This window comes from Tamandua tetradactyla, chromosome 6 (genome assembly GCF_023851605.1).
Source record: "Tamandua tetradactyla isolate mTamTet1 chromosome 6, mTamTet1.pri, whole genome shotgun sequence".
Classification (NCBI taxonomy): Eukaryota; Metazoa; Chordata; class Mammalia; order Pilosa; family Myrmecophagidae; genus Tamandua; species Tamandua tetradactyla.
Window position 1 is genome coordinate 47,076,634 of NC_135332.1, and position 71,183 is coordinate 47,147,816.

General features: G+C 41.9%; 3 protein-coding genes and 1 long non-coding RNA gene across 6 annotated transcripts; 1 reads left to right on the forward strand and 3 right to left on the reverse strand.

The window, feature by feature from the left end:
* Nucleotides 1–23,035: 23,035 nt before the first annotated feature.
* Nucleotides 23,036–32,256, reverse strand: LOC143687829 (eotaxin-like). 3 transcript variants are annotated; one of them, XM_077165190.1, is made up of 4 exons: nt 32,183–32,256; nt 25,248–25,579; nt 23,957–24,065; nt 23,036–23,588 (listed from the first exon to the last, which is right to left on the reverse strand). In XM_077165190.1, exons 2-4 carry the CDS (start codon nt 25,321–25,323, stop codon nt 23,483–23,485), a joined length of 291 nt encoding a protein of 96 aa, XP_077021305.1. In that variant the 5' UTR covers nt 25,324–25,579; nt 32,183–32,256; the 3' UTR covers nt 23,036–23,482. The 3 variants fall into 3 exon arrangements, with proteins under 3 accessions (XP_077021305.1, XP_077021306.1, XP_077021307.1); XM_077165191.1 differs by having other exon boundaries at nt 25,248–25,397; nt 32,183–32,250; XM_077165192.1 differs by having other exon boundaries at nt 32,218–32,248.
* A 61-nt stretch (nt 32,257–32,317) lies between these two features.
* Nucleotides 32,318–56,865, forward strand: LOC143687831 (uncharacterized). Its single transcript, XR_013177695.1, has 3 exons — nt 32,318–32,464; nt 32,757–33,008; nt 56,583–56,865. It is a non-coding gene; the product is annotated as an uncharacterized LOC143687831 (long non-coding RNA).
* On the reverse strand, nt 34,948–36,650 carry LOC143687830 (C-C motif chemokine 8-like). The gene is made up of 3 exons (XM_077165194.1): nt 36,554–36,650; nt 35,698–35,812; nt 34,948–35,327 (listed from the first exon to the last, which is right to left on the reverse strand). Exons 1-3 carry the CDS (start codon nt 36,627–36,629, stop codon nt 35,231–35,233), a joined length of 288 nt encoding a protein of 95 aa, XP_077021309.1. The 5' UTR covers nt 36,630–36,650; the 3' UTR covers nt 34,948–35,230.
* Nucleotides 56,866–60,051: 3,186 nt separating the features above from the next.
* LOC143687827 (C-C motif chemokine 2) lies at nt 60,052–61,937 on the reverse strand. Its single transcript, XM_077165189.1, has 3 exons — nt 61,775–61,937; nt 60,900–61,017; nt 60,052–60,544 (listed from the first exon to the last, which is right to left on the reverse strand). Exons 1-3 carry the CDS (start codon nt 61,848–61,850, stop codon nt 60,439–60,441), a joined length of 300 nt encoding a protein of 99 aa, XP_077021304.1. The 5' UTR covers nt 61,851–61,937; the 3' UTR covers nt 60,052–60,438.
* Between the last annotated feature and the right edge of the window lie 9,246 nt (nt 61,938–71,183).

Sequence of the window (71,183 nt, forward strand, 5' to 3'; positions counted from 1 at the left end):
TTCATAAGTCATCAAATCACTTTCATTTTGCAATTTGCCTCCTCTGCCTTTGATTTTTATCTGGACTTGAGAAACCTTAGTGTGGAAAGTTAAAACGAAACTTTAGGCTATTCAAACTCTGCAGCTGTTCTGGCTGCATTTCTCAGGGAAGTGGTCATTCTACTTTGTCTCTTCTCCTTGGTGGTTTCCCAATTAGCAGCTAACTAATGTATAGGTGAAAACTTATCTGTGATTTTGGCGCTGGTGAATGGGCAGATTGTGGTCCAGATCATGTTGGTAGTGGCAGAAATAAACCAGCATTGAAGGGAAGTTAGTTTCTTGCACTGGAGGCAATTTCCCCTCTTTTTAAGTTGAGTCCCAAGCAATTCAACAGTGTTAGAATATCCTGGGGTTTTAGTTTCTTATACTGCTTAAGCAAATATTATGAAATGGTTCTGGATAAACAATGGGAATTTATTTGCTTATGGTTTTGAGGCCAGGAAAATGACCAAACCAAAGGATCATTAAGGCGAAGTTTCTCCCTAAAGACTGTGGCATTCTTGGGCTGGCTGCCAGCAATCCTTGGCTCTTCTGTCCGAGGGCAAGGCACATGACAATGTCTTATGGTCTCTCCAGTTTCGGTTTCAGCTTCCTGCTTCTTGTGGCTTTCTCATTTATGTCTGAATTCATCTGTTTATAAAGATCTCCAGTAATAGGATTAAGACTCATCCTGACTGAAGAGGGCCACACCTTAACTGAAGGAGCCTCATCAAAAGACCCTATTTGCAATGGGTTCACATCCCCAGGAATGGATTAAATTTAAGAAAATGCTTTTCTGGGGTACATACAGCTTCAAACCACCACAATTGGGAATTATAAAGTCCCAGCTGCATTTTATAGTTTTGTACCAGATTTATTCAGAGATCACAAAGTCATAGAAACACATTAGAAAGAGATATTAGAGTTCAAATTGTGCACAGAATGCCGGGAATGGAGAGTGAGCAACGACAAACCTAGGAGTTGGCAGGCTATTGTAAGGACTACAGTGCAAGTTCAACACAGAACAAGCAGAACCCAAATGTGAGAGCAGAGAGGAAACCTCAGAAAGCATCCAGTGCCCAGGTCTTCAGAGTGGAATTTACCCCAGGATCCTTATAGAAACTGGTTAAAAGCAAGAAAAGGGCACTTTCCCACAACCCAGGGTCATGACTCAGAATCTCAGGATAAAGCCTGGAAATCTGTGTTTTTAGTAGTCCTGGTGATTTTGATTCATATCAAATTTGGAAACCATCAATCTAATACAAAAGGTTATTAATGCATGGATAAATATTTTTCCATGGAGGGAAAATGACTCATCCCAGGTTGCCTGACAATTTAGTGCTGAGAGACAATCTAAAGGAAAAGTTGAGGTTGCAATGCTTGTTTATGCCCTGCCTTCATGTTTGGTCTCCTGGTACCCAGCGGGGAGCTCTACTCCTTCAAGGTCCCCAACATCTCCAGGGCTTTGAGTTTACAGGTTTATGCTATAGGAGCTGGGGGGCAAATGGTTTGAGGACTACTTGGAGATGAAGAGATGGCTTTACAAAAGGAGTGCAAGGAAATGCTCTTTGAAGCTGAGCATATGGAACCCACCTCACCATTCCCTGCCTGTTACTGTCCACCCTCTGCCTAAGACTTGCTTCACGCTACAGGGTCTTCTGTGCCTTGGTGCATTATATGACACTTAGTCACTTTAACTCCAACTCACTGTGTGCCTCCTACATGTGGCTGGAGTTTTAGGGTGCACTCCTGATTGGTGTTGTGAATGGGATCCTGATGGGAGGAAAAGAGGCACATGGGGCCACATACAGGGGATGCACCCCAAGAAGTTGTCTGGATGCTAACTGCTCCCAGGACTTTGGGTGCATTGTCTTGTGCTTTGACAGAAAATTTGTGTCCAGGCAGGCAGTGCCTGAACTAAGAGAGGGTTCATGTAACCTGGGCCTCTGGTGGGCATGTTAGTGTGAATTTGAAACATGATTTACCCTAACCCAATATGATATTTGCGAAGAACTGAGTCCCATAGATCTGGAAGAATTTGTGAGATCAAATGTCAGATTCCCTCACTCCCTGCCTGAAGCACAGTATTAATTTAATGGGGGAGGGAAATTGAGGCTCAGAAAGAGGACTTATTATGCCTAAGTGCATAGGGAGTCAGTGGCACCTCTGAAATTATAGCATTAAAATCTCCTGCTTCCCAGGCCAGGACTCTTCCAGTCCATTCTTCTGAGATAACTGTCTTCCACCAGTTACCGTTCTTCCAAGCCAGTAGAAATGGGCCCTGCTAATTGGTTCCTACCCTTGGTGAGGAGGCTGGTGTGCATATAAGTGGGTCCCATTTTGGAAAGAGGAGCTGGCCCAGCTCATGCACTGCAGCAGAATTTTGGGTATCCATACAGGGAGAGGAGGCTCTTTAAACACATGTTCCTAAGCCACAGTGGTTGAAGTTAAGGGTGATGGTGATGACAGAAGTAAATTTGGGGCTCAGTGTGGGTCTCCCAATGTGAGGTATCTGTGTTTGAGGAGCTAGTTCTAGGACCCTGGTTACAAGTCATAATTAATTGTCATCATTGTGACTCAGTTTACCCCATTACTACAAATAGCCTCTTCTCCTCCATCCTCACCATTACTTCTGGCCTGTATCCTTGCAGAGCCTCCTCTCAGGTTCCCTCTTCTACATCCCATGTGATATGGAAAAGCCACCAGCTTTCTCCTCCTCAAATATACCTCTGACTGCAGCCCTTCCCTCTCTCATGGTTCAAAAGCTCTCAGTATTTCCCTTTTACCTTTAGAACTGAGCAGAAACAAGATTGACATGCAAGACTCTCCAAAACACAGATCCAAATTTGCATTCTAACATTTCTAAAATTTTCTCTTACTCTTGTCAAGATCCGGACAGAAAAGATTCCTGCCTCTTGCCTATTCTTCTGTCCATTCTGAACTAATGCCACAGAATCCTCTCCTCTTACCTCACCCCATCCTTTAAGACAGTTCCTGCTTGCAGTACTTCAGTGAAAAGTCATCCTGATGCTATGGTCTTCTAGTCTATCTCTGAGATCCCAATTCATGTAAGATCAGTTTCTTCTGGGGTTAAGAATAGATTGATGGGAAGAACTAAAGTTAGAGAGAACATTGCAAAAGCTATTATAATAGACCCAGAGAAAGAGCTTCACACTTTTGATTCAGGAGAGTACTGTCTTCCAAAAATGCATTTTTTTCATATCGATGATCCATGAAAGGACCCTCACAACATTCTTGGGGCATAGGGAGGAGAGGAATAACATTGCTTACATTTCTGATGGTTTGAGTTGACACGTACAAAATCAAGCAAGTTGCCCAAGGCTTTGAAAATCCATCAATACTCATAGCAAAGAATCATTAAATATTATTTTTAGATAATTAGACAAACATTATTTAGGATATGATAATAACAGAACTTATGGATGTTTGTGGGGAAGACTGAGGAAAATGAATAATGATTTCCATAAGCTTTGAGTGTCTCTCAGTGCACGTGTAGAAGCTCAAAGATTCAGGGTTTGAAACTTTTCATCCAGGTGCTTCATCGAATCCTGAACTCACCTTTCCTTGGTGTCAGCACAGAACTCTTGGCCTAATTTAATTTTGAATCTGTGGGAGAAAGTGCACAGTTAGACAGAGTGCCTTGGGGAAGCTGCTCACTGGACATGGCTCATTGGACCCTAGACTTGATCAGACCCCTCCTGGGTGAGGCACCTGCATTAGGACAGGAGGAAAGAGAGGCCTGGAAGGATGGGACACAGGGACAAAGCGTTGCTCTTGCTGTCCCAGGTGGACCCCTCCTTCCTCCTGGGTGGGAAACATGGGATGATATGTCTAAATACTCATAAGGAGCCTGAAGTGGAAAGGCATCTTCCCTTCCTGGGCTCAGTTTTTCCACTGAGTTAAAGAAGCACTTCAGTACATGGTCTAACTAACTGAGTCTGGACTCGACCAATGTAAACCCCATTCCACTGCTTGGGATAGAGTTTCTGACTACGGGGCTAGGCATGGTCTACTCATATCCCAACTTCATGGGGACACTGGCTACTGGTGACTCTTATATAGCTCTCCAACCTCTAGTTGGAGATCTTCCCACTGACCACACTGAAGGAGCAGATGGTTGGGATGGAAACTGAGTCTGGGGTGGGGGGAGAGTGCAAATCACATGACTATTATATATTCTGAAATATGGCTTTGTAAGAGAAGGAAGGGACAGCAGGAGAAGACAAGGGCAGTGCAAGTGGTATAGTAAGAACCTTCGTCCTCCCAGATCCAATGCCTCAGTCAGATCCCAGTGCTGGCAAAGTCTCTAACTCTGTGAACCCCTCTGTATAGTGGGAACATCCTTGTTGACTGGCTATGGTGAAAACGTGTCAATTTGCCATGTCTTGGTAGTCTCCCTAGGAATGACTGATGATTAACCCCAAACTTCTGAGATTTGGAAGATGAGATCTGTGGTTTCAGAGGGAACCTCTCTGACCCAGGAGGGGATTCCTGGGACTACATCACTTTCCCCCAACCACTCTCTGGAAGCTCTTCTGGAGCACAGATCAAATTCTGAGACTCTAAGCAACTGTTTTTTCTTTACACCACTGCCTAAAGTATTCTCCACCAATACCAAGAAAGAGAGTTCTTCCTTCTGTGTTTCTCCCTCAGATGTGGCATTTGGGGCAGTTCTATTCCCAAAACTAGTGTCAAGAAAGAACCCAGGGACTGTGCCTAGTGCTGGCTCTGTGAATATGGGTATTTCTTTGTCCCTCTTGACATGCATTTGTCCATTTAAAAAATTCAGGGCTTACAGTGAGTCTCTGAGGACCCTTATTGATCTGATAGTCCTGGAGGTGGTTAACATTGCATTAGAAAGGGAGCAGATAACATTGCTTACCTGGCTGATGAAGCACCTGGGTGCTGAAGGTGGTGGCTGTGTGGAACAGGCAGAGAAGTGCTGAGGAGACCTTCATGCTTGAAGGCGGGGTAAAGAGTTAACAGAAGTGAGAAGGAGACCTTTCCCTTGGCAGAGTCATGATCAAGGAATGATGAAGTGAGATCTGAAAACTGCTGAGTAGGAACTGGGCTCTGGGGAGGTTTCTAGGAAGTAAGAAAGGGAAACAGTGGGCTAAGACTGAACACTTTTTCCATTCATTGCTGAGAGTAACGTGGGTGGAAAAGGAAGGTGTAGTATACCCGTCTAAGAACAGGAAGCGATCTGAGTTGGATCATCCTATAGGCTTTACTTGCTTTGCCCTGGAAAGACTTATAAAAAGGAAGGAAAAGAGTCATAAGAGGAGAGGAGTAGGTTCAAAACTTTCCCTTGTGACCATCTTTAGTCAGCATCTGCTTGATGGAACACTGTTGCTGGGATTCTAACTAGAGACTTGAGAAATTTCTGCCTTCCTAATTGTCACCAACTTCTTTAGAACCCAGGGTGATATTAAGTTAGAGCTTTTGCTGGATGAAAGGCTCCAAAAATCTTAGAGTTGTAGTGCTTTCAGATTTCAGTGTCTGAGGATGTCAAAGCTGGGTGGTCCCTAAAGACCTTGGGTGCTGATGCTTTCAGACCTTAGTTTAGCTGTCTTTTCCCAAGTAATGTCATAGGTTCAGTTGTGTCCCCCAAAGAGATATGTTCAAATTGTAGCTTCAGGTACTTATGAAAGTGACTTTATTTTGAAATAGGGTCTTTGCAGATGCAATCATACTAAGATTTGGTCTTACTGAATTACGGTGTGCCTTAAATGCAACGCCTTATAAGAGAAAGGAGAGGGAACTTCAGAGACACATACGGTGGGAAGGAGGCCATGTGTTGATGGAGGGATAAATTGAAGTGATAAAGCTACAAGTCAGGGAATGCCAAGGATTGCTGGCAAACACCAGAAGCTGGAAAGAGGCAAGAAAAGATCTCCTCTGTAGACTTCAGGGGGAACACGGCCCAGTGACACCTTCATCTTTTGGACTACCAGCCTTCAGGACTATGAGAGAAGAAATTTCTGTTGTTTTAAGCCACCTAGTTTGTGATCATTTGTTATGGCAGCCTTGGGGACTAATACTGCCAGAGATTTAGTATTGGGAGAATCCCAAGCTAAAAGCCCCAGCCCCTGACATCCAGGGAACATGGCATGAAATGCACTGGCCCAGTAAGCCCGAACTTTTTCAACCCACACATCAAGACAAGGCATCTAATTACGACATAGCAGAAAAGGTGTACAAACAGAGCCCAGATGTGGGTTCTGCCTGCTGAGAACTGGTACCCTCCAGCGGAGGGTTTGTGTAGGGATGGGAAATTCTATATAAAGCAATGCATCTGACACTGGCTTGAAAGTGTTTCAAGGATATTTGTTCAGCTATCCCTGTTCTCTGTGCTTGCCCACACTGACCCTCACCATCAGCTCCTTGACTGTTTGTCTTTTTCCCCTCCATGTTCAAAATTTCAGAAATTGTTTGATTAGTCTCCGGTGCTGCTTCCCCCACGCAGCCTCTCCTACACTGCTCAAATTTCATGATCGATGACAACCCTTCTGTCGCCTGAGTTGTAGGTTTCATTTATTTGAAGGTAACCCCACCACCACCGTGCCCCGAAGATCAGCCCTGTGTCTTCTTTCCTGACCAAGGAGGAACATCTCTCACAGGTCCCTCTTACCCAGCAGACTTCGTTGAAAATCAGGAATGACACCTGGGAGTGAGGGAAGGCACAAGGGCCTGCCCAGAGGGGACTGGTCATCTCTTCTAGATGTCAGATCAATAGGTGAAGGGCTATGACCTTCAACTGATGTAGCCTCTTCTACTTGTCCCTGTCCTGAGTCCAGGAAAATTACCTGCTTGTCTTACTAGACAGAAGTCTTGTACTCATCACCCATCGATGCAGGAAAGGAAGAGGAATAAGGAACTGTATCTTCGTTCCACTTCTAGAGTCAGTGGTATAACAGGTTGTGAGGGTTAAATGGACTGACACATGAGAAGCATTTTGAACAAGCCTATAGTAAGTTCTCAAGAAGTTTGAGTCATGACTTTAAGGAACTTTGAAAGAAATATGATCGCAGGATGCTAGGAGGAGGATGAAAATGTAAGATTCTTACAATTCCTCCCCAAAATTGACTCATCCAAATGGAGACATGATGTGGTGGGTTTGGCTCTCCAGGACTGCCCGTGTTATGGAATAGAAACATGGAGGATGCCAGATAGTGGAGGGTGTGAGGCCCCAGATGTCCTGCCAAGGACCAGGTGTTTGGAGTACTCTGGACTTCAGAGGAATCTGGCTGATGTTGTCCAGAGATGCAGAGATAACAGCTCTGAGTGATGACAACATCATAAGTAAGCAAGTGTGGACCAGTCTCAGGCAGTCTATTTTATTCATTTTGCAATTTCCCTCCCCAGATTTTAGCTTTATGCTGGACCCTGAAATATCAGTGTGAAATATTAACCCCATTTTAGAGCATCCGAGTTTGGCAGGTGTTCTGTCCAGCTCAGCTGTCTTCTGCAGGGAAGTGTTGCTGTCTGGTTTCTTTCTGTGTCTCTTAAGGACGTCCTGGTCAGTGGTCATCTAAATTGGATTCAATTAACATTCTTTGTTAATTGGAAGCCTGTGGTTAGCAATAACCCTGAGAGTGCTCAGGAAATGAACCTCCTGTTGTGAAAACAGGTCTGACTTCCGATGTGGTCTCTAAGGAACATAGAATGAGCCGATGAAAGTTAAACATGGGAATCAGGACTTACAACTTCATTTTGCACCCATGTCTCAGATTTCCTCTGAGACCACATAATTGTAGAAAGAACCAAACAGGGCTTCTGACTTCATTTTATGCCAAACTCTTTTCCATATAGTAAAACTGAGGCCCAAGGACAGAAGCAAAATCCTTGAGGCCACAAAGGATGTGAAATGCCTGTATGTCCCAGTGCCTCGGTCTCCTGACCTCTGCCATGAGCTTACTGTGCTGAACTCTCATGGCTTGGGCCGGAGAAAGACCTCAGTCTTTCCTTCTACAAAATATAACCAGTTTGGATTTGCTACCAGCCTTTCTCACAATTGCTGGAAACTTCTTAGAAGGCATTCCACAAACTCATTTTCGTAGGGAGTCCAGCATTACCTCTGGCACGTAGTAGATGCTCAGTAATAATGGTGGCGGCTTTTGTTGGTTTGTTCTCTATGCTGGGACTCTTGAGTTTATGTGTGTTATCAATTTAACGCTCCTGACACACCTCTAAATTAAGTGCTTTTGTGATGCCTGTTATAAAGATAAAAGTACTGAGGTTTAGAGAGGCTAAATGCCTTCTTTCTGTAGGGAAAAATGTACAAAAGTGAAAACTGCCTCTTCATGTCGGTGTGCCTTTGAATTACAGGAATACTTGTAAACGCATTTGTTTACAATGCTATTTGCCCATGATTTCACACAATCCTCTTGTAACAACCATCCTTATCACCACTTTACCAGTGAGATTAAGTGATTTGTTGGAGGACATTCAGCCAGTCCAGGAAAATCAGGGCCAGGGCCAAGTCCAGGAGATAGGATAAGAGCCCGACCCTGACTTATTGATCTAGCCTCTTTGTTGAAGATACCTTAGAATCTGTGCTTTTAAACATGTTCCTGGTAATTTTAATGCACAGCCCATTAGAAGCCATGTATCTAGCTCAAGAACATGTTTTGTGGTTGAGTAAACTAAAGCCCAGTAAGAAAAGATGACTTTGCACGCAAGTTGCCTGACAAGTGAGTGACAGATCCAAGCCAGGACACAGAGATTATGGTTCACCATCCATTGTAGAGGATGCTGTCATGGTCTGCCTGGAGCCCATCCTACCTCAGGACCCAGGAAGTCATGCCCCCACCTTTGGCAGTGCTGGTGGTCAAAGGTCTCTTCTGAGTTCCTCTCTAGGAAGTGCCCTAGGCTGCAGAGAGCTGCTTTCCTCAAGGTCGCACCCCCTTTTCTGGAGCCCACCTATATCCAATGGTTGGTTGATGTGTGGATATAAAAGCCTGGACCCCTTTCCTTAGTTTGGGATAATTCTGAAGGGCTATTCTAGTTCCAGAGCACTCTGTAGGATTGAAATTCCCGCCAAAATAAGAGACAAATTACTGCATTTTGCACCCCCCACCATTAAGAAGAAATCACAGTGCCTGGTAGTTAGCCATTCTATACGTATTTGGGAAGACTACTCTGATCCAAAAAGCTGCCAGTCTGAGAGGGATGCTGCCAGAATACAATATACCAGAAACAAAATGGCTTTTGAAAAGGGGAAATTAATAAGCTGCTAGTTTACAGTTCTAAGGCCGAGAAAATGTCCCAATTAAAACAAATCTATAGAAATGCACACTTTAAGACATCCAGGGAAAGATACCTTGGCTCAAGAAGGCCAATGACATTCAACATTTCTCTCTCAGCTGGAAGGGCACATGGCGAACATGGTGGCGTCTGCTGGCTTTCTTGTGGCTCTACCAAAAGGGACTCTCTCCAAAATGTTTCCTCTATTAAAGGATTCCACTAAGAAACTCCACCTTCAGTGGGTGGAGACACACCTCCAGGGTAATCAAAAGTTACCACCCACAATTGGGTGGGTCACATCTCCATGGGAACAATCAAAATGCTCCCACCCAGCAATATCGAATGAGGATTAAAGGACACGGCTTTTCCGGGGTCCACCACAGATTCACACCGGCGCAGATGCTGAGAAGGAACAGGTTCTGCAGCAGGTCGAGGCTGTGGAGTGTATGACTCTGCAACTTGGGCCGTATGACCAGGTGCTACAGTTAGAAACATGGTCTTCAGGAGTTAGGCCCACCTGATCCCACATCAAACAGACAAACAAGTCTTTTGGTCTTGCTGAGAAGGTGCAGTTTATTTGGACGCACACTTAAGGAACTGGAGGAAACATTTTCCAAGGCCAGTTTGCAGTGAGAAGGCTGATTTAGGTTTTTATAGCCCAAACAGTCAAAGAAATGGCCAGGATAAAGAAGAAAAAAAAAAATAGAAGGGAGGGGAATAACTGTTTGGTCAGCGTTCTAGTTTGCTAGCTGCTGGAATGCAATATACCAGAAACAGAATGGCTTTTAAAGGGGGGAATTTAATAAGTTGTTAGTTTACAGTTCTAAGGCCAAGAAAATGTCCCAACTAGAACAAGTCTATAGAAATGTCCAATCTAAGGCATCCAAGGAAAGAAACCTTGGTTCAGTGAAGTTCAGGGTTTCTCTCTTAAGTGGAAGGGCACATGGTGAGCACAGAGTTTCTCTCTCATCTGGAAAGGCACATGGTGAACACAGTATCATCTTCTAGCTTCTTCTCTTCTGGCTTCTGGTTTCATGAAGCTCCCCGGGAGGCATTCTAATTCTTCATCTCCAAAGATCACTGGCTCATTGACTCTCTGCTTCGTGGTGCTGCAGCATTCTCTGCTCTCTCTGAATCTCTTTCATTCTCCAAAATGTTTCCTCTTTTATAGGACTCCAGAAACTTATCAAGACCCACCCTAATGGGTGGAGACATGTCATCACCTAATCCAGCCTAACAACCACTCTTGATTAAATCACACTCCAGGGAGATGATCTGATTACAGTTTGAAACATGCAGTATTGAATAAGGATTATTCTACCTTTATGAAAAGGGATTTTGATTAAAACTTGGCTTTTCTAGGGGACATACATCCTTTCAAACCAGCACAGTAAGCATATCCTGTTATCTTGTATCTTTCTTTCTTTTTTGGTTGATCATTTAAGCTTTTGATCATGTCTTTCAAAGGGAGGAATGTGCTTGTATTAGCCCATGTGGTGTTTTATCACTACAAGCTGAGGAAGGGAGGATCTTATTACTGTGACAGAAAAGGAACAGAGACTAAACTTTTGAGACTAGATCAACCACAGTTTATTTCAACAAGGGCTTTTAGACTTAAAATAACTCAAGTCTGCTTGAGTGAAATGATCATAATAAACATTCTTCTAACTATTGAAGACTATACTAAGCATTTTCCAGCTAAAGGACTATACTGAGTATTTTTTTTCCCTAACTATCCAGCTATTATAGATAGAATTTATGGTATTGGAGTGAACTGTAATGAGAAAATATGCTCTGTGATGTTCATAGCAAGACTCAGTAGAGGAATCACAACATAGAGCCCTGGGGTTCTGGAGCAGGGTCATACCATCTGAAGAGGAGAATTTGTATCTTTTGATTCAAAAGCTCCCAGTATGTTACTGGATCCTGGCAGAGAGAGCCTGACCATGGGAAATCCTTACAGCCAAACCTCCCATCATGAACTGGGCTCTGTCAAACATTCCAAGTCAAAATGCTAGATGTGTCCTGCAGCAATCCATCCTAAGCTTGGAGTGGTACATCTGGAATTGGGCACAGAGAGCCAGAGGCCACAGCAAGCCATTGTGTGATATGTGTTGGTGGCTGTTCTAGTTTGCTAGCTGCCAGAATGCAACACACCAGAGATGGATTGGCTTTTAATAAAAGGGGATTTATTTTGTCAGTTCTTCAGAGGAAAGGCAGCTAAGTTTCATTTGAGGTTCTTTCTTACAAGGGAAGGCTCAGGATAATCTCTGCTGGCCTTCTCTCCAGGCCTCTGGGTTCCAACAACTTTCCCCAGGGTGATCCCTTTCTGCATCTCCAAAGGCCTGGGGTGAGATGCGAGTGCTGAGATGAAGTATGCCAAGCTGCTTGGGCTGTGCTACGTTGTGCTCTCTCATTTAAGCACCAGCCAATTAAGTTAAACATCATTCATTGCAGCAGGCACGCCTCCTAGCCGACTGCAGATGTAATCAGCAACAGATGAGGTTCACGTACCGTTGGCTCATGGCCACAGCAACAGAACTAGGTGCCTTCATCTGGCCAAGTTGACAACTGAATCTAGCTACCATAGTAGCTCATGCCCCCATGCCATCCACTGGCACACCAGAGCCTCTCAGTTCAGGCCTATGGCTGCCTGAAGAGTCACTATGTCAGAGAAAAAGACTATGGTTGGTTCTCAGAGATGCTCAGGTCAGTATGCGGGTGTAAGCCAAAAGGGGACTGCATTTACTCTACAGCCCAACTCAGGGGTAGCATTGAGAGACAGAAGAGAAGGGGGCTGCCCCTTAGGCAGAACTCTGGGCAGTATGGTGGTTTGAAGCTGTATGTAACCCAGGAAAACATGTTCTTAAATGTAATCCAGGCCGCCTCCAGCCAGCCAGCCCTCCTCTCCCTCTTTCTCTGCCGCCATCTTGCCCTTCTCTTTCCCCTTCTGCTCCGGCGGCGCTCCATCCACCATCTTATCCTTCCCTTTCTCCTCCTGCTCCGGCGACTCTCCAACCACCACCGTGTCCTCTTCCGCCTTCACCAGCTCCTCCGCTACCGTCCTCGGCAGCCTTGCCACCCTCACCTTTCCTCCTCCAGAACAGCTACTGGGGGAGTGGAGACGATACAGAGCAGCTCCCGGAGCCACGACGGAGATCAAAGGGATGGCGTACCCAATCCTGGAACGGCTGACTGTCTGGGAGAACCAGCTCCAGTGAGATCGCCGAGGGGCGCGGACTTTCCCGGGCGGGATGGCAAGCGGCCGGCGTCCCTCCCTTCCTCCTTCCCAGGCCAGCTGGCAGAATTGGGCAGGCGGTCCCCTTGGGCCGCGGTGGCTGGCGCCCCCACCACGCGAGGCCCCCCGGACCAACTGAGAGAGTTGGGTCGGAAATCCCCAGACCACGGAGAACGGTGACTGGGGGTGTCCCTTCCAAACATGTGACTCCCCGGTCCGGCTGGGAACGGTGCACTCTCCCGGGCTGTGGCGGCTGGTGCCCTCCCGCCACGCTTGGCGCCCCGGGCCGACTAGGAAATTCGGTCGGGCACTCTCCCGGGCTGCGGCGGCCGGCGACCCTCCCCGCGTTCAGAACCCCGGGCCGGCTGGCACTCTTCCAAGCTGCTTTGTCTGGCGAACCTCCCCCATGGCGACAGTTTTCCAAAGTTAAAGGACCCATAGCACCTTTTACCGGTGAAACCCGCAGACAAACGTGTGCCACAAGCGCCACCTACTGGGCAGGATAAGAAAAACAGAACCCAGAGATTTCACAGAAAAATCTTTCAACCTGTTGGGTCCAACACCCAGGGAAATCTGACTAAATGCCCAGACGCCAGCAGAAGATAACGGATCACACTCAGAAAATTGAAAATATGGCCCAGTCAAAGGAACAAACCAATAGTTCAAATGAGATACAGGAGCTGAAACAACTAATGCTGAATATACGAACAGAAATGGAAAACCTCTTCAAAAACCAAATCGATAAATTGAGGGAGGACATGAAGAAGACATGGGCTGAACAAAAAGAAGAAATAGAAGAACTGAAAAAACAAATCACAGAGCTTATGGAAGTGAAGGATAAAGTAGAAAAGATGGAAAAAACAATGGATACCTACAATGATAGATTTAAAGAGACAGAAGATAGAATTAGTGATTTAGAGGATGGAACATCTGAATTCCAAAAAGAAACAGAAACTATCGGGAAAAGAATGGAAAAATTTGAACAGGGTATCAGGGAACTCAAGGACAATATGAACCGCACAAATATATGTGTTGTGGGTGTCCCAGAAGGAGAAGAGAAGAGAAAAGGAGGAGAAAAACTAATGGAAGAAATTATCTGAAAATTTCCCAACTCTTATGAAAGACCTAAAATTACAGATCCAAGAAGTGCAGCGCACCCCAAAGAGATTAGACCCAAATAGGCGTTCTCCAAGACACTTACTAGTTAGAATGTCAGAGGTCAAAGAGAAAGAGAGGATCTTGAAAGCAGCAAGAGAAAAACAATCCATCACATACAAGGGAAACCCAATAAGACTATGTGTAGATTTCTCAGCAGAAACCATGGAAGCTAGAAGACAGTGGGATGATATATTAAATTACTAAAAGAGAAAAACTGCCAACCAAGACTCCTATATCCAGCAAAATTGTCCTTCAAAAATGAGGGAGAAATTAAAACATTCTCAGACAAAAAGTCACTGAGAGAATTTGTGACCAAGAGACCAGCTCTGCAAGAAATACTAAAGGGAGCACTAGAGTCAGAACTGAAAAGACAGAAGAGAGAGGTATGGAGAAGAGTGTAGAAAGAAGGAAGTCAGATATGATATATATATAATACAAAAGGCAAAATGGTAGAGGAAAATATTATCCAAACAGTAATAACACTAAATGTTAATGGACTGAATTCCCCAATCAAAAGACATAGACTGGCAGAATGGATTAAAAAACAGGATCCTTCTATATGCTGTCTACAGGAAACACATCTTAGACCCAAAGATAAACATAGGTTGAAAGTGAAAGGTTGGGAAAAGATATTTCATGCAAATAACAACCAGAAAAGAGCAGGAGTGGCTATACTAATATCCAACAATTAGACTTCAAATGTAAAACAGTTAAAAGAGACAAAGAAGGACACTATCTACTAATAAAAGGAACAATTAAACAAGAAGACATAACAATCATAAATATTTACGCACCGAACCAGAATGCCCCAAAATACGTGAGGAATACACCGCAAACACTGAAAAGGGAAATAGACACATATACCATAATAGTTGGAGACTTCAATTCACCACTCTCATCAATGGACAGAACATCTAGACAGAGGATCAATAAAGAAATAGAGAATCTGAATATTACTATAAATGAGCTAGACTTAACAGACATTTGTAGGACATTACATTCCACAACAGCAGGATACACCTTTTTCTCAAGTGCTCATGGATCATTCTCAAAGATGGACCATATGCTGGGTCAAGAAGCAAGTCTTAACAAATTTAAAAAGATTGAAATCATACACAACACTTTCTCAGATCATAAAGGAATGAAGTTGGAAATCAATAATAGGCGGAGTGCCAGAAAATTCACAAATATGTGGAGGCTCAACAACACACTCTTAAACAACAAGTGGGTCAAAGGAGAAATTAGTAAATACCTAGAGGCGAATGAAAATGAAAACACAACATATCAAAACTTATAGGACGCAGCAAAGGCAGTGCTAAGAGGGAAATTTATTGCCCTAAATGCCTTTATCAGAAAAGAAGAAAAGGCAAAAATGCAGGAATTAACTGTCCACTTGGAAGAACTGGAGAAAGAACAGCAAACTAATCCCAAAGCAAGCAAAAGGAAAGAAATAACAAAGATTAGAGCAGAAATAAATGAAATTGAAAACATGAAAACAATAGAGAAAATCAATAAGACCAGAAGTTGGTTCTATGAGAAAATCAATAAGATTGATGGGCCCTTAGCAAGATTGACAAAAAGAAGAAGTGAGAGGACGCAAATAAATAAGATCAGAAATGGAAGAGGAGACATAACCACTGACCTCACAGAAATAAAGGAGGTAATAACAGGATACTATGAACAACTTTACGCTAATAAATACAACAAGTTAGATGAAATGGATGGGTTCCTGGAAAGACATGAACAACCAACTTTGACTCAAGAAGAAATAGATGACCTCAACAAACCAATCACAAGTAAAGAAATTGAATTAGTCATTCAAAAGCTTCCTAAAAAGAAAAGTCCAGGACCAGACGGCTTCACCTGTGAATTCTATCAAACATTCCAGAAAGAATTAGTACCAACTCTCCTCAAACTCTTCAAAAAAATCGAAGTGGAGGGAAAACTACCTAATTCATTCTATGAAGCCAACATCACCCTCATACCAAAACCAGGCAAAGATATTACAAAAAAAGAAAACTACAGACCAATCTCTCTAATGAATATAGATGCAAAAATCCTCAATAAAATTCTAGCAAATCGTATCCAACAACACATTAAAAGAATTATACATCATGACCAAGTAGGATTCATCCCAGGTATGCAAGGATGGTTCAACATAAGAAAATCAATTAATGTAATACACCATATCAACAAATCAAAGCAGAAAAATCACATGATCATCTCAATTGATGCAGGAAGGCATTTGACAAGATTCAACATCCTTTCCTGTTGAAAACACTTCAAAGGAGGAATACAAGGGAACTTCCTTAAAATGATAGAGGAATATATGAAAAACCCACAGCTAATATCCTCAATGGGGAAAAATTGAAAACTTTCCCCCTAAGATCAGGAACAAGACAAGGATGTCCACTATCACCACTATTATTCAACATTGTGTTGGAGGTCCTAGCCAAAGCAATTAGACAAGGAAAAGAAATACAAGGCATCAAAATTGGAAAGGAAGAAGTAAAACTATCACTGTTTGCAGACGATATGATACTCTACGTCGAAAACCCGGAAAAATCCACAACAAAACTACTAGAGCTAATAAATGAGTACAGCAAAGTAGCAGGTTACAAGATCAACATTCAAAAATCTGTAACATTTCTATACACTAGTAATGAACAAGCTGAGGGGGAAATCAAGAAACGAATCCCATTTACAATTGCAACTAAAAGAATAAAATACCTAGGAATAAATTTAACTAAAGAGACAAAAAACCTATATAAAGAAAACTACAAAAAACTGCTAAAAGAAATCACAGAAGACCTAAATAGATGGAAGGGCATACCGTGTTCATGGATTGGAAGACTAAATATAGTTAAGATGTCAATCCTACCTAAATTGATTTACAGATTCAATGCAATACCAATCAAAATCCCAACAACTTATTTTTCAGAAATAGAAAAACCAATAAGCAAATTTATCTGGAAGGGCAGTGTGCCCCGAATTGCTAAAAACATCTTGAGGAAAAAAAACGAAGCTGGAGGTCTCACGCTGCCGGACTTTAAGGCATATTATGAAGCCACAGTGGTCAAAACAGCATGGTATTGGCATAAAGATAGATATATCGACCAATGGAATCGAATAGAGTGCTCAGATATAGACCCTCTCATCTATGGACATTTGATCTTTGATAAGGCATTCAAGCCAACTTATCTGGGACAGAAGAGTCTCTTCAATAAATGGTGCCTAGAGAACTGGATATCCATATGCAAAAGAATGAAAGAAGACCCATATCTCACACCTTATACAAAAGTTAACTCAAAATGGATCAAAGATCTAAACATTAGGTCTAAGACCATAAAACAGTTAGAGGAAAATGTAGGGAGATATCTTATGAAACTTACAATTGGAGGTGGTTTTATGGACCTTAAACCTAAAGCAAGAGCACTGAAGAAGGAAATAAATAAATGGGAGCTCCTCAAAATTAAACACTTTTGTGCATCAAAGAACTTCATCAAGAAAGTAAAAGACAGCCTACACAATGGGAGATAATATTTGGAAATGACATATCAGATAAAGGTCTAGTATCCAGAATTTGTAAAGAGATTGTCCAACTCAACAACAAAAAGACAGCCAACCCAATTACAAAATGGGAAAAAGACTTGAACAGACACCTACCAGAAGAGGAAATATGGATGGCCAAGAGGCACATGAAGAGATGCTCAATGTCCCTGGCCATTAGGGAAATGCAAATCAAAACCACAATGAGATATCATCTCACACCCACCAGAATGGCCATTATCAACAAAACAGAAAATGACAAGTGCTGGAGAGGATGCGGAGAAAGAGGCACACTTATCCACTGTTGGTGGGAATGTCAAATGGTGCAACCACTGTGGAAGGCAGTTTGGCGGTTCCTCAAAAAGCTGAATATAGAATTGCTATATGACCCAGCAATACCATTGCTAGGTATCTACTCAAAGGACTTAAGGGCAAAGACACAAACGGATATTTGCACACCAATGTTTACAGCAGCGTTATTTACAATTGCAAAGAGATGGAAACAGCCAAAATGTCCATCAATAGAAGAATGACTAAACACACTGTGGTATATACATATGATGGAATATTATGCAGCTTTAAGACAAGATAAACTTATGAAGCATGTAATAACATGGATGGACCTAGAGAACATTATGCTGAGTGAGTCCAGCCAAAAACTAAAGGACAAATACTGTATGGTCCCACTGATGTGAACGGACATTCGAGAATAAACTTGGAATATGTCATTGGTAACAGAGTCCAGCAGGAGTTAGAAACAGGGTAAGATAATGGGTAATTGGAGCTGAAGGGATACAGACTGTGCAACAGGACTAGATACAAAAACTCAAAAATGGACAGCACAATAATACCTAAGTGTAAAGTAATCATGTTAAAACACTGAATGAAGCTGCATCTGAGCTATAGGTTTTTTTTTACTATTATTATTACTTTTATTTCTTTTCTCTATATTAACATTCTGTATCTTTTTCTGTTGTGTTGCTAGGTCCTCTAAACCGATGCAAATGTACTAAGAAACGATGATCATGCATCTATGTGATGATGTTAAGAATTACTGATTGCATATGTAGAATGGTATGATTTCTAAATGTTGGGTTAATTTCTTTTTTTCCCGTTAATTAATAAAAAAAAAGAATAAAAAAATATATCATCTTAGAATAAAAAGAAAAAGTAATCCATCCGTGTGGATGTAGACCCATTGTAAGTAGGGCCTTATGATAAGGTTATTTAAGTTGAAGTGTGGCCCAGGATGGGTTTTAGTCCTGTTACTAGAGTCCTTTATAAGAAAATGAAATTAAGACAGAGAAAGAGAAAGCCACAGGAGAAAGAAGCTGAAATCTATGAAATGCAGAATAGAAGGTGAGACCAGCAGACACTGCCATGTACCTTGCCATGTGGCAGAGGAGCCAAGGATTGCTGGCAGCTGGTCTTCTGAAAAGAAAGCATCACCTTGATGATGTGTTGATCTGAACATTTTCCTGGCCTCAAAAACATGAGTGAATAAATCCCCAATATTTAATCCCAACCCATTTCAAGGTATTTGCTCTGAGCAGCCTAAGATACTAAAATGGGCAGTGTCTGGTCATCTGCTTTCTAGAGAGGTGGCCTGAGATTAGAATATATATATATACTCATGGATAGTGGTGCTGGTGGGAGGCTGGTCAGGAGTCTGGAAGGAGAAAAGTAGGAAATTTGGGAAAAGGCGGTCAGGAAAAAGACATGTAGATAGACCTATGGGAAAGTCACAGCACGTGATGATCTGTGTATTGCTCTCACTGCAATTGTTGTCCAGAGAATTTGGACAACAAGAGAGACACTGAATGACCAAGTAGATGGAAAGACTCAGCCAGTTGACATCAGCTGGGTTCTGACTTGCCATCTCAGGGCTAGAACAGGGGATACATGAGCATGACAGCAGAGGTTTAGGTTCACCCTATAGCATAGGCCCCTGGTTATCGAGGCTAATCTAAGATGCTGAAAGTCTAGCCTTCTAGCAACAGAATCCAATGTTGAGCCTATCAAGAAGACTAACCATCTATTTGATGGTAAATACAAATTTGATTTCCATTGCACCCCTTCTATTCCAGAAAGGGGAGTTATTCATCTTAACCAGAATAGACATATTCTCCAGGTGTGGGTTTCCCATTTGTAGCACCGTTATCTGAGAGTGTATAGTATGTTTATCTATTGGCCTTGGATCCCACATAACATTGCGGTGGATCAAAGACACACTTTAAAGCAAATGAGATGCAGCACTCACATATAATTAGGGGATCCTACCACATAGCTGCATCATCCAGAAGCTTCTGACCTGATAGAGTAAATGGAATGGACTGTTGAGGGCACAGTCACAGCACCAGCTTGAAGAGACCATCCTGTGAAGATGAGGCACCATCCTCCAGGATTCAATATGGACTCTAAATCCACAAGTATTATATGATTCTGTATCTCCAATAGGTAAAGTACATGGAACCAGGTATCAAGAGGTGGAAGTAGGTATGACCTTGTGTATTCTTTTCTTAGGATAACAAAGTACCACAAATTAGGTGGCTTAAAACAATAGAAATTCATTGTCTCACAGTGCTGGAGGCTAGAAATCTGAAACCAACGGGTTCTCAGGGTCAGGTTATCTCTGAAACCTTAGAGGAAAATCCTTCCCTGCTTCTTAGCTTCTGGTGGTTGCCAGCGAATCTTCATATTTCTTGGCTTGCAGTTTCTGCCTCCATTGTCACATGGCCTTCTTCCCACCAGTATCTGTCTCTCCTCCCTTCTCAGAAGAGCAGCAGTCATGTTGGACTAAGGGCCCACCCTCTTCTAGTACAATCTCATATTGTACTATTCTAGCACAATCTCATATTGTACTATTCTGGCACAATCTCTTAGCTACTTCCATCTGCAACAACTCTATGTCCAAATGAGGTCACATTCTGTGGTACTGGAGGTTGGAACTTCAACATATATTTTGGGGAGAAACAATCTGAAGCATAGCACCCGAATTAAACGATCACTCCTAATGCACTTGGGGAATTTGTGCCTCCAGTCTCTGCAACTCAGGGTTATGTGGGCTGAGAAGTCCTGGTTCTCAGAGAATGATGCTTTCACCAGGGCAGTTAGTCTCATTCGACCTCTAGCTGTGGCTGCACTGGGTCTCTTTAGACTCCTCATGCCAAGAGCCCTGCATGTAAGGAGAACCAGGTAAAAAGTGTCACCCTCTGACAGGGATTTATGACCCATATCATCAGGAAGAGTAGAGCTGTTTTTAGACAATGGAGCAGAGAAGACTATGGTTAAGTACTTAGTTACCTCTTGGTACTCTGCCCAGTTTTGATAGTACATGGACAAGAGCAGCATCCATGACCTGAGAACAGCATGATGACTAGGGCTCGATCCCTAAGGGAAGAGATTCTGAGTCAACTGGAAAGGCAAATCACTTGGACCAGCAGGTGAAGGAAATCTGGAATGAATGGTAGAAGAAGAGGTAATGAGTATCATTTATGGCCTCAGTACCAGCTATAGCAACAGGTGCTATAGTTTATACCATAAACCTACCTCTTGCAATTTTCTGCCAGAATAGAGACTCAACATAATCCTGGAGGAATTGTCCAGAATTTATATAAGCAATGAGATCCAAGCAGAACAAGGGGTGGTGGTGGATACTATGGTGTGCAGCCCAGGGCTGACATGCTGTTCCTCAGCTGCTGGGGGGTGGGGCTGGCAGCCAATAGTTCTCAACGGAGTCTCCTCTAGGGAGCCTGCCCTTAGTGAAGAGAGCTGCCTCCTCAGAGACATGCCCCATTCTCAAAAGCAGCCTATATCTGATGACTGGTTGAGATGGGCATATAAAAGTCTGACTCCCCTAACCCAAACTTAGGCTATCCCAGTTCTAAAGTTCCCTGTGATGTTGGCTAAGACTTTTGTTGTAACTGTGTCACAGTTCACTTTCCAAATCCTGCTTATGCACTCTACAGAACCCTTCTGCAAGCAATTATCCGTCTAAGAGTTTGCTTCCTGGAGAATCCAATTGGTGACATTCCTGGTTCCTGGTGTACTAGTAGAAAGTTTAAGCATCTCCAGTGCTTTTTGCTCACAATTTATACTCCAGGGGCAGGTGATGCTGTCCCAGTTGGAGGTGAGTTGGGTTCATGGTTCTTTGAAAGGCAAGAGTGAAAGCGTGGCAAAGGGTATGTTTGCAGATTCTATTCAGGTTTCACAAACACTTGAGCCCTTGTTAAAATGTGCCTGGCACCAGAGCAGCTCCTGAGTCTCAGTGATCTTTCCTGTAGCCATCCCCCTGCTGGAGCATGCCTCCTGGGGTCTGCTGACATTTAGAGGTGCGTTATTGATTGACATTTAGGGCTGAAGTCTGCTGGATTGTAGGAAAGGCAGGGACGGCTTGTTGTAACCAGAGGGAGCCATTCTGTGGTAGTTATTACATGAGGCTTCTACTTGAGGCTCTCATAGAAACACCTTCCAAAAAGACTCATTCTGAGATAAAGCAAGTTTGCCAGTTACCTGGCTGACTTGATGCATGTGGGGTAGGACCCTCTTCCTCTTGTCCCTGATCTAGTGGGTGGAGACAGTGATGTTTTACAAGAAATAATGTTCTCAGAGGAGATCTTGTGGAGTCATCCGTCAAATCTCTTAGTTTCTTCCCTAAAATATATTACCCCCATATTATGGATAAGGTAAATGAGGTCCAAGACAAAGTGGAATACACCAGTTCTAGAGATAAAACTGAGGTCACCTGTCACCCCACGGCACACTCCTCACCATCAACTACATTCGTCACATCACCCTACCTAGGCCCATTCTTCTTGCACTTGCTTTCCAGCCTCCCATCTACTAATGATGATCCCCATTACCTCTTGCCTACACATTGAGATAGCATGCTCATCACTTTTCCCTTCACCAATCCAGTCCTCAGCCATGTGGTTACTCTCTCTGATGCACCTCTTGTCATGCCTCTTCCCTTTTCCTTTAAACTTTCGGTGCCCATTATTATAGGATGATCATATGACCCTATTTGCCTGGGAAAGTCTTAATTTATTTCTGTTGTCCTAGCATAATTATTAATAGAGTCACCTTATCACTAACTGAATGAAACACAAACTCCCTACCTCGAAAGCCTGACCTCAACCTTTCCTTCCCAGTTTCCCCAATCACTTCACATGTTCCTGAACCCTAATTTGAGAAATTCCTCCCAAATTGAGAAACACATCATGATCATCCCTACCACTGGGAATTTGTTCAAGCTAAACTTCCTCCCTTTCTACCTACCCTTAGATGCCTCCAGCAGAGTCCCTCTACTTGTCCATCCATCGGGACTTAGCTTATATTTCATCCCATAAAGACTTGGTCTAAGCATCTTGCCAAGGGTCACCTAGACATTCTCAGATTTCCCACCGTCTGTAATATCTTTTCATCCTGAATTGGAGGACAGCAGAGGAGTAAGGCCTGAGCACAGGGACAGCACCATAGGCTGTTGCAATTTGTCACAGCAAGCCCGAGGTTGATGAGAAATGGAAAAATGGTGGGGCTTCTGCAGAATAAGAGACTGAAATACTCGGGGTCTGGGACATAAGTGGGGTCTGAAATACCTGGGATCTGTTGGATACTGACATCAGAGGGATGGCATAGTTTATCTGGTCCAGTCAGTTTTACTCTGAATTTCAATGAAGACCAGTCAAGCTAAGCGGTCATTTCTCAGGAACACAGCCTCCACCCGTGAAACCGTATCTCTCACCCCCTCTATCATCTTTCTCCCTCCCAGCTCAATGAGGATTACTCACAAAAAAGTTCAACTGCTGACTTTAATGGAAAAAGTTGTATATATTCTTAAAGTCACTAACTTTCATATAACATTATGAGTCACACCTTTGTTTTCCAACAGCAATGTCTTCCTAAAAATACAAAACCTTTTCATATTAATGATCCTTGCAAAGACCCTTACAAGTTCCCATGGAGGTAGGGAGGGGAGGAAGAGCATTGCCCACACATTGCAGGGGACTGCACTGGTGCACACAGAGGATAAGGGGCTCACCTACAGCTTGACATTTTAAAAGCAACTGATATTTGTGGCAGATACATTTAAAAAACTTCCATAACTTACATTCAATATGTTGTTTTAAATTATTAGATAAAATTTATCCCTTTTGACATAATAAAATCATCTCAGAATGCAACTCAAGAAGGCCATGAAAAATGAATCAAGCATTTATCAGTCTCTGATTTGGTCTCAATATAAGTGAACACTTAAGACTTTGGAGTTTGGAATTTTCGGTCCAGATACTTCATGGAATCCTGGACCCACTTCTCCTTGGGGTTAGCACAAATCTTCTTGGCCAGTTTGGTCATGAAGCTGTAGAGGAGAGAACACAGTCAGAAGACTTGTTTTGAGGATTCTGCCCCCTTGACCCTAAGTCTTCCAGAGTAATTTGCCATGGGTTAAAGCGGTTGCCATGGTTGGGGAGAAAGGGAGGAAAGGCAGCAGAGACTGGGGCAAATTTAGGCATCCTTGCTTATGCCTTGAAGAAACTGGTATGACCTCAACAAGCTCCCAGGCAGGGAGCTAGGAGTAAAATTGTGCCGTTGTGAAAATTCACGGATTGGCTTACAGAGGTCTAACTCCCTGAGTCTTTGACTCCAGGTAACTCTAACATGGTTCTTGGTTCTGTGCCCTAGAAATGAATATTGGGGGCTGGGGGAGGGTGGGTTTTTTCTTCTTACATCACAGCTTTCTGGGGACATTTGCCAGAGGTTCTTCTGTAGCTCTCCAGTCTCTGGATGGGGATCTTCCAACTGGTCACATGAAAGCAGCAGATGCTGGGGATGGAAGCTGAATGTTTTGAAAAAATAAATAGAAAGGGTAAGCCACTAATGACATGGAGATCTTTTAAACAACAACTTTGCAAGGAAGGAAGGAACATGAGGAGAAGGCACGGAAATAGAAAAGGTAGGGGTAGGAGCCATCTATTTTGAAGGCCTGTACCTCTGCCCCTGATTTGATGTCTTCAGCTGTGCAGGAGACCCTTCACCTCTAACAAAGGTTTGGAGAAAGCATTGGCCAATGTGATAAGCTCTAGCTCTGCCATTAGGAAGGGCTTGGTGGCTATGATATAGTCACAGTACTGTTCACTAAATATTCCCAGTTCTCTGCTTTCTGGGAACATGGTAGAATTGCATTGCATTTTTTATTCATTTTTGATCAATTGGAGCTATTACCTAGTTTTAACTAAAAAGTAAAAAGAAGTGACACATATCATTTCTGTGCCAGAGAATGTAGTGGCCAGTGAAGATCCTCCACAGCTTCCTTTTCCTTTGTCAAAACGATGAGCAGCATTCCAGAGGGCAGCTGCCCTATCAGTCTAGAACCTTGAGCATAAGAACATTCTGCAGACCCCTGATCCATACATGATAGCTATGTAATGTGAGCAAGACATGATCTTTTTTTTTGTTTTAAGCCACTGATAATTTGGAATTGTTTATTACCACTGCACACACTGGTTTATTCTGCCTGATATGCTCAATAGATCTAAGTCATCAGAGGATGGAAAAAGTACCTACATATTGTTGTCAAGAGTTCCAGAATTTAAATATATCACTCAAGAGATTTCCCTGGGACCTCATCCCCTTCCTCTAACAACTCCCTTTGAAAGTACTCCTGGAGTCAATAAAAATCCTAGCCCCTCCAGACAATAGAAATTTTTTTCTCCGCCACTTCCAAAAAGGCTCACCATGCTCACAATTGCACAGCAACACAGTACCCCATCCCCAAACACTGTGTGGGGAGCCAGGCCATGGGTGCTCGAGCCTCTCTTTCAAGACCTATGTCAGCCTCAGTGGTCTGGCCATCTAGGTCTGGCTCTTCCACTGGTTGGATGTGAGGTACTGCCTGTCCCCTCATGAGATCTCTTTCCACGTCTTTAACATGCAGACTTTACAGTGAGTCTCTGAAGATTCTTGCTGATCCGGTAGTCCCATAGATAGTTAACTTTCCATTAGGGAAGAAGGCTCTTACCTGGCTGGGCAAGCACGCAGGGGTTGAAGGCAGCTGTTGTGAAGAGCAAGCAGAGAAGCCCTGTGGAGACCTTCATGCTGGAGGGGGAGGCCGCGAGCTTCCACGTCAGGTTGTCAACTTCTGGGCTGGTCTTAGCCTCAGCTGCTTTGCCTACATTTTATAGGGAGCAGAGAGGATGAGGAGCTCCCGGGGTGGGGCTTTGCTGCCCAGAGTCATGACGAAGTCATGATAGAGGGAGTTCTGAAGCAGTTGAGCAAGTTGCAGATCCCAGAGGTAAACAGGACATAGAAAGTCAAACAATGGGCTGGGACTTGTCACATTTTCCGTCAATCCTGGGATTAAGGATGGGGAAGGAAGAGATTATGTAATCGTGAAGTGGCTTAGTGTAAACATTAATCTGAAAGGATTATTCTCTCTTTTTTAATGTTCACCAATGCTTAAGTTATAATAGTCAAAAATTAGAAATAGTCCAAGTGTCTATCAACAGGAGAATAGCCAAACAACTAGTATTTTATACAATGGAATGCTACTCTGCAAAAAAAAAAGAACCCACTACTGATACATGCAACAACGTAAACTAATCTCCAGAATATTTTGCAAATTGAAAGAAGCCAGACACAGAAGAATAGATACTATTCGACTCCATTCATATGAATCTCTAGAAAGATAAATCCTTGGTGGAAGAAAAATCAGCCTAGTAACTGCCTCTGGGCAGATGGGGGTAAGGACTGACTGGAAAGGAACATGGGGTTATGGTAATGCTCATTGAAACAATTATTCTTGAAAGCTCCGCTTTCTGTGAAACAAAATATCTTCAGAGAGGAAAGAAACAAGGAAAGCAGGGTCAGGAGTCAGGAGGAGATGAGGAGAGCTGAGACCCTTCCCTGATCCCTGGGCTCACATGGTGTTCTCCAAAACCTTGGAAGCCAGGAAGGGCCCCTAACACTTCTGCTGGGCTCCCACCCAGATGCAGAGAGAGCTCAGTTCCACTAAACATTGCTGGGTCTCTGGTATCCAGGAAGAGCAGCACCTGAGAACTTTGCCCCGGTGATTCAATCCAGTGGTCACAGAATCCTAGTGCCCTATGTTTTAGTGTTGGAGGACATCAGAACTGACTAGTTTCTACTGATCTTGATTTCCTGTGCGTGTTAAACTATTTGCTTAGCTGTTAAAGCCTTTCTCCAAGTGGAATCAAAAGACAAAATCCTACATTTCAAAATGAGGGTAGTGATTCAAAGCAGAACAGGAGGCCTCCCTGTGTCTCCACACCCCAAAGATTCAAGAAACATATTTTGAAAACCAGTTTTCTAGTTCATCCTCAACCTGAGCACAAATTGCAGAAAAGACATCTGATTGCTAAAATCATCAATGAGAAAGGAGAGATAAGAACCCACAGGTATCATCTTGTTGCATAATGGTAGTCCCCTAGTAAGAGAGGGTGCAAGGGGAGTTGATGTCCTTAATGGAGGTTATTGTGGCAAATTATAGCATCTGTCACTGGCACAGAGGTCTTATCTGGATTTTGTTTTTTTTTGGCTCACAAGCTCATATTGATGTCTGTGAATTTACTGAAGCTTCCAATCAGTTTCTCAAATGCTCTTCTTTGATCTTCAGGAATTGTTCAAGACTCAGCTCAAATCCTTACTGTTCCACAAAGCTTTTCCAAGTCTATCAGATTTCACATTTCACATCAAGCTGTGAAAATGGAGATTTCTCTCTTGTCTCTCACTGGCCCAAGAGACAGATGCCTCTGGTTTTTAGAAAGGAAAGTTTGGATTCTATCTGGAGAGTTTACCACCAAACAAATGATACATACAATCATGCTTAACCTTCAAACAATTCCAATTATTTGCTGCTGGGCACTTAGGTAGTTTAAGCTCTCTTTAATAATTATGGTAATGTATAACAAAATGCTTGTATAAACAACTTACCCATGTCTCTATTTCTCTCCATAGGATGTTCTTGAATGTGTGATTTTTGTGGTCCCTCATTATATTCCACATTGTCCTATGTAAGCTCATACTCTTGCTAATTATATTACTTTTAATGTTTGCTTATTTTGTATTTACTTTGTTTAAATTTGCACTTGATCTTTTTCATGTACATATTGACTTATTCTGTGAGAACTGTAAATCACATCCTTAGACCAAGTATATTTTTATTTTTAAGAATATTTGTTTTAAAAAACTCTTTAAATATTAATCTCACAAGTTTTCCATTGCTTCTAACCAATGTTTTTAACAGTATAGTATTTGCAGGATATGAAGCACACCAGGGCACTCAGTATCTTCTTGAGGGCATAGAGGAGCTTATAAATATGGCCACATTTTTTGAGCCCTGAAATAGCCTTCTTAGATTTCCATCATATAGCCTTGATATTTTGAGCTGAAAGACCAACTTCTAGTCTCAATGTACAGCTTAGATTATTGGTGAATAAAATCCTCTCAAGATACGCTACTCTTTTCAATGAGTAGGCAGCATACAAAAAATACATCCAGAGAAAGAAAATAAAAATAATCACAAATAGAACGGCAATTAGAAGGATGCACAAGATGTTAAAATTTGCAAGAACAGATATTTGCACACCAATGATCATAGTAGCATTATTCACAATTGCCAAAAGTTGGAAGCAGCCCAAGTGTCTGTCAACTGATGACTAGAGAAACAAATTGTGGTGTTTACATACAACGGAATATAAAAAAGAATAAAGTGCTGATATGTGCAACAACATAGAAGAATCTTGCAGACTTGTGTTTATAAAAATATGTCAAACATAAAATGACAAATATTATATGACCTCACTATTATGACATAATTAAAATAATCAAATCCATAAAGTCAGAAACTAGAATATAGGATGCCAGGCGCTGGGCTGGGAATAGGAAATGGTGCAGGGGTGTTGTTAATGCTTAAATTGTACAGAGTTTATACTTGAGGTGATGAAAAAGTTTTGGTAATGGATGGCAAAAAAAAAAGGCAAGAAATTCAGAATTAGGTTCGTCAGGTCCAGTACTGATGTGTTAAATTGAATTATGACCCCGATTTAGGCAAATTCTTAATTTAAATCCACACTCCTGCACGTGTGATCCTATTGTAAATAGGATCTACTCTTATTTAAAATTAAGGTGTGGCCGAATTGAATGAGGTTAGGTTGGAATCCAGATTTCTGGAAACCCTGTAAGCCGGAGCCACAGAAGCTCACTTGAGGAGGCACCAGAAGCTGGAAGTCACCAGAACCCGGAACAGAAAGGAGAGAACTTGTCGCATAATGGGAAGAACGCACAGAAACTTCGGAGCTCTAAGGTGCGGGCATATAAGATATGGGACTCCAAGGTTGCTGGCAGCCAGCATCGAAATGTTATAGACTTAGGGAGAAAGCATCACCTTGCTGAAGCTTAAATTTTGGACTTAGCCTCAAAACCATGAGCCAGTATGTTCAGATTGTATAAACTAACCCATTGAGTAGTTAACCCATAGTGTGGTACTTGTCATAGCAGCCAGACAAATTCAGACACCTGGCTCGATATAACCTTGGGTATGACCATGGGTGAGTCATTTAAACTCTCTAAATATATCTCTCTTCAAACTCTCTAAATATATCTCTCTTCATTTGTAAAATGTGGGGGCTGGACAAATAGGTATCAGCTCGCTTATTAAGTTGACTGATGGGTATTGATTGCACAGAGAAGGATGGGGACACTACTTTTTGGATGGTGACAATCAATCATGTTGGGATTGATTGGTGCTATCTCTCATGGGCACAGGATGAGAGAGCACCTTTGTTGGCCTACAGGGTCTCTAAACGCCAATCTATCATAATTGCCCTACAGTTACCCAATGTAGAGATTACCTGGACTACTAAGGATTATTAGGGAAAGACCCTTTCCTTTGAGCTGTAGGTGGGGAGGTCTAGTGTAGACTCTGGAACCAGGCTGCTTGACTTTAGATGAAGCCTCTGGGACTAGCTCTGATGCAGCAGACAGCTTACTTAACCACTCTCCGCTAGGGCACAGTGGGAATAATAGTGATTCCTACCTCAGAGGATGCTGTGAGTACTGAATGAAACACACACACAATGTCTACTCACTGCAGGTGTTCAGTGAGTAGAAGTTGTTAATGTTTACCTTTTATTAGGAAATGGGCCAGATTTTGAGGTCTTGGAGATGCTAGAAAGTGACTCAGAATTTGGGAAGATGGCTTCTTGCACATATTTTCTCTAAAATTCTCCTACTGCTTCCAAATAAAGACATGTTATTCTAGGGCTATTTCCTAACAATGCCTGTATTGCACACAGGGTAGATGGGAGGTTCCCAAAGTTGTGTCAATACAAGAAGTTTGAGATATTCTTGACGTTAGACATGTTTGGCTAATATTCTTTTAGTAAAAATAATTTCATAACTGCTGGGAATTCAGATAGTCCATTCAGCAAATCACCTTCCATTTATTTGTTTTTCTCCCTGGGCTATGGACTCAATCTGGAGGAGAGAAACCTCAGTAGGAGTAAATAAAATAAATCTTTAGACATCCCAAGTTGAACAGCTGTTAAACTCAGCTGTCTGGCTGTCTTCAGCAAGTGGGGACAGCCACTGTTTTTATCCTTTCCTCCTTCCTTGGAGGCTTCTCACTGTGCTGTGAGCTAGAGTAGATCTTGCCTGTGTTTGAAGCTTGGTGAGTAGAGGTCCTTGGTCATGAAGGATGCTGGGTGACGGGTGGGAAATGAATCCCCCGTAGTGAAACAATTGCTTGGAGTCACTTTCCAGCATCTCCAAGACCTCAAATCAGGTCCTGTTTTTGCCACTGTGCTCCAGACATAGTCATTAGACAATATTAATTGCAATTAATAATTAGACAATATTAATTGCAACATTATAGGCTGAATTGAAAGGGATAACATTTATTTTTTTTCAACACTTTCTTTTCAAAGAGGAGAGAGCTAAGGCTTGGGGATCAGTGATAAAATCTCTACGGCAACTTAGTGTATTTCAAGCTGAGCTGATTCTAGACTCTCCATCTCTTGAATTCCTGTCTTGTGAAAACTTTACTGCATTGCAGCTCCTGTGTTCAATTTTCCCTTATGCAAAACAAGACCGAGTAGGATATGCTACCTCTTTTTCGAGGGGTCACTGAGGCCATATCTGAAGTTTTTGTTACTTTTGGAGGAAAAACGCACAAAGATATGTTAGTGTAAAATCCTGACAATGCGTCTGGCACATAGCATGCTCTCAAAGACCATGTAACTTCTGCGGTCTAGTTACAACACTTTCATTTCATGTGGGTTGACTGATTAATCCTTCCAATATACCTATAAAGTAAACATTCTAAATCATTTCAAAAATGAGAAAACAAAGGTTTAGGGAGGTGAATTGTTTTCCTTATCTTCAGAATCATTTATAAAAGTGACAGCTATGTCTCAGAATTGCCTTGAGAAAAATCCAAGCAATTTCTTATTTAAGTTACTCTTACTGCTACATTGTTGCATATAATTCTTTTGGGAAATCAACTTTACTCTTTTGTACCAAGGTGGAAAACTGAGGCAGGGAATACACAAGTCATTTCCCTGAGCCAATTCCTCATTGTAGCAATGACCTATTCTTCAGTATTAACAATGACAAAAATCTCAGTGGTTTACTGCAATGGATATTTATTTTTTGCTTATGTCATAGCCTGATGCTGGTCAGGCAGCTTTCCAAAGATGCTCTCTTCTAAGGGGGAACTCAGAGACTCAGGCCGACTGCAATTTATGGACATCATCTGGAATATGCGGTCTCCAAGTTTACTGAGGCAAGGAGACAAAGGATTGGTGGATTCTATAGGATGTTTTGAAGAATCAGACATGGAAACAATTTATAACACAACTGTCTACATACCATTGGCCTTCACTCATCCTGTGACCTTAGGCTAACTGCAAAGGAGGCTGAGAAGTAGAGAGCAGCACATAGATATTTGGTGAGCACTAACACTTTCTGTCACAGTTCTTTGCTCATTTCTTTTCACAGAGAACACAATTAATCCTTCCCTAAGAAAGACAACCCCAAATCCCATTTAGTCATTCTATCAACTTCTAGGATCTCTGGAAGATGGGTAGCCCTTTCTGTCAGGTATGAATATCAATCTTCTTTATCCAGTGACATGTGAAATAAGAAAATGTTATTTGCTCTTTATTCCATACATCAATTGTGGTGAGGACAAGGTACTTGCAATTCCCCTCATTCCTGGAGGGGAAGAATAGTCCTCCAGGCGGTCATCGTGAACTCTCTCACCATGGATTAGGCTTGATTCTAGTCTTTGGGGAAGTTCCTTTGGTTTTTTAATCCAAGTTCCTGACCACCCTTTCTGAGACTCTCCTTTACCATTCTTCCCCTTGGCCATTCCTGAATTACATGTTGAATAGCCACACGTTCTCCCTGGGGGCTCCGTAGCCTTTGAAGGCTGCCTGCCAGACTGCAGGACTCAAGGGTTGGTACATTTTCAACCGTGGATGGCTTTTTTGTTTTTGGTGCAGACTCACTGTTGTCTTTGGCAGTATATTAGAGATCTGTCCATAATTTAGCAGTCTTCTGATCTCTTTGCTTCCAGTCAATTTCATACGCCAGCAGCCATAGCCAAACTTCCTTTCTAGACATAATTCTCAAATTACTTCTCTCTCTTTTTCCTCTTAATGAGGCTATTAGGCTTGAAATAGCAAGGCCACAACTTCAATCTTATTTCTGCCCTAAATCATTTAATCTAACTAAGAATTCCTCCTCCCCCTTTCCCCCCAGGCTTTAGTGTTCACATCTCACTCCCAGCTCCCCCCTCGCCCCTATACATCATCTCTTAATTGGGACCCAGAATCAGATAACATTCTAACCGGGGCCTGAATCTCTGGACTTTATTCCCTTTCATTTCTACTTTAAAACCAGCAAATTCTTTCCTGAGCTTATCTCTTAGAATACCTTAACAAACGCAGAAAGTAGCAACTGGCGCACACCACCAGGATTTCCATCTCCCTAGGAGTGGCGAGTTCGGCGGACAGGAAGTGATACCTTTGACCCCGTACCCAGAATCCATCTTTCAGCTGCCATAGTCCGTTTCCGCACCGCCTGCTGCCCAAAGTCAATTTTAATGGCAGCCCACGATCCCAGTGCCAGTGTCTCTGTTAATCTGCTTAGGCTAGACTCCGCATTTCAGTCGCTTAACAAAACAAATATTTGTTTCTCTTTCACATCACAGTTTCGGTAGGTCAGGTGGGTTCTCCTCCAAGCAGTGGCTTGTGGCTATGGGCCATTTCCACCTTGAAACTGAGCTTTGTGGAACGCATTGCCGCCCCTGTCACCATTATGGGGGGAAAAGGCTGGAGGTGCGAGCCGTTCATAGGGGCCAGGTCTGAAAGTGGCTTCCATCATTTCAGCCCTTGTCCAGTTGGCTAGCACTCTGTCACATGGTCCCCAAATAAATGTGATTTAGGCTGAAAAATATAGACAAACCATATGAGTAAGTTGCGAGCAGTTACAGCCTCTGCTTCTTCAGGACAGGTGGTGCCTGCTCAACACTCAGGCCTTTGGGGCAAATGGGCCCCAAAGGCACTAGTCATGTTTCGGCTGGAGTGGAAGGTCACACCTAGAGACCGCATTGTTCTGAAAGACAGAACATCAGGGAACCTCAGAGCATATCCATGTACAGTTTCCCAGATCTGGAGGAGAAATCGTTACAAAGATGGAAAGAGACAATGTTCTTATCCCACACTTTGCATCAGAGACTTTACCTGGAAATTGTGTTTTTGTAAGTGTCTATGTGATGTTGATGCACAATTTGAGAGCGATTCATCTATTGCAATCCTATTTACTGAGACCCTGTCAGGTAAAGTGATTTGCCCAACTTTAGAAAGCATGCTAATGGTAGAACATATCCAGTCTCTGCGTCCTGTTGGACTCAATGTCTCGTTATGTATCAGCAACTGTTTCTGATCATGAGTGGGGATTTCTGATATTCTATACCAAACAGTTTATGCTGTGGGGATAAGGGATTTAGAACTGCATGGAAACAAATGGGTTAAAAATTCCTTGGAAATGAAAAGATAGGTCTTGACAAAGAAGACTGTGAGCAGATACCATTTGGGCTTGGGTACATTGATACTGTCAATGTATTGATACTGCCTAATATTTTCCCATGACCAGACAGCTTACTGTGTTTCATGTAACTATTGCATTAATTTATTTCTACACCTATTCCTGGTCTGCCTCCTGGTTGGTCTATACTGGAACTTGGGTCTACACTCCTTGTTGATTTTGAGATGAATACCAGAGGATGGGAGGAGATGCCGCGAGAGTGTTGGACCTGGACGAGGGTCAGTAATGGCTCTGAATGACCACCAGCCATTTGTCCCTTTGCTTCTAAGCTGTCTGGTTCCTCTTGACACCCTAATATTTCTACCTGGGGCTTTGATTGAAATCCTGTCTCCAAACAGCTCAGCTTCAAGTTATTAAGTCTCTACCAGTATTCTGTATTGGTGGCAGGATCCTCTCCTTCTTGCCCAACTTATAAAGATGGAAATTATTTAGGACGCATGGTTCTCAGATGTGGAAGGGGACTTGTGAGGTCACTTGTTTCCCAGTGCAGGTGTGTTGGTTTGAAAGGATTATTAGAAAAGCCATGCTTTCAGCCTGATTCATCTTGTAGAAGTAACTGTTTCTTTTAATCCCTATGTAGTACTGTAGTTTGGAAACCTAATTAGATTATCTCCACAGAGATGTGACTCACCCTATTGTGGGTATTGACCTTTGATTAGAGGGAGATGTGACTCCACCCATTCCAGGTGGGTCTTGATTAGTTTACTGGAACCCTTTAAAAGAGGAAACATTTTTGGAGAAAAGCTTGAGATCCATGGGAAAGCCACAAGAGAACCACGAGAGCCAACTCAGCCAGAGGCCTTTGGAGATGAAGAAGGAAAATGCCCCTGGGGGAGCTTCATGAAACAAGAAGCTTGGAGAGAAAGCTAGCAGATGCCACCATGTTCACCATATGCTTTTTCAGTTGAGGGAGAAGCCCTGAACATCATTGACCTTCTTGAACCAAGGTATCTTTCCCTGGATGCCTTAGATTGGACATTTCTATATCCTTGGTTTAATTGGGACATTTTCATGGCCTTAGAACTATAAACTTGCAACTTAAAAAATTCCCCCTTTATAAAAGCCATTCCATTTCTGGTATATTGCATTCCAACAGCTAGCAAACTAGAACAGCAGGTGATGTTTGTATTAGTCTGGATTGGAGACCAGCTAACCATAAGTCTTGTGCAATAGATCAAAGAAGAGATTATGGTTAAAGTAGGGGATGTTGAGGAGAGGAATGACCCTGGAAGGGAAGAAAGTTACATGCAGAAGCGACTGAAGCTGCTATCAGATGTGGACCTGGCCAAGGCTGCCTGACTTCCCCTGATGTGCAGATGAGCCCAGACAGAGAGAGGGGTTGGAGGAAGGCCACGGTCTATCATATGTTTATGAGCCACCCTCTGAAATCATGCCCTCTACCCTGTCAACTCTTCAGCTTTATCTTATTTTACAAAAAGTCATCAAACTCAGATTTTAAAGAAAAATATATTTCATGTGAAAATTCAGGTTGACCATATGAAAATTCAATTCCTAAAACATTTACTATCAATTTTTCATTTTCATAGGTACATTACCTCCGAAAATTAAGAAAATTAAAAATGTTTGCATCGATCCTTGCATAGACATTTGCAGCTTTGCAGGGAGGTAGAGAGGAAAGATGCATCATACAGTTGGTAGGGGAATCATTGAAATCCAGGGCAGATTAAATTAAAATATTAATAACATAAAATATAAAACATCACTTAAGCAAAATTATGATTCACATTATTAAAGCCAAGCTCATATTCTTTAGAATTATAATAAAATAATCTCAACTTGAAAGGGTAGGGAATATAAACTATTTGTTTCTCAGGTTCTGGCTTGGCTTCAATTCAGGCATGGATGTTCAAGGCTTTACAGCTTGAGTCTCTTGTCCAGATGCTCTGTGGCCTCCTGGACCCACTTCTCTTTGGGGTCAGCGCAGACATCCCTGGCCAGTTTGGTTTTGAAGCTGAAGGGGGAGAGAGGGCACAGTTAGACGGAGTGCCTGAAGGATACAACCTGGGAGTGTAACCTACTCTGTTTAATCCTGCCTGACCCATTATGCCCCTGGACCACAGCGTAGGAGAAGGAAGGCAGGATAAAGGAGGCAACTCTGGGAGAAGCAGCTACTCTTGTGGCTGGACAGGGAGCTGGGAGTGGGAATCCACTTTCTTTTCTTGGACTCAGTTGTTCCTTTGGGAAATTTCTGGGATTAGATTAGAGATAGTCTCAGCGTCGGAGTGTTAGACGCTGGATTAGTCAGATAACAGCTCTGTCCACTGCCCTGGGCAAGAACTTTGGACTGCTGGCCGAGGGTAGGTGGTTTCTGGTCCACTCACATCACAGCTTCCTGGGGACACTGGCTGCTGGTGATTCGTGTGTAGCTCTCCAGCCTCATCAGGGGAAACTTCGTTCTGGTGAATTTATAGCAGCAGGTAAAGATTAGAATCCCACCTGGAATGAAACCAAAAGAAAAGATGTCTCTTGAAGGTATGTGTTGAGTCTTTTTGTTTGAAAAGCAGGGAAAGACCAAAAATAGGAGTCAAAAGAAAAGGAAGAACTAAAGGGAGAAGCCACCCACATCCAGTCCAATGCCTCTGTCCTTTGAGGTATACCTCAAATTTTCTGTTTCACTTTTGTGGACTGTAGAATGAAAATGCATCATTCCCAGTTGACACGAGGAAGAAGAACTGGTGTCAACTCTGGGTTGCTAGGATGGGCTAATCATCCAAATGATCACAGCCAGGGAAGATCATCTCAGGGACCCCAGCAATCCATCTCTTTTTAGGCTCCCAGCAATCCTATGCCTGTTGAGTTTCCCTAACACCCACTGCCTCGGCAGAGCTGCTGTCTCTGGGAGCTGGACTGAATGAAACAAAGTCCAGACTCTGGGTCTCTTCCTCTGCTCTCTACTGTATCTGGAAATACCCCTCTCCTGGATGACTCTGGTCCCCAGACACAGCTGAAAGGAGCTGGGGCAGTTCAGGCTCCAGAGGATCTACTTCCAGAGTTGGAGTGTGGAAGAAGCTGGCTTCTAGTTCAGGCTCTGACCGTGAGCAGCTATGTGATCCGGCCCATTTCTTGTCTGCCTCTCAGTTTCTCTATCTTGAAAAAGCAGTTGTGAAAGTGAGAATCTGCGTACCTTCTGCTCTGCCCACACATGCTAACCCAGAGGGGAGGAGAAAAGAAGCTTACTTGGCTGAGCAAGCACCTGGGTGCTGAAGGTGGCGGCTGTGAGGAGCAGGCAGAGAAGCGCTGCAGAGACCTTCATGCTGGAGGGCGGGGTGTGAGCTCTGACTGAAGGCTGTGGGTCTCTCTGCTGCTCTGGCTGCCTTTTATAGAAAGCTGAAAGTGAGACAGAAAAGTAGGTGGGGTGAGAGGGAATCTAGTTGTCATTGTGAAAGAATCATAGGGTGGAGTAATACATCTGCTAACCAGTGCCCTGCCCTGGAGAGCTTGCTAGGAAATGAGAGAGCTAAGTTTAGGCTGAGCCTTCCATCCAAGACCCAGAGTGGTAGATGAGGTTGGGGCTGTGCCCAGGCTGACGGGGCCATATGATCTAAGGCTACTATTAAGGGCTCTGTTTCTTTGAAATGAAAAGTCTTCTGTAGAAAAAGGAAGGAAGCAGGGATACCAAAGTCAGAAGTGAGGAGAAGAGATGCAAAGGTTCTCCCTGTTTTCCCATTTTACACAGCATCTCTGGGACCCCAGAGTCTGGAAAGAAACACTGACACTTTGGCTGGGCTCTAAAATGGATTCGTCACTGCCTTCAATCCTGGGGGCTTTTCTGAGACCCGGGAAGGAAGAGAACAATAGAACATTAGCAGGAAAACCCCGTGATGCCAGTCCCCGCTTGTCCCAGAAGTCCTGTCCCACGTTGCCAGGGAGATTTACACCCCAGGGAGTCATGTCCCATGCAAGGGGGAGGGCAGTACGTTTACCTGCCAAGTTAGCTTAAAGAGAGAGGCCACATCTGAGCAACAACAGATTCTCTGAGGGTGATTCTTAGGCATAATTTTAAGAAGGCTTAGCTTCTTCTTTGCAGGAATTACTTTTGTAGGAGGGAATCCCAAGATCAAGGGCTCAGCCTATTGATTTGGTTGTCCCCAACTGCTTGCAAGAATATTATGAATTCCCCAGATGGGGAAATTTAGTATTTCCTCCTTTCCCCCAGTCTGCCAAAGGAATTTTGCAGGTACTTTTTTATTCTCTGCCTAAATTACTCTAGGATATATCAGGGCATCACACTAACCTGTAAAAACCAACCAGATCTCATGCCCTAGTCAAGATTCCATGTAATTATGGTGTTCAGATAAACTGACTGTATTAGCTAGAGTTCTCTAGAGAAACAGAATCAGCAGAGAATATTCGTAGACATAAAATTTATAAAAGTGTCTCATGTAACCATGGGAACAGAGTCCAAAATCCATAGGGCAGGCTGTGAAGATGATGACTCTGATAAAGGGTCTGGACAAACTCCACAGGAGAGGCTTGCTGGCTGAAGCAGGAAGAGAAACTGTCTCTTCTGAATCCTCCTTAAAAGCCTTCCAGTGATTAGATTAAACATCACTCATTGCAGAAGACACTCCCCTTGGCTGATTACAAATGCAATCAGCTGTGAGTGTAGCCAACATGATCATGATTTAATTCTATGAAATGTCCTCATAGCAACAGACAGGGCAGCACTTGCCCAACCAGATGAATAGGTATCACCAAGTTGACATATGAACCTGACCATGATATTGACCATAAAAGTTCAATTAGATAGTGTGGTACCCAAAATGTAAATTTTGCACCAAATAAACATCTCTCCCTTTGTTCTCACACAGAAGTTGAAGTTTTAAAATATGGACCATATCATCCTTTACAACCTGTGTTCTGATTTACCTTATTCCTGTCCAGACCAGCTTTATTCATATCTCTACTCAAAGGCCGATCAATTATTTTAACAATTGGGGTAATGATAACTTTTGTAGCTTCAGTGCTCCAACTCTGAGTCTCAGGTGTCACATGAATGTCCAAAGTTTCAGGGAATAGCCAGGTTATACACAAGTAGTTCAGTATGTCAGAATTTAGAAATAACAGTTACAACACCAAAATATATATGACTGCCATAGAGCTTACAATCTAGGACCCTTTACAATAGGCCTCTTGATTTCAATTCTTTGAATTTGTATGTTATAGTTAGTTCATATGAGTGTGGCATGATAATATTTGTCTTTTTTTCTAACACTTCATTCAACATATTGTCCTCAAAGTTCATTCACCTAGTTGCATCCCTCACAACTTCATTCTTTCTTGTAACTGCTCAGTAGTCTGTTGTATGTATACACTACAGTTCCCCCTTCCATTCCTCAGTCATTGTACTGTTAAACCACCTCCATCCATTGCAAATCACGCACATTGCTGCCATAACACCAGTGTACAAATGCCCATTCGTGTCCCCAGTCTCAGTTCCTTGTTATATACTGAGTATCGGGGTTGCAGGATATACTGAGTATTGGGGTTGCAGGATCATACCCCTAACCTCCTGTGGGACCACCACGCTGTCCTCTGGAAGGGCTGCACCTCTCAGCTTCCCCATCAACAGTAGTGAATAGGTACATATCTTTCTCCACATTTTCTCTGGCACTTGTTTCTCTCTGTTAATTTTTAAACTATTTTATTCGCACATCATACAATCCAACCTAAGTAAATAGACATGCTTTTGCCATCATAATCTATATGAAGACATTTCCTTTTCTTCAACAACAGAATACTTACCCTTCCCCCATGTCCCAAGCCTGTTGACATTTCATTTTGGCATAATGCCTTTGTTACATTTAGTGGAAACATATTGCACTGTTATTGTTGACTATAGACCCTAGCTTGCATTAATTGTGTTTTTTCCTGTATGCCATCCCATTTTCAACATCATTTGACATTCATTTGTTCTCCCTCATGCAAAAAAGTTTTTATATTTGTACATTTGATCACCATCACTGTCCACTCTAGGCATTCCTAAGTTATACCGTCTCAGTCTTCGTCCCCTATCTTTCCTTCTGGTATCATATGTGACCCCAGTCCTTCTCCCTCAACCATACTTACATTCAACCTCATTCGGTGTAATTATATTATTGTGCTACCATTAGTTAGTATTGTGCTATCCATTTCTAAACTTTACAATCAGTCCTGTTGCACATTCTGTATTCCTTCAGCACCAAATGCCCAATCTCTATCCTCTAACCTGTGTTCTTAACTTTAGCTCTCCAAGTTCACTCATTTATGTTGATTCTATTAGTGAGGACATACAGAATTTGTCCTTTTGTTTCTGGCTGATTTCACTCAACATAATATCCTCAAGGTTCATCCACATTGTTACATCCTGCATGACTTTATTCTGTCTTACATCTGTGTAATATTCCATTGTATGTATAAACTACAGCTTGTTTAGCCACTCATCCATTGATGGATGCTTAGACTGTTTCCTCCTCTTGGCAACTGTATATAATGCTGTATAAACATCAGTGTACAAATGTCTGTTTGTGTCCTTGCCTTCAGTTCCTCTGAATACATACCTAGTAACGGGGTTGCTGGAATCATGTGAGAATTCTATACTTAACTTCTTGAGGAACTGCCAGATTGCCTTCTAAAGTGGTTGCACCATTTTACATTCCCATCAACAGTGGATAAATGTGCCTTTTTCTCTATATCCTTTCCAGCTCTTGTCATTTTCTGTTTTTTTGATAATGGCCATTCTAGTGGGTGAGATGATATCTCACTGTGGCTTTGATTTGCATTTCCCTTATAACCACTGAAGTTGAGCATCTTTTCATGTGTCTTTTAGCCATTTGTATTGCCTGTTCTGAAATGTGTCTGTTCTTGTCTTTTGCCATTTTTTAAAATTGGCTTGCTGGTCTTTTTGTTGTTGAGTTTTAGAATGTCTTTAGATATTCTGGGTATTAAGCCTTGATCTGATATGTGGTTTCCAAATATTGTCTCCCATTTCATAGACTACTTTTTACTTTCCTGACAAAGTTCTTTGATGCACAAAAGTGTTTAATTTTGAGAAGATCCCATTTATCTCTATCTTTTTTCATTGCTTGTGCTTTTAGTGTAAGGTCTAGGAAACTGATAAGATTTATAAGATATTCTGCTACATTTTTTTCTAAAAGTTTTATAGTCCTAATTCTAATGTTTAGGTCTTTGATCCATTTTGAGTTAATTTTTGTACAGGGTATGAGCTATGAATCCTCTTTCATTGTTTTGCGTGGTGATATCCAATTCTCCAAACACCATTTATTGATGAGGCTGCTCTGTCCTAGTTGGGTTGGCTTGATTGCCTTATCAAAGACCAATTGTTCATAGATGAGTGGGTCTATTTCTGTACACTCAATTCAGTTCCATTGGTCAGTATATCTGTCTTTATGCCAGTGCCATGCTATCTTGACCACTGTAGCTTTGTAATATGCTTTGAAGTCAGGTAGTGTGAGACCTCATATTTCATTTTTCTTCTCAGATGTCTTTAACTATTTGGAACATCCTCTCCTTCCAAATAAACTTGGTTATTGGTTTTTCTATTTCTGCAAAATAAATTGTTGGGATTTTTCTTGGTATTGTATTCAATCTATAAATCATTTGGGGTAGAATTGACATTTTATCTGTCTTCCAGTCCTTGAAGATGGTATGCCCTTCCATTTATTTAGGTCTTCCATGATTTCTTTCAGCAATTTCTTGTTGTTTTCTGTGTAGAGGTCTTTTGTGTCCTTAGTTCAATTTATTCCTAAATATTTAATTATTTTAGTTGCTATTATACTTAGTTTTTTTTTAATTTCCTTCTCAAATTGCTCATTAATAGTGCATAGAAACAGTATGGATTTTGGGATGTTGTTCTTGTACCCTGCCACTTTGTGGTACTCATTTATTAGCTTTAATAGCTTTGTTGTAGACTTTTCAGGATTTTTAACATATAGTATCATGTCATCTGCAAACAGTGAGAGTTTTACTTCTTCCTAATTTGTATACCTTTTATTTTCTTTACATGTCTAATTCCTCTAGCTAGAAGTTCCAGCACAATGTTGAGTTACAATAGTGACAGTGGGCATCCTTGTCTTTCCTGATCTTAGAGGGAAAATTTCAAGCTTTCCCATCGAGGCTAATGTTAGCTGTGGTTTTATATATATATATATATATTCCCTTTATCATGTTGAAGAAGTTCCCTTCTATTACTATCCTTTGAAGTGTTTTCATAAGAAAGGATGTTGAATTTTCTCAACTGCTTTTTCTGCATCAATCAAGATGACCCTTTGCTTTTTCTTCTTTGACTCATTGATGTGGTGTATTACATTAATTGATTTTCTTGTGCTGAACCAGTCTTGCACACCTGATGTTTTGGTTTGCTAGCTGCTGAAATGTGATATACCAGAAACAGAATGGCTTTTTAAAAAGGGGAATTTAAAGTTGCAAGTTTACAGTTCTAATGCCATGAAAATGTTCAAATTAAAACAGGTATGTCCAATCTAAGGCATCCAGGGCGAGATACCTTGGTTCAAGAAGGCCCATGATGTTCAGTGTTTCTCTGTCAGCTGGAAAGGCACATGACAAACATGGTGGCATCTACTAGCTTTCTCTCCAAGCCTCTTGCTTCATGAAGCTCCTCAGGAGGCATTTTCCTTCTTCATCTCCAAAGATCACTGACTGGTGGACTTTGGTTCTCTCATTATTCTGTCATAGTTCTGCAGCTCGCTCTTCATTCTCAAAAAGGACTCTTTCCAAAATGTCTCCTCTTTTATAGGATTCCAGTAAACTAATCAAGGCCCTCATGAATGGGTGGAGACACACCTCCATCTAATCAAGTTCAATACCCACAATTGATTGAGTCATATCTCCATGGAGACAACCTAATCAAGCTTCCAGCCTATAGTATTAAATAGGGATTAGAAGAAACTGTTGCTCTCACAAGATTTATTAGGATTAAAACATGACTATTATAGGTTACATAAATCCTTTCAAACCAGCACATTTGGACTAAATCCCACTTCATAATGCTGTATAAGTCTTTTAATGTGCTGCTAGATTCAGTTTGCAAGTACTTTGCTAAGGATTTTTGCATCTGTATTCATTAAAATGATTGGTCTGTAATTTTCTTTTCTTGTATGTCTTTGTCTGACTTTGATATTAGGATGATATTGTCTTCATAGGATTAGTCAAGTTACCTTCCCTCCTCATCAGTTATTTTTTTTAGGGTTTGAGCAGGATTGATACTATTTTTTTCTTGAATCCTTGATGGAATTCACATGTGAAGCCATCTGGTGCTAGACTTTTCTTTTTGGAGAGCTTCTTAATGACTGATTTAATCACTTTACTTGTGACTGGTTTGTTGAGGTCATCTATTTCTTCTTGAGTCAATGTTGGTTGTTCGTGCCTATGCAAGAAGTTGCCCATTTAGTCTGCATTGTCTAGTTTATTAGCATATAGTTGCTCATAGTATCCTCTCATTACCTCCTTTATTCTGTGGGGTCAGTGGTTATGTTTCCTCTTCCATTTCTGATTTAATTAATTTGTGTCTTCTCTCTCTTTTTTTTTCTATCAGCCTAGCTAAGGGTCCATGGACTTTATTGATTTTCTCAAAGAACAAACTTTTGGTTTTGTTTTCATAGTCTCAATTTCATCTATTTCTGCTCTAATCTTCATCATTTCTTTCCTCTTGTTTGCTTTGGGATTAGTTTGCTGTTCTTTTCTCTAGTTCTTTCAGGTGTACAGTTAATTCCTCAATTTCAACTCTTTCTTCTTTTTGAATACAGACATTTAAGGCAATAAATTTCCCTCTCGGCACTGCCCTTGCTGCATCCCATAAATTTTGATATGTGGGGTTTTCATTTACCTTGAGATATTTATTGATTTCTCTTGTAATTTTTTCCTTGACCCACTTGTTGTTTGAGAGTGTGCTGTTTGGCCTCCATGTACTTGTGAGTTTTCTGCCCCTCTGCCTGTGATTGATTTCCAGCTTCATTCCATTGTGATCTGAAAAAGTGTTTTGCAAAATTTCTATCTCTAAAATTTATTTAGACTTGCTTTGTGACCCAGCATATGACTATCCTTGAGAAACCATGAGCACTTATTAAAAATGTGAATTCTGCTGTTGTGGGATGTAATATTCTGGAAATATCTGTTAAGCCTAGTTCATTTATATGTACTCCATCATATGTATACACCATCAGCCTAATTTGATTTTTGATGAGATTTTCCATGTCTTTTCAAACATCCTGAATGAGTTGTTTCAACTCCTATATCTCATTTGAAGTGTTGGTCTGTTCCTTTGGGCCATATTTTCTGTTTTTGTAATATGACTCATTATTTTTTGCTGGTGTTTAGGCATTTGACTTTCTTAATTAGTTTATTCTGAAGGTTGTTTCCACTCTTTTACCTAGGGTTTTGTTGTTGGATGGCTTTGTTCTCTATCTGTTCTCTGGCATTCAGTTCAACTTATTCTAGACCTCTAGCATAGGTTCTGTTTAATTGATTGCAGTTTGTCAGTTCTTGCTTTTCTGTTTCTTGCCCTGCCTATATGAAGCCTTTTTCTTGATGAGGGTCTCCTCAGATGTTATCAGCTCCAGTCAGATTTTCCCAGACCACACAGGCTCACATCTCAGGAGGAGAGAGTAGCCAGTATCAAGTTTCTTTGAGGGTGAGACCCAGAAGGTTGTCAAATTTTCTGTGAAGCCTTTAGATGCTACTTTTCCTGTCCTTCCCACCGTGATTGTCAGCCAGCAGCTCCCCACTGGTGTAAAGTGATGTGCAGTCTTTAATTTTAGCAGCCTCTCCCTGCCTGGGACATGGTTGAGACAGAGGCTGAGGTAGTAGGTAGGCTTTGCTTGCTTCTGTTTCCATCCCCTGGGGCAGAAATTCCATGAAGAAGAGCTTCCAGTTGAGCTGGGCCCCACTTCCTTTTTCTTGTGGAAGGTACACCCTTTAAGGAATTGCCCCATCTGCCTGACTATTTAATTTGTCTCTCAGACATTCCTTAATTCCACCCTTGCCTGGAGCAGTGCTGGAGGCTGAGAGTGCTCACAGTTCTATTTAATGAGCTGGTATGAGGTTAAAAAAGAAAAAAGCCTTTTCAGAGCTGCACCCTCGCTCCAGGGGTTTGCCATTCAAGAGCTGAAGATGTTATGTGGTTCATGTGTCCCCAGGCTCTATGTGCCACTTTTTCTTGTGGTCCAGCCATTTTCCAGTAAAAAGCCTCTCTCTCTATTTTTTTTCCATCAGTCTGACCCCTCTTTGCCTAGGCAAAAATTCCTAGTGCTTAATCCAGGTTCCTTTAGTGCTTAATCCAGGTTTATCTGTGCTTATAGCCTGTTTTCAGTAGTCAGAATTTGTTATTTAATTCTGCAATTGGAGTTTGGTTGATCTAAGCCCTTGCTACTAGTAAAGTCTGTTTTCTTTCCCTAAGGGAACCACTCTGCTGTGCCCATCAGGGAGGGGCACTGGCCTCTGCAGCTTGCGGAACTTATAGTGCTGTGTGGAGTCTCAGCTGTTCTGCCTGTTCCAGACTGGTGTATGCTATGTGTCCAGTCAGTGAAGTCCCACAGCAGTTGTTCTGTACTGTTCCTGGCAATTTACTAGCTGTTCTAGAAGATGAACACCTCACTGTTCCACACCTCACTGTTTCACCATCTTGCCCTGCCCCTTTCCTACTATGTGTCAATATTCCCAGGACTGTGTTTATTAGCAGTGGTGAGAGTGGACATCCTTGTCTTATTCCTGATCCTAGGAGGAATGCATTCAATCTTTCACCCTTAAGTATGATGGGTTTCTTATAGATGCTCTTTATCAAACTGAGGAATTTGCCCCTATTTCTAGTTTTCTGAGCGCTTTTCTCATGAATGTGTGTTGAATTTTGTCAAATGCTTTTACTGCATAATTAATATAATCATGTGATTTTTGTTGTTTAGCCTGTCATGTCATGAATTATATTGATTAATTTTCAAATATTGAACAAGTCTTGCATTTCTGGGATGAATCCCATTTGATCATGGTGTATAGTTATTATTATTTTTTGGTTTTTAAAATGCTTTTATTACTAAATATAACATATATACAAAGAAAATAAAGAAAAGCAATGATTTTCAAAGTACACTTTAACAAGTAGTTACAAAACAGATTTTAGAGTTTGTTATGGGTTACCATTCCACTGTTTCAGAGTTTTTTCTTCTAGCTGATCCAAAACACTGGGGCTAGAAGAAATACATCTTTTTCTTCTTTGGGAAAAATAATACGTAAGCAAAAAAAGCAATAAATTTCAAAGCACATCACAACAATTAGTTGTAGAACAGATTTCAGAGTTTGATATGGGTTACAATTCCACTATTTTAGATTTTTACTTCTAGCTGCTCTAAGATACTGTAGACTAAAAGATATATCAATATAATGATTCAGCAATCAGACTCATTTGTTGAACCCTATCATCTCTGTATAACTGCACCATCACCTTTGATCTTTCACCCACTCTTTAGGGGTTTTTGGGCTATGCCCATTCTAACCTTTTCATGTTGGAAGGGGCTGTTGATAATATGGTATAGGAGATGGAACTAGTTGATGTTCTAGAGAGGCTGGCCCCTCTACATTTCAGGACTTCATGTAGTCCAGGGACCATCTGGAGGTTGTGGGTTTCTGGAAAGTTATCCTAGTGCGTGGAACTTTTGTAGAATCTTATATAATGCCCTAGGTGTTATTTAGGATAGGCAGGAATGGTTTTGGTTGGAGTTTGGGAAGTTTATGATTATTTTTATATAAAGCTGAAGTCTCCTTGCTTATATTCTATTAAGGAATTTTTGTCTGTATTCAGGAGGAGTGTTGGTCTTTACTTTTCCCGTTTTTGTACTGCTTTTGTCTGATTTTATAGCAGACTTCATAGAATGAGTTGGGCGTTATTAATTTTTAAAATTTAACATTATGAAGTAAATTTTCACGACTCATGCATATTATTCAGTATCTGTTAATCTATTCTATGAGTGAATTAGAACTTATCTACGGTTTAGGTGACTTCTTATTTTGATGATTATAAATTAAATATGTTGAATATACAAAAGAAATCTTTATTCTAAGATGGAGCATCTATCTACTTTTACAGAATATAATATTGTTTGTTGTATTAACAGTTTAAAATATGTTAACATTCTTTAGGCTCGCATACATCTTGGTCCATTGCTCCTTGTTTAGTTTGTACCCTAAATAGTGGTTGCATATTATTATTTTTAGCATATGTGTAAATTCTGTAATGGAAAATCCATTTAGTTTAAATGTGCATTTATTTATTTCATTTTCCATGTGTATATCAGCTGTTTTATTTTCAAGAGCATGACTTATTTCACGTTGCTTTAGTTCAATGGGAGCTGGCATTTTCTTAAGTGTTAAGAAGGAGTTAATATTTAATGTTTCCGTTGGTTTCAATGCAGTTTTTACAGTGGCCTCTGGATTTGCGGAGTTTCTGAAAGGACTCGAGGCTTTCCAAAATGACCACTTTATTAGATTTTCATGACTGCTCCCTGTCAGTGGTATCATGCAATAAGATAGTTTTTATGGGGTAGGGAACTTAAGGCAATGCTTTATGCAGTCTGTGTATACATATGAGTTATAGACACTCAGACTCCATTCAGGGTTGTTTACTCTTTCCAGTGAAGTGGTTTCATGCAAAAGTTGCATCCAGAGAAACAAGAAGAAATGATAATGATAATTATTATTATTAGGAGATGACACAGAATTAATAATCAGGTAATCTGGGTCTTTTCTTCTCTTAGCCTCTAATAAGGGTGGCTGTTTGGACTTTTAGCTTTACTCACCTTTTGTGTCTGTAAAATTTGATAGTTGATGGGATCAGATAGAACAAAAAATTTCCTTTTGCAGCAGATGTTTTGATGCCTCATTCCGCACCCTGTCACACACCTGAGCTCACTGACACTTGTAGGGGACTTTCCAGCCAACTGATAGCTTTCCATGGCAAAAGCATGCATCTCTGTACCTTTATGCCTGCATTGCCATTGCTGTAAGCTTTCTCTGAAACCTCTGAAACTTGCCTGACAAGACTGGAAATGCAGGGGAGTTAACACCCTTGAGGCAAACTTCATCCAGTGGGAGATAAGAAAAGCTAGATAAATGCTCCAATCTCCTGTGAGCTGCTGCAACCATTCTGAGACATGGTTTCTCAGAAGAACTCCAACAGGACTGAGCTTTCATTGCCTTCAGTAGTACCTGCTATTCACCCACCCTTTATTAGCTTTACCCCCTTCCCTGTCTCACTTTCCTTCCTCTCCGGTGCTTTCTGGGACCATCTCCCAAATACTGTACCCAAGATGTCTCAGAGTGTTTTTTAATAAACATTTCATTTTAGAATAATTTTAGATTTAGACAACATTTGCAAAAGTAGTACAGGGAGTTTTTGTACACCTCTCACCCATCTTCCCCATACCTTACATAACCAATGTAAATTTGTCAAAACTAGGAAACTGACACTTGCACATTGTTATTAGCTAAATTCCAGACTTTATTTATATTTCATCAAGCTTCCCACTAATGTCTTGTTTCTGTTCTAGAATCTAATTCAGGTTCCACATTGAGTTTAAGTCTATTTTGAGTTGAAGGAGGGTCAAGTTAAAATAGTATTCAAGTAAGAACTCTCTGATTGATGGGACTGGCCCAGAGAGATTTGGAGAGAACTGTGGGGCTTTATGTGGGGTTTGAGTTCATAGTTCTGCACTGACATGTGATATCTGCCCAGGGTACAGATTCAGAGAGTGGCTCCATCCATACCTGCCTTTACCAGCTGTGAACTAGATGGCCTTAAGCTTCCTTTTAGCCATGTCAGAGGAACAGTCAGAGGCCAAGAAACCTTGGGAAATAAGAGAAGGCAGAAAAAGACTTTTGTTTTTCAGCTGTTTTGGGTTGTTGTGAGGATTAGCTGAGTTAATAAACAGTCTTATGAAACTGTGCAGAGCACAGTTAGTATTCAGTAAGTGTTAGCTGTCATTATTTGTATTAGGAAATGGGGAGTCATGGTCAAGTTCATGTATCAACTTGGCCAGATGGTAGTGCCTGGTCGTCTGGTTGGGCAAGCTCTGGCCTGTCTGTTACTATGAGGACATTTCATGGACTTAAATCATGTTGGCTGCATCCACAGCTGATTGCATTTGTGATCAGCTAAGTGTAGTACCTTTTCCAATGAGTGGTGCTTTAATCTAATCACCAGAAGGCCTTTAAGGAGGATTCAGAAGAGACAATCACTCTTCCTGCTTTAGCCACCCAGCCTCTCCTGGGAGTTTGTTGAAGACGTTCATTGGAGCTGCCAGCTCACGGCCTGCCCTGCAGACCTTGGGTTCTACATCCCCATGGTTATGTGAGATAGTTTTGTAAATTTTATATTTACAGATATCTCCTGCTGATTCTGTTTCTCTGGAGAACCCTAGCTAATACATGTGGGCATGTAGTGGACTAAGGAGTACTGGGGAGGGGCTCAAAGTAATGCTGATAGCCTCTTGAAAAAGGTCTCCCTAAAATTGTCGTATTTCTTCTAAATTGATCCATGAAAGGGCCACGCACTTGCAGGAATGCTGTACTGTACTGGGGGAATTACATGAGTATCCAAGAGGTCTCAAGTGTCCTCCAGGAACTTGAGACGAGGAATATTCTGAGTCTCAGTGGGTTTGGTGATGCAGCCCAGTGAGGAGTGTCTTTGTGCCTCGAAAATTCTAGCTCTGCAGGGAGTTCAAAAGATTGAAGCCAGTAAAAAACTTTCATCTTGCAATTCCCTTTCCTGGCTGTTGGCTTCTGTTTAAATGTAAAAAACCTTAATATAGAAACTTTTGCTGTTAAAGTCCTCTAGTATCCTATTCAGCTGTCCAAATGTCTGCTAAGGAAGTGTTCACTCCAATTTCTCTTTTTCTCTTCCTCGCTGTCTCCCAATTAGAAGCTTCCTCAGAGTCAATTAAGATGCATATTTGGTTGCTGTGGTCAGAACCCACAGACAGTGATATTGTGGAGCTTGTCTAACTTATGCAGTATATACATTGATTTGTTTGTCTCCAACCCTGTATTTTCCTTTCGGTCTACCAGGAGAAGTGTACTCTGTGCTTTTTGATACCAAGCTTGTCCAGAAGACTCGCTTTGGCTAGTTAGATAGCAGCAGAAGTTACACATGCCATATCTGAGCAGAAGTTAAATGCCATCTCATGGTCCCACCAGCGCATCTTTCTCCTTTACCATGGGAACAGCATGCACCAGGTGGAGATTACCTCTCCATCCTGACTTTCATAATGAAGGTCTATGGAGTAGAGTTACTGTAAAGTTTACAAGACATGGGAAAAGTAGAGCACTAACATTAGGGGAAGCTGCACATGGGATCTGTGGAAACTTGTGGTACTATTTTTTTTAAGCAGATAGAAAATTTATTGAGAGCACAGTAAGAGGACATGCAGGCCCTCTTGCAAAGACAGAGGTGAGGAAGGAGAAAGGCAATAGGCAATGTGGGGCCATTTGCTTTTATAGATTAGCTTTACTTAATCCTCTCCTGCCTCCTTTGTTTGGGGCCTTCTTTGCCCCTGCCTCCTCTCCAGGGAAGTACCTGGAATTGGATAGTGCATTTGGGTGGGTTGGTTGGCTTCACCTTTCCGTAGATGACTCACTCAGGTAGGGGACATGTGACTCCAGAAGTGTCGGCTGCTGCTGGGTGTTTCCCATAAATGGGTAGCCCCTGGGCAGGGTGTCTGTGGAGACAGGGGACTTTGTTGTTATTGCTGTTTTAGTACACTTTTTATTTTAATCTCAGACTTCTATTTTTATGTTTAACGCTTTCATAAACTATTTTTTCTTTGGTAATTGGAACCACATAGCTAGTATGGGAAAAAACTGCCTTGTCTTAAGTTTTGCCAATTTTTAGACTGAAACATGATGGATGCCTAGTGTTTACCTTATGTTTAATTAAAATCAGTATTTATCTAAAAAAAAAATTAGGTTTTTGATTGCTTTTTTTTTCCCCCAAGCTATTCACAGATAAATTTTGTGGTTCTTTCCACTGCACGGCAAGGCATATAAGCAATAGAAATTTTTTTAATCTTCTGCTTCTCCTTAGCCTTCTATTTGTCAGTAGAAGTTAGGAGGAACAAAATAGACATAAAAATATCTACTAAAGCAAAAATTCTTCAGAAAGAAGAGATATGTATTTATAAGAATGAACTTAGCAGAACTTGATCACAACAAACACAAAAAGCAATTTTTATACGAAGTTTTAGATTGGAAAAACACCATTTTAAAGTTAAATTGATCTCCTTTGTACATTGACATGTGCTCCACAGGGGCCTTTTTGACCTTGATTATCTGTCCTTATCCAAGGGCTTCTCTCTACTCTCAGGACCCTGTTCTAATCTGCCTCAACTTCCCCCTCAGAGTTCTCGTCCCTTAATCTTAAGGGGAGCTGAGAGATGAGGGTCCATCTTTTGTAGGTGCTTCTGGCTTGTCAGGGGTCACAGTACTATTTTCGCAACTTTTCTGTAAGTCTAACATTTGTTCAAAATAAAAAGTAACCAGAGAGAACAAAACCTCACTGAAGAGAACTTCGTATCCTGCAAATAAAAGACTGATGGTGCTTTAAAAAGATGAACCAGAAATAATGTTGTAAACCTTGACAATCTGGCATTGTTACTGCAGCATAATCCGGCAAAAGCCTACTGATGCAACAGTCTGTACTGGCAGTGGGACAACCTGCTATAACAAACAAATACAAAAGATGTGGCATTGCTTTCATACCTGGCAGGAGGCAGACTGGATAAAATCGTAACTGTTGTGACCCAGCAATGAAACAGCTAGTACAAGTCACCTGCAATAACTTGAAAGACATATAATGTTCCTAGTCAGCTTTTGTGTTTAAACCTCTGAACATAATTCCTTATAAAGATTCGATTTCTTCTCCTTTCGAATCTGGTCTTGCTCGGTGACTCGATTTGACCACTCCTTCTGTTGGCTTTATGCCAGCTTCCAGCTTCTTCTTTCTCCTTGGGGGAAGTGTGGGGAGCAAGCCTTCTTTTATGAAGCCTGACTGTCCTGAATCCCTGTGCTGGGGAGAAGCCCAAGGTAACCCCATGAGCATACCATGTGGTGGAGACCCAAGGCCCTAGAGAGAACCCCCAGGCAGCTTCCAGTTGCTCAAGGTATCCAAGGCCTCAGACAACGTGGGGTATTATATAAGGTATTCATGATACACCCGTTCTGAATTTGTGTCCCACAAAATCATGACAGAATAAAATGATTGCTGTCTTAAGTCACCAGGTGTTAGAGTAATTTGTTATGAAAACAATTGTATCTCTTCCCTGAGCCCTTTGGTCCATCCGAAAGGATGAACTGTGCACCATCTAAAGTCATCAGGGGTTTCAGCAATAGATGTGGGACAATAATACTATTAATTTGATCTTTACCACAAGGCTGTTTTTTGTTGTTGTTGTTGTTGTTGTTTTTTAACTTTTTGCTATTTTGAAATAATTTCAAGCTTACAGGACAGGTGCAAAAATAAAATAAAAATAATACAGAGGACTCCAATATATTTCCTATTTCCTACCTGGATGCTAAGATTTATCAAATTTTAAATTTTTTTCACTTTGTCATATCATTCATTTTATCATCTAATCCATCATATATTTATCCATCCATCCATCCCTCATCTTTCTTTTTGCAATTCTTTTGAGATATATTTTCATACCATATAAACCCTCTGAAGTATATAATCACTGGCTCACAGTATCATTACATAGTTGTGCATACATCCCTATGATCAATTTTAAAACATACTCATTACTCCAGAAAAGAAATAAAAATAAAAAAGAAAATGTAAATCCTCTCAATCTCCTTATCCCCCCCGTTATTGACCAATAGTATTGGTATGGTACATTTTGTTACCGTTGATGAAAAAATGTTAAGATGTTACTAACTATAGTCTATAGTTTGCAGTAGGTGTTTTTCCCTTATACCCCTCTGTTATTAACTCCTTATGATAATGCTGCACATTTGTTCTAGTTCATGAAAGAACTTTAAAATATTTGTATGCTTAATCACATTGTCTACCGCAAGACTCACTGAATTATGCATTCCCATGTTTTAACCTCCAACTTGCCTTTTGGTGACATACATGACTCTAAACTTCTCCTTTCCATCACGTTCTCACACCATTCAGTGCTGCCAGTTATTCTCACAATAACATGCTACCATCACCTCTATCGATTTCCAGATGTTTAAGTTCAACCTTGTTTAGCATTCTGCACATACTAAGCAACTGCTCCCCATCCTTTGCCTCCTTCTATATCCTGGTAACCTATATTCTATATTTTATGTCTCTGAGTTTACATATTATAATTAGTTCATATTAATGAGGTCGTACAATATTTGTCCTTTTGTGAAATTTATTTCACTTAATGTAATGTCCTCAGGATTCATCCATGTTGTCACATGCTTTAAGACTTCATGCCTTTTTACTGCTGAATAGTATCCTATCATATCATATTTCATTTATTCATTCAGCTGTTGATGGACACTTGGGTTGTCTCCATCTTTTGGCAATTGTGAATAATGCTGCTATGAACAATGATGTGCAAATAATGGTTTGCATCCCTGCTTTCAGATCTTCTGTATATATACTGAGGAGCAGGATTGCCCTGTCATAAGACAACTCTATACTTAGCTTCCTGAGGTACCACCTCACCATCGTCCAGAGTGGTTGTACCATTTCACATTCCCAGCAGCAATGAATAAGTGTTCCTGTTCCTGCACGTCCTCTCCAACACTTGTAGTTTCCTGTTTGTTTAACAGCAGCTATTCTAGTAGGTATGAGATGATATCTCTCTGTGGTTTTGATTTGCATTTCCCTAATAGCTAGTAAGGCCGAACATCTTTTCTTGCACTTTTTAGCCATTTATAGTTCTTCTTTGGAAAAACGTTTGTTCATTTATTTTGTCTGTTTTTAAATTAGGTTGTTTGTCTTTTTGTTGTTGAGTTACAGAATTTCTTTATATATTCTGGTTATCAAGCCCTTATCAGATATTTGGTTTCCAAATATTTTCTCCCATTAGGTTGGTTGCCTTTTCGTCCTTTTGATTACGATCTTTGAAGTACAGAAGTATTCAATTTTGAGGAGCTCCCATTTATCTATTTTTTATTTTGTTGCTTGTGCTTTGGGTGTAAAGTCTGAGAAACTACTGTCTATCACTAGATCTTGAAGATGTTTTCTTGCATTTTCTTCTAGGAGTGTTATAGTACTGCTTCTAATATTTAGGACTTTGATCCCTCTTGAATTAATTTTTGTACGGGGTGTGAGTTTGTGGTCCTCTGTCATTCTTTTGGTTGTGGATATCCAGTTCTCCAAACACCATTTATTGGAGAGACTGTAGGGCCCCAGATGAGTGGTCTTGAGAACTGTGCCGGTTTGAAAAGGTTTATGTACCCTAGAAAAGCCATGTTTTAATCCTAATCAAACTTGTGGGACCAATGGTTTCTTCTAATCCTTATTCAGTACTGTATGTTATAAATTTTAATTAGATTACCTCCATGGAGATGTGACTCAATCAAGTGTGGGCATTAAACTTGATTAGGTGGAGACATGTCTCCACCCATTCCAGGTGGGTCTTGATTACTTTAATGGAATTCTTTAAAAGAGGGAACGTTTTTGGAAAAGGTTTGAGATTCTGAGAGAACAGAGAATGATGACAGAACAACAAGAGAGAAAGCAACAAGATTCTGAGAGAGACATAGTCCACCAGCCAGCAACCTTTGGAGATGGAGAAAAACACCCCTGAGGGAGCTTCATGAAACAAGAGGCCTGGAGAGGGAAGCAGATGCCTTGTTCACCATGTGACATTCCACTTGAAAGAGAAACCCTGAACTCTTTTGGCCTTCTTGAATCAAGATATCTTTCCCTGAATGCTTTAGATTGGACATTTCTACAGATTTGCTTTAATTGGAGATTCTCATGCCCTTAGAACTGTAAACTTGTAACTTATTAAATTTCCCTTTTTAAAAGCCATTCCATTTCTGATATATTGCATTCCAGCAGCTAGCTTTGAAAAATCAATTGATCATAGATCTCAGAGTCTATTTCTGAACTCTCAGTTCGATACCATTAATAGATATGCCTCTCTTTATGTCAATACCATGCTGTTTTGACCACTGTGCCTTTGTAATATGCTTTAAAGTCAGGAAGCATGAATCCTCCCATTTTAACCTTCTTTTTCAAGATATTTTTGGCTGTTGGAGACCCCTTTATCCTCCCAAATAAATTTGATAATTAGCTTTCCCATTTCTGCAAAGTAGAATATTATAATTTTGATTGATATTGCATTGAATCTGTGTATCAATTTGGGTAGAATCAATAATTTTATGACATTTAGCCTTCCAATCCATAAGCCTGGAATGCCTTTCCATTTATTTAAGTCTTCTTTTACTTATTTTAGAATGTTTTGTAGTTTTTTATGCACAAGTCCTTTACAGCCTTGATTAAGTTTACTCCTAGATATGTGATTATTTTAATTGCTATTGTACATGAAATTTTTTCTTGACAACCTCCTCAGACAGCTCATTACTAGTATATATATCTATCCATTTTTCTATGCATCTATTTCCATCTCTGTTTTCTAAACATTTGAGAATAGGTTGCACAAATAATGTTCCTTTAATACAATACTTCCATGTATATTTTCTAAGAACAAAGATATTCATTTATGCAGACATTAAGTCAGTTATCAATTCAAGAAATGTATCATTGATATAAAGCGTAGAGTCGATAGTCCAACTATTTTAATTATCCATTATCTTTTAGAACATTTTCTCCTCCATTATTAGATACAGTCTGCAATCAGGTATTGTGTTTAATTGCCATTGTCTTTTAATCTCTCTCTCTTTTAATTGTGGTAACATATGTACAATATAAAATATCCCATTTCAACCCCAAACATACAATTCAGCGGCAATAATCACATTCACAATGACAAGGGTGGGTTTTAATCTGCCTGAAAGCATTTATCAATGTTTTCTTTTACTGTTTGTTATTGAGAAACAGTTGCCTCTTCCTACACTGTAAGACTTTGGATTTATAGATTCCGTACTTATTAATTTCTGATTGCAGAATGGACAATTCTTTTCTGAGCTGATTTCTTGCAACCAACAGCAATAAGCATCTATTAACATTGCATCTTCTTACTCATTGCCCTAGAACAGTAGTAGAAATTTATGGCTTTGTGGGACATACCAATCTGTTGCAACTACTCTGCCACTGTAGCACAAATGTAACCACAGACCACATGTGAACAATTGAGCTTGGTTGCGTTCCAATGAAATTTCATTTACAGGAACAGGATTTTGGCTTGCACACCGTAGTTTGCTGAGCCCCGCCTTAAGAGCTAAAAGATCCATGATCTTAACGTTACATAAATGCCTCTTTGTGAGGTTCGGTTGGGACTTCTTGATCTGGAGATCAATGAGTTAGAGGAGGATTTATCTACTCCTGACACAGCTGTCTACAAGGGTGCAATAAGAACAAGACAATTACTATAACTCATTGGGGAAGAGAAGACTGGGAGACACCCAACAGTGACTGGTTTATAGCAGCCTTGAAATGCTGCTGAACAGACACTGTGAAGGCTGCATCTGGGAATAGGGGCTCAGGAGGAACTCCCTTGTCCAGGGCCCCTGGATCCACCTTCTTCAGGGCTCCTGCCTGTGCGTTTCTTCCTCTTGGCCACAATAGAAGTGGAAATTGTGGGTATGCCCTCCCTTGGACAAAGCCTTGTCTCTCTCAAAGCTCACGGAAGGTTTGAAAGTTATTCATAGTCATAATAGCCAAAGCTGGGCTTCTGGTATTCTTGACAACATAATTTCCTCAAAAAAAAAAAAAAAGAAAGAAAAAAATGGTAATTTTCTGATCTATGAAGACTGCTACCTGAAGTCTGCTCCTGTACCCAGTCCTCTGCTGATAGCTCTGTTCTCCCATACCTTCTCCTTTAGGCTGAGGCTCCTGGGCTTGGAGGGGAATGCCACACTCATCACCCTCTCTCTTTCCTGAGCTGTCCTATTCAACTGAGAGTTTTCATGGGAACTTTGCTGTTCAAAGTCCTTTTAAAAATTCCATTGTATTGTTGGGGTGGCAAAACAGTTGGTATTTCTAATTCTATAAGGTGCTGAATTTCTGGACTCCATATTCCCTTTCACTCCTGGCCAGGTCTAGGTCAGAAAGATGCACACTATGGAAGCCCAAGTCAGAGATTGCAGGACCGGCCAGTGACCCCAGAAATGTGGATATGACGGAGCTGAGGAACACAGGGCCCCAGACCTGTTTGTGCATCAGGTCATCTGAGGAACTCATAAAGCATACCAATGGGAAGGGGAGACTTTCCTCATTTCAGCATCCCAAATCAGAATCTTTGGTGGTGTATTGATGTTTTAAAGGAATTTAGAATTTATACCCTGAATAAACAACTCTGGAATCATTTGACGTCCAAAGTAATTCCATAGCCCATGGTCCCAAAGATGGAAAGCGACTTGCACAAGATTATCTCACAATTTAGCCACCAATCAGGTCCAGATCTTAAAAGTCATGTCAGTACCCAGCTACTTGTTGTAAATCTTTGCAGGTCCCTATGTGTGGTGGATTGAATAATAGTATCCCCAAATGCCCACATCCTAATCCTTGGAACCTGGGAATATGTTACCTTAAAGGTATTTTCAGCTGTGACTAAATTGAGGGCCTTGATATCAGAATATTATCCTGGATTATCTGGATGGGCCCAATGTAATCACAAAGGTCATTAGAAGATGGAGACAGGAGGGTCGGAGTCAGAGAGAAGATGCGATGATAAAAGTAGAGGTCAGAGAAGGAAAGTGAAAGATTTGACGAGGCTTTAAAGATGGAGAAAGGAATCATGAGTTAAGGAATCTAGGTGACCTCTAGAAGCTGGAGGAAGTAAGAAGATGGGTTCTCCCCTAGACTCTCTGGGAGGAATTCAGCCACACCGAGCCAGGGTGGGCTTCTGACCTTCAGAACTGTATGACAATATAACTGTGTTGTTTGAAGTCATTAAATTTGTGGTAATTTGTTACAGCAGCAACAGAAACTAATAACAGATTTTGGTATCTGGAAGTGGGACACTGCTGTAGTAAATACCTAAAAATGTAAACATGGTTTTGGAATTGGTCAATGGGCAGACACTGGAAGAATTTTGAGGGGCTAGATAGAAAATGCCTAGATTGTCTGAACAGAGAGAGGGTTAGTAGCAGTAGGAAATGCCAACACTCGCACTTGGCATTCCCTCCTGGAATAGGGCCACTGCATGCTAAGGCTTTGTCCTCACAGTTTCATTCACCCCTGAAGTAAGTATTCCTATGCCTGGGTGGGAAAAAAATAGGTTCAGAATTTCTTGAAAATGAATAGTGTGGCTTGAAAAGGGAATGTGGGCAACTATTTTGGGAATTGGGCACGTGGGACCCTCTCCTTCTGCCTTTCCTCTTCCCAAATCCTCAGCTTCAAATCTTGCTGCTTGGTAGACTATATGGGGATGTCTCATTTGTTCCAACTGTCCTCCCTCCAGGAGAGTAGGAAAAGCAGGGAGTTCCACAAATAGCTGCCAAACAATTACGTGCTGATTATTTTATCGGGGCACTTTGTGAGAGTTCCCTGGAACTTTGATGGAGTTCCTCTCTTTAGAAGGATTCAGCTTGGCTCAGGAATGTGGAAGCTGAATCCCCTCTCTTCCTCCTTGGCTTCAGCTGGTAGAATGGAAAGTTTCTAAAAGACATGTCTCCCAGATCTTTAAGTGTCCCCCTGGAATCCAGTAGTGAGTTGAATGGGGAACCCCCAAAAGAATGTCCATTTCCCAATCCCCAGAACCTATGCATGTTACCTTATTTAGAAAAAAGGTCTTTGCAGATGTAAAGATCTCCTGATGAGCTTATCATGGTGGGCCCTACGGATGTCCCTATAAGATGGACACACAAATGAGAAGACGCACAGATGAGAAGCAATGTGAAGACAGTGACGGGGATTGGAGTGATGTGTCGACAAGCCCAGGAATGCTGGGGCAGCCACCAGAAGCTGGGGGAGGCAAGGAAAGATTCTCCCATTGAGCCTTCAGAGGGTGTGCAGTCCTGAGACCACTTGACTTCAGATTTCCTGATCCCAGAACTGTGAAGGAACACGTTTTTGTTGTTTTAAGCCACCAAATCTGTGTTAATTTGTTACATATGCCCCAGGAAACTAATATAGTTTCTATTTTTTAAACATTATCATCCCCATTTTACAGATGGAGACTTGGAGAATTCCTTATTCGCCCTAAGTGACAGAGTGAGTTGGTTCCAGTTCTGGGATTAGGACCCTAGTGACCTTCTTGCCAACTAGTCCTCATCCCTCCCCTCATGCTGCCAGTCTAGCCAACACGAGACCATCTCCTCACCACCTGGGCAGGGTTAGCACCATGCAGGGTTCATTCAATAGGGTGAGGCACCTGCTTTCCTTAGTCTTAGAGGGGCTGTATGCCCTGGTGGGTTAAATGCCTTACGGAGATGGAGACTGAGCCATATACTGTGAGGGAACATTGACTTTCTCTAGATGTTCGGGAAAAGGAGGGTCTGCCCATTTAAATGGATGGTCCTGTGATTGGGATAGGGTGATGTGCATTCTGGTCTCAGGGAAGCTGTCCCCTTAAAATGGAAGCTCTGTGGGATTGAAGAAGATCATTTTATATCCTAGGTTCTGGGACTTTCTCTTTCATCTACAGCATTGGATAATTCACTCTGTCTAGCTATTCTTCTCCAATACTTATTCTTTGGCTCCACATTCAGGCCCTTATTGTTTACTGCCTAGGCCGTGATCTCTCGCTGGTTCTCACATCCCAGGTCTGCATGAAGCCCAAACGCCGCATTCCTGAAACTCAGCTCGGAACCTCCGAATATGGCACTTCCTTCCTAAACAACAACGCCCCTTTCCTTTACTATAATGAGGACTAACCTCCCCACCCGGACGTTCAACACCCTTTAATGAGACTTCCTTCCTAAAGTTCCCATCACTTGACACAGAAATGGATCCCAAACCCACCCGATTTGCTTTTTCCCTTTGTGATGTACATAACACCGTCATTTCTGCTTTCAGGTATTTTCCTCTCCTGTTCTCTCTCTTTCTCCTAATGATCCTGTAGTTTCTCTAGGAATACCTCATACAAGCTCAAGGCTCATGCTCTTTCTGAAACCTTAATCGAGATCAACCCCCCGATCTTGATGGTCATAAAGCCTCTCCCCATTTCCCAATGCCTGCAGTGTCTGTATTATTCTTGTTTGGAGGATTGATTGAAGGGGATGAGATTGGGGTCAGGTAGACCAGTTAGAGGGAAGGGGACAGTAGATTGTGGGAGAGGTTTTGGCCAAGGAGTGGTGCTGTTACTAAACCAGTAACGAGAGCAACTGGGGTCTGGGCAGCCAAGACCCTGGGACTAGAGAGATGGTGGTGGGATGGCTGACCAGGTCCTACCTTGCTCTCCCGGACACCCAGATCGGCCCAGCCCAGTAGGAAAGACTGAAGCCAAACCACATTCTCATTTCCTCAAAGTATGAGCCCCACCCTCCGAAACTGTACCTTAAATTTACACCAATGTTACACTTCCAAGTTTTTAATTGCCCTCAAGAAAACACCAAAAGTCAGGTTTTGTACAAAAATATATTTTTTGTTCAATAGTTATATAATAAATTCATCATAATATGTTAAGCAATGTCTTGGAATTTGAAACAAAAATTATTTGCATTAATGGTCCTTGCAAGGACCCTCACAACATCCCAGGGGTAGAAATAGGGCTCAAAGAGGGAGTGAGGTCTGCTGCCGTGTCCCTGCCTAAATAACACTGGTATTCATGGAAGATAAAATTAAAACATCAATAACTTAAATAAGATTAACACTACTGAAGGCATCATGTTTCCAATCAACAAACAAAGCCCATAGTCTTTGAAATTACAATAAAATAATATCAGAAGGCATATGGGGAAGGCTAGGGGAAAATAAATTAGCTGTGGATTCTTGGGTACTAGAGTTCGGTTCATGGCTTTGGAGTTTGGGTTTTCTTGTCCAAGGAAGCAATGGAATCCTGAACCCACTTCTGGTTGGGGTCAGCACAGATCTCCTTGGCCAGTATGGTCTTGAAGCTGTTGGGAAGAGAGACCAGAATTAGATGAAACTCCTTTGAGGGTATAGCCTAAGAATGCAACCCATTCTACCCCAGGAGTTGCCACTAAAACTAAGGAGGAAAGCATCTTGTGGCTGCCCCAGATGAAGCCATCTGGCTCCAAGCTAAAGAAATTGGGGTGGTCTGAGCGAGCACCAGTGGGGAGTGGTATCAGAAGCCACTTTTTCTCTCTTTGCTTCAGTTTCCCATTGGGAACATTTGGAGTTTAGATGAGACGGCCTAACACTCTGATTATGACTCTAAGTCTGTGAAGCTTAACCCTTGTTCCTTGGGGAAGAATTCTGGGCCATTGAGTGTTGGTGCATTCAACTCACATCACAGCTTCTTTGGGACACTTGCTGCTAGTAATTCTTCTATAGCTCTCCAGCCTCTGTACAGAGATCTTCTTATTGGTGAATGTATAGCAACAGGTGACTGGGGAAGTAACTGCATCTGGAAATAGAACCAAAAGAAAAACACTTTAGGATGGACTAGATTTTTCTGAACTTAAACAGAGCAGAAAAGAGTAGTGAGGGGAAGACAAAGGGAAGGCAGGAGTAGTGGGAGAACACATTTGATCTCAATACTTCTGCCCATACTCCACAGCTAGACTGTGATCTTTGACACATTGACTCAGTTTCCTATGATGTAAAATGACTATGCAACACTGATAATGGATAGTGGGAAGACGGGACCATTAAAACTAGATAATTCCTAGAGGGTGTCATGAAAAAGGGCTAATCATCCAGATGATCACAGCCAGGGAAGATATCTCAGGGACCCCAGCAATCCATCTCCTTTTAGGCTCCCAGCAATCCTACACCGGTTGAGTTTCCCTAACAACCACTGCCTCGGCAGAGCTGCTGTCTCTGGGAGCTGGACTGAATGAAACAAAGTCCAGACTCTGGGTCTCTTCCTCTCCTCTCTACTGTATCTGGAAATACCACTCTCCTGGATGACTCTGCTCCCCAGACACAGCTGAAAGGAGCTGGGGCAGTAACTGCCCTGAGGATCTGTTTCCAGAGCTGGAGTCTGGAAGGAGCTGGCTTCTAGTTCAGGCTCTGACCGTGAGCAGCTATGTGATCCGGCCCACTTCTTGTCTGCCTCTCAGTTTCTCTATTTTGAAAAGGCAGTTGTGAAAGTGAGAGTCTGGGTACCTTCTGCTCTGCCGGCCCATGCTAACCCGGAGGGGAGGAGGAAAGAGGCTTACCTGGCTGAGCAAGCACCTGGGTGCTGAAGGTGGCGGCTGTGAGGAGCAGGCAGAGAAGCGCTGCAGAGACCTTCATGCTGGAGGGCGGGGTGTGAGCTTCAGAGTGCGAGCTGGAGGCTTCTGGGCTTGTGCTGGCCTCTCTGCTGCTCTGGCTGCTCTGCCTGCCTTTTATAGGAAGCCAAGAGGGTGGAGTAAGTCAAGAATGGCTGGCTCAGGGCAGCAGCCTCCTCAATGAATGACGAAGAGGAATCTCAAATCTGCTGAGAGAGTGAGCACCCTTGAGAGGTTTCCAGGAAGTAGGAAAGGAAACAGTGGGTCAAGCTGGGCACTTTTTCTGTTCCCTGCTGAGACCAAAAGAAGTGGGGGACGATGGAGTGCAGTTGTGCCCAGAGTGACACCAGACATGATTAAGTGGGTTATTTGTGAGGATTTGGCTTTCTCTGAGGTGAACACTTGGCAGAAAAGGAAGGAAATAAGAAAACTGAGGTTATAGTAGATGAAAAATCTCAGGGCTTGCCTTGTCCCACTTTTAGGCAACAGTCCAAAGGGTCTTCAAGCTGGGAAAGGGGTCCTGAAGCCTTGGCTGGGCTCCCAAATAGCACCTGAAATCCATTTGCTCTTTTTAATGCAAGAACGGTGGCACAATTGAAGCCTAGAGGAACATAAGATTTTGTAATCACAGAGCTAAATTCTAAGAGCCATTGGATTGGAGACTTGGAGAAAGCCACATAGTTAATGCAGTGCTGCAAATTTTTAATATAATTTTCTAAATAAATTTTCATAGAATACTCATAATACTTACTTTGTGCCATGAATATTCTAAGTACTTTACAACTATTGTCTTTAAATCTTCCAATCCTATCTGGTAAGTCTTGTTCATTCCCATTTTATAGATGAGGTGTTCGAGGCACACAAGAAGTTAAGTAACCTGCTGAAGGTCCCCAGTAGCTGGTTAAGCAGGCTAGTCCAAGGTTGTGCTATTCAGTACTATGCTACACTCTGGAATGTAACTTGCACAAATGTTCTACCTGCTGCTTTCTCATATATTGGAGTCTTCTCTCTCCTTATCATCTTCCAAACTAGCAGGCACCTACCTATAGGGGAGTCGAGATACTGCCTGTGGTTAAGACACTAAGAATTTGGAGCCTGTGGTTAGCATGGCGGGCAGCAGGTGGCAAGAAGTGTGTCCTCTCCTGTAGCAGCCGTTCTCCCAGTTTTCTTCTAAATTTCCAAGGAGAATAAGCGAGCAGAGGAACAGTGTTGGGGAATTAGAATACCTGGCTTCATTTGCCAGCTTTGTCTTAAGAGTTCCTCAGAAACTGTAAAATCGCAGTCGTGAGAATGGAAACTCTTATTTCGGTCAACCCTTTTCCTTTACAAATATGACCAGTGGTTCCTTGAGGCATGTTAGTGGCTGAGTTGAGCCTTGAATTCAGGTGTATGTAATCTTTTGCCTCATCTCTCTGAGCCTGGGTTTACCTCTGTCCAACTGAGAATGGAATGATTTACTCACTTTTCTTTCTTAAAGGGTTACTGAGACACAGTCTGTGAAATGCATGGAGTTGATTGGAAGAAAACATTAGACAGGCACTGTATTTATAAAAAGAGATGGGTTTATATTAAATAAATGACTGTGCATAGTTCATAGTAAATGGTCAATAATAGCCAAGAAAAGTAATAGCTGGCATTACGGAGTGCTTACCAGTAGCCAGGTACTATATGTTAAGGTACTTTGCAGCATTATCTCATTAGTCCTCCAGACAAGCTAACTTTCCTTAGGTTGTTAAGTGACATGTCCAGGATCTCACAGGTCATAGCATAGGATTGAAATTCCCACCCAGGACTCTCTAATTCCAGAATCTCTGCTCCTAGAGACTAAACAATGCTTCAAATGGAGATTGGCTTTCTAAGAAATGCAAGAGCAGAGAATCTATGGAAAGGTATACTAGCTCTTGGATAGGATTAAAAGGAGGCAGAACAAAGAGAGACCATATCAACCTGTGCACTGCTTTGCTTGTACCTCTCTTGGAGTCTTAATTTTATTCTGCCTGAATCTTGCTATTTATGTTTTTTTCTCCCCACGCTGGTGGCGAAACTCTCTTTGTGTGATTCAGTCCTTTGCCCCTGGTTCCATCCATTCTTATTGAGTGAATAAAACGATTCTGGGAAGGGACACTTGCAACCATTTCATCCCAAACCTTCACACCTTGACCCCCGGTTCTTCCTCATGTTAATGGGAACCCCTCTTTGGTCTATTCTTTGTGTGTCCTTTTCAATGGACTTTGAAGATTATGTTCCCTTTTCCTGTGGAATCCTTTAGGTACTTAAAGTGGCTGTCTAGTCATTCCTTGAGTTTTCCCCAGCTTAAGAATTGCCAAGCTCTTTAAACTCCTGTCAGTTTGATCATGTTCCCATCACTCAGAATCTAGAATCCATGAACGAAAGGACCTATAGCGATGGTGTAGGACAGCCTCCTTTTCACACAAGGAAACGAAGTTCCAGGAAGGGAGATGAACTGGCCCATGGTCACACAGAAAAGCTTCCCAGATCTTCTTAGTATTTGAGCATGTCTCTGCTTCAGGGAGGGACTGTCATCTTTGAAAAGTGATTTTGTCCCAGCAAGTGCCACACAATACACACGTCAAAAGTAAAAGGCTGTGAATCAGAAGAGAAAGTTTTCTGGAAGATGGTATCTTTCCCCTTACTTCTGCTCTATCCAGAAGAGATGCTGTCTCCAGCTGGGAAGGTCAGTCACACAGTAAGAGAAAAGAGTGGAAATTCCCACTCTGAGGCAGCTTTGGAAGTTCCCAGATCATGTGGAAGAGCTTGCTTTTGGCTGGAGTCTGCATTCCAGCTGCTGGGCCTGGAGCCAGGAAGCCCTCACGTGGGACTGTGCTGGGACTTTCTCAGCACAAGGCCTGTCCTGAGCTCCTGCTGGGGCAGGGGCAAGGGTGGAAGGAAGACAAGGGAAAGGCCAAGGGCAAGGAGGGTTGGGGAGGCTTTTTTTTTTTTTTTTGCACGGGCAGGCACTTGGAAACGAAGCCAGGTCTCTGGTATGGCAGGTGAGAACTCTGCCTGCTGAGCCACTGTGGCCCGCCCCGAGGGTCAAGTTTTTGATATTCCCCAGAATTTCTAGTTCCCTTAGGGCCCCCTCCCCATCGATTCATAGACCAGAAATGGAAAAGTTCCTCTTGGTGAATAATCCTCCCTTCTTTCTACCCAGTGGGTTGACCACAGCGCCAAGATCTAATGAGTGCACTTTTGACATCACTTCAGACTCCCACCCAGTGTCAGAGCTGAAGGAAAGAGGAAGTAAAAGTGAGCCTTCTAGAAAGAACAGAAGTCAACCTTGGCCCACCCTGAATAACTTGCTATTGTTGGCTCCTGCTGTTCACTTGCTACTCCGAGGCCATCCGGCTGCAGGGCCCCTCTTGCCTACGCTTGCTGATGCTCCCTCAGTTCAGATCTGTGGGTTACATGCACAAGAGAATTTGCACCTCTCGGGTCCTTTTTAGATGCCCTCCCAGGCTTTGTCTCCACCGTCTCCCTTTTACTCTCCTCCAGGCCAGTTCTTAGCTCCAGGTAAAGCAGATCCCATTTCCCCCAGCTCTCAACTCTGCCATCCCTTCCCTTTTAAGGACCAGCAACCCAATCTTTGCTCTTTTGTACAATGTCAGATATGAATGGTACCTCAGAGATCTTCTTCCTATTTTATTGATGAGGAAACTGAGGCCAAGAAAGAGACAGAGACAGGCCTGATCTGACATGGAAAACTGATGGCAGAGTTTGTGCAGGAGTATTCATTTCTGGGCTCTTGGTGTAGTCCCATTTTTCATGCACAGCATTGTCTCCTTATACAAATATTCATTCCTTAAGCGTTTACTCTGTGAAGACCATCATGTAAGAGACTGTGGCAAGAGGAATAAGTGAACCAGATGCCAAGCTTGCTTTCCGGAAGAGATGATAAAATAAGTACCCAGGGGAAACAGGACTCAGTTTATGAATAAACCTGAGCAGTACTTACCCTGGGATTCTAGCATCTAGGCATTTCCATGCCGTAGGTATGAGGGAATACCCCATGGGAAGAGAGAGGAAATGTTCACAAGCGATGTCCTGGGTGGGGCTGAGGAGAGGGTGATTTCTGAACAAAACTGGGAAATTGACACTTTGTCTTCTGGGACTGCTGTCAAGGATCAGCACCAGAGCCCTGGGGCGAGGGGCAGCGGCGGGTGAGTGGAGAAGCCAAGTAAGGCATTAGGCTGATATCACTGAAGACACTCTAGAGCAGTGCTCGGCAGATTGTGTAGGGAAGGGAAGCACATGGGGGTGAAAGGGCCCTTCCTGATTTGTGGCTTGAACACAAGGCAGCCTGAGCAGTGCGAGCAGGTGGCCAGGAGAGCTAGGGAGCATATTTGCAATAACCCTGCAGAAATGCTAAACTAGGATGGGGGTATCTAGGGCAACAGGTCATGAAGATCAGGTGGAATGGAGACGCAAAAACATTGTGTTGATAGCCCTTTTATTGCATCCTTATTTTAATACCTGGTGCTGGGGTCACCCAAGGGAAACCGAAGTAACATACACAAAACGCATTTGTCAAAGGACTTTATCATGAAAGTGAAAAGACAACCCACTCAATGGGAGAAATTATTTGGAAGCCACATATCTGATTAAGTGTTTAAAATCCAGACTATATAAAGAGATACTAAACTCAACAATAAAAAAGGCAAACAACCCATTTAAAAATTGGGTAAAAAACTTGAGTAGATATTTCTCCAAAGAGGATGTACATATGACCAAAAAGCACATGAACGCATGCTCAACAACAGTAACTATTTGGGAAATGCAAAACAAAACCACAATGAGTATCATTTCATACCCACTAAAATGGCGACTATAAAAAAAAATGACAAGTGTTGGAGAGGATATGGAGAAATAGGAACACTCATTCATTATTGCTGGGAATATAAAATCGTGCAGCTGCTGTGGAAGAGTTTGGCAGCTCCTTGGAAAGTTATGTATAGAATTACAAATGACCCAGCAATCCTATTTCTAGGCATATACCCCAAAAGATTTGAAAGCAGGTATTTAAATATTTGCACACTGATGTCCATGGTGGTGAAATAACAATTGCCAAAAGGTAGAAACAACCCATTGTCCATGGTGGTGAAATAACAATTGCCAAAAGGTAGAAACAACCCATTGTTCATCAACCAATGAATGGAGAAATAAAATGTAGTATAAACATACACTGGAATATTATTTAACCATAAAGAGGAATGACGTTTTGATTCAAGTACAACATGATGAATCTTGAAGGCATCATTTTAAGTGACATAAGCCTGACACAAAAGGACAAATATTGTTTGATCTCACTGATATGAAATAATTAGGATAAGCAAACTTATAGAGTCAGAATCTAGAATAGAAGCTACCAGGGGTTGGGGTGGGGCAGGGAATGGGAGTTAATGCTTAAATTGTACAGAATTTCTATTTGGAGTGATTGCAAAGTTTTGACAATGGGTGGTGGTTACGGTAGCACAACACATATATTGGAGTATAGTTAAAAGGCAAAACTTGAAGTTGTATGTATGTTACTAGAATAAAAATTAAAAAACAACATAGGACTATACAACACAGTGAACCCTATTGTTAATAATGGACTATAGTTAACAGTTATTGAAATGTTCTTTCATGAATTGTTACAAATGTGCCACATTCATGCAAGGTTTTAATAATAGGGTGGCATATGAAAAGTCTGTATTTTTTTTTTTTTTTTTTTTAAAGGAAAGACAGAGAGAAGGAAGGAAGGATAGAAGGAAGGAAGGGAGGAAGAAAGGGAAACATCTTTTAAACATTTTCTTGTTTTTATTGTATTTTGTTTCTCCGCTTTTGTTACATGGGCTGGGGCCGGGAATCGAACCGAGGTCCTCCGGCATAGCAGGCAAGCACTTTGCCCGCTGAGCCACCGCGGCCCGCCCGAAAAGTCTGTATTTTATGCATGATTTTTCTGTAAATCTACAACTTCTGCAATAAAACAATAAATGCACTACCTAGAGAGATACAGAGCTATGAGAATGTCAGGGCTCAGGGAAGGCTTGGTGGTTCATTTATGATGGGCTTGTGAATTGGGCAGTCTTTGGGGGTGGTATATTTTGGAATAAAACTCATAGAGAGAGTGAATTTAAATGTGGTTGCCCATCACCAGGGATCTTATTAAAGCACCAAATCTGATTCTGAAGGTCTGGGGCGAGGTCTGAGGGCCTGTTCTTCCAACCAGTTCCCAGGTATTGATGACATTGGCCTACAGCTCTAATTAGGACAACTTTAAATAGACTTCGAGTGTGAAATGTTGGTCAGGTGTGGGAAGCAGTGAGCAAGCAGGTCTTTCTGTCTAGTCCAGAATTGGCTGTGACTTTGGGAGATGCTTCAAGACCCAGCTCCTGGCGTTGTCTTTTGCATTTTATGGGATGGGCATTTTTTCTGGAGAGAGGATCCGTGGCTTCTGTCAGATTAGCAAAGATATCCAGGACACCGAAATAGTTAAGTACCATTGAACCTATCAAAAATAGAGTGCTGGGCTCCACTCCAGATCCTCTGAATCACAACCTGAACTGTTTCCTATGTAAAGCTGTATTTTTCTAACCACTCTTCCCCAAACCCTGATGATTGCTAGTCTGTGCTTGAGCACCCCTGAGCTAAAGTGCAGGGTGTATGACTAAGGATAGTGCTAGTTGGGTTAGGGGGCACTAACAGGAATAAGGCACAGGCAGGAAGGAGGGGAAAGGAAAAGGGTAAGAGCAGGGGAGAGAGAAAAGGGGACTGGGTATAGTGGCAAGAGTCATAGGCAGTGTCTGAACAGTATACCAGAGCGTGACTCTGCTGTAATCTGGCTGTGCGGCCTTGAGCAAGTCACTTGACATCTCTGGGCGTCGTCTGTAAAAGGTGATTTGTAACAAAGCTGTTTCTAACGTTGTCATGAGACTTATATGAAGTAATAAACCAAGAGTGCTTTGTAAGCAGCATGTAATGAGCTGTGACACTCCAAGGACACAAAGAATTGTGACACAGTCTCAGGGCACATTTGGCCCCAGACAGCATATTGTATTTTTCTCACCTCCATTTCAAGTCTCCACCATTAGTTCTTTCTATGAAAATGTAATGGGCATCTTTATAACGTTTCACACTGAAGCTTCGATTCCTCAAGCTATTTTCATTCCTGTTTTCCCTTCTGCCTGTGAAAGATGGGGCATTTGGGGGCTGACAAAAACTGAGGCTCAGAGAGGGCAGCACCAGAATTAAGGCCTCAGCTCCTCATATATCAGTCAGGTCCCTCCAGAAGTTGGCATCCTGACAGGCCCTCTGCAGCCTTAACCCCTCATGTCACCCTCAGCCTTGCTCTCTGCCTCTTGAATTTTCCATGCTCCATCAAGGCCTTTGCCTGTGCTTGGTCTCGGTGCCTGCTGCAGTTCACATCAGGTAGTAGAGAACCATGTGATAAGTTCTCAATAAGTGCTATGTAAATCAAATATTAACAGTCCAAAAATCCAAAATCATTTTCCCCAGATATTTGAGTTGTGGGATGACTTGATACCAGACAAGCAAATTAGTAGAGAAGCAAGACTTTTGGTTTCCTGAGTTCTCCTCTTCTATTTCGGGAAAAGATAGTGTCAGGGCTAGAGGGGGAGCCACAAGCAGAGAGAAAAATTTTCAGGGGCAGCATAGCTCTTTCTTTGGGGATGATCTGTTTCTCTCTCTTGGTTGCAACATGTTGCATGCTAAAAAAGGGAAACTTCAGTCCTGTCCAAAAAACGCTCATTTGTTAATAGTTTCAGCTGGCTAGCTGGTGGAGCCCCAGGGCGCAAAGTACTGACCCCGCTCAAAACCTCCTCTTGCCTTTACTGTAAATTAGAGTCTGAGGGAGAAGGCAGATGGTGTTTGTTTAGACAGAGGGTTAAGGATAATAGTTTGCAAAGCATACACATCTCTTTTAAAAGTGAGGGCTTAAAAACAAAACACTACCCAATAGTCCAACTCTGCAGCTTATTTGTTGTTTAAATATATAGCCAGGGTAGCAAGAGGAAACTTCACAAGAGTGCTGCTCGATTAGTGCAGACAGCTGTGTGTGTACATTGGGGGTACCTAGTGACATTTTTCCAGCAAGAATCTATCAGCTACTTTTTCTGTCCAGGGAACTGTCTCTTTGTTTAGGGATATCTTACTGAAGCAGTATAGGTAGGCCCTGACTTCAAGTAAGCACTCATCCTACTTATAACCTAGTTATATAGAAATGATGGTATTTCAGTTTGCTAAAACTGCCGGAATGCAAAATACCAGAAATGTGTTGGCGTTAACAATGGAAAGTCATTAGCCTACAAATGTGCAGTTCTAAGGACACGGAAATGTCCAAATTAAGGCACCAACTGGATGATACCTTCTCTGAAGAAAGGCTGCTGACATCTAGGACACCTCTGACACTTGGGAAGACACAGGGCTGGCATTTGGTGGTCCTTCTCTCCCGAGTTTTGTTGCTTTCAGCTTCTGGCTTCAGTGGCTTCCGCTTATAGCTGCTGCAGGGGACTTTTCTCTGTCTGTTATCCTCTCATGAAGGACCTCAGGAAAAGGATTAAGACTCACCTTGAATGAAGTCGGACACATCTTATTTGAAATAACCTAATCTGCAGGAATGGATTAAAAGAACATATGACTGCAAACTGAGGACGCTGCCACCTTGCGACTCCAGAGAGGGGTAGTACTATGGCCAAGGCTGGAGAAGGCACTATTAGAACAAGGGCCAGGGATAACAGGATGGTGTGGGGTCCCTTATCTATTGCCTAGGGGCAGTGCAGAGCAAGGGCAGCCAAGAGCTCCAGCCACTGAGCAGTGGTTTAGATTTCCCAGTTCTCTCTTCACGGAACAGGTCCCCACTGCTCTTAGGGACTCTGAGGAAGTTGGCAGGGCACTTCAGCATGAACTGTTAGGTTTTCTCCTAATCTGGTCAAGTTGGGGTCCAAGTGATTAACTGAACATGGTGAACCATTTGTGACAGGAAGAACTGTCCCAGTTGCACACACACCTCTATTTATTGTGGCTAATTCATTGCTCCATCTTGTCCATTTTCTTCTCCTTACTCCCAATACAGTTCAGATGTGCTAATATTATGAGGTTTTGACATAAGCCTAGTTATTTTTCAATCCTGATTTCATGATGATGATAATTCTTTGATCTTTTTTTTTCAGTTTTAATGAGATATATTCACACATCACACGAACCATCCAAAGTACACAATCACTGGTTCACAGTATCATCTCATAGTTGTGCATATATCCCCATGATCAATTTTAGAACATTTTCATTATTCCAGAACAGAAATAAAAATAAAAAATAAAACCCAACTCTTTCCAAATCT

Bases quoted from the DNA above. Each gene is read 5' to 3' on its own strand.
- LOC143687829 (XM_077165190.1), bottom strand. From the start codon at position 25,323: ATGAAGGTCTCCACAGGGCTTCTCTGCTTGCTCTTCACAACAGCTGCC. The intron at 24,066-25,247 runs GTAAGAGCCTTC...CAAAACATTCAG, and splicing joins CTGCGTGCTTGCCCAGCCAG to CTTCCATCCCCAGCATCTGC. The intron at 23,589-23,956 runs GTAAGAAGAAAA...TCTCCTCTACAG, and splicing joins TGTCCCCAGAAAGCTGTGAT to CTTCATGACCAAACTGGCCA.
- LOC143687830 (XM_077165194.1), bottom strand. From the start codon at position 36,629: ATGAAGGTCTCTGCAGCGCTTCTCTGCCTGCTCCTCACAGCCGCCACC. The intron at 35,813-36,553 runs GTAAGCTTCTTT...GTTTCATTCCAG, and splicing joins CCAGGTGCTTGCTCAGCCAA to GTGGGATTCTAATCTTTACC. The intron at 35,328-35,697 runs GTGAGTGGACCA...CTCCCCCTTCAG, and splicing joins TGTCCCCAGGAAGCTGTGAT to CTTCAAAACCAAACTGGCCA.
- LOC143687827 (XM_077165189.1), bottom strand. From the start codon at position 61,850: ATGAAGGTCTCTGCAGCGCTTCTCTGCCTGCTCCTCACAGCCGCCACC. The intron at 61,018-61,774 runs GTAAGCCTCTTT...TTCTATTTCCAG, and splicing joins CCAGGTGCTTGCTCAGCCAG to ATGCAGTTACTTCCCCAGTC. The intron at 60,545-60,899 runs GTGAGTTGAATG...TCTTCCCAACAG, and splicing joins TGTCCCAAAGAAGCTGTGAT to CTTCAAGACCATACTGGCCA.